At 37.3% G+C, this 72089-nt stretch overlaps 4 protein-coding genes and 1 long non-coding RNA gene across 7 annotated transcripts in view; 4 read left to right on the top strand and 1 right to left on the bottom strand.

The window, feature by feature from the left end:
* The first annotated feature begins 2944 nt into the window (after positions 1–2944).
* LOC110879048 (lipid phosphate phosphatase delta) lies at positions 2945–8529 on the top strand. Its single transcript, XM_022127456.2, has 8 exons — positions 2945–3349; positions 4884–4979; positions 5794–5868; positions 5953–6083; positions 6242–6345; positions 6449–6577; positions 7571–7686; positions 7951–8529. Exons 1-8 carry the CDS (start codon positions 3185–3187, stop codon positions 8359–8361), a joined length of 1227 nt encoding a protein of 408 aa, XP_021983148.1. The 5' UTR covers positions 2945–3184; the 3' UTR covers positions 8362–8529.
* A 1341-nt stretch (positions 8530–9870) lies between these two features.
* On the top strand, positions 9871–15477 carry LOC110879022 (DEAD-box ATP-dependent RNA helicase 37). The gene is made up of 7 exons (XM_022127434.2): positions 9871–10026; positions 10881–11742; positions 11842–11925; positions 12792–13034; positions 13120–13287; positions 14469–14582; positions 14694–15477. Exons 2-7 carry the CDS (start codon positions 11011–11013, stop codon positions 15243–15245), a joined length of 1893 nt encoding a protein of 630 aa, XP_021983126.1. The 5' UTR covers positions 9871–10026; positions 10881–11010; the 3' UTR covers positions 15246–15477.
* A 3403-nt stretch (positions 15478–18880) lies between these two features.
* LOC110879033 lies at positions 18881–23499 on the top strand. 2 transcript variants are annotated; one of them, XM_022127446.2, is made up of 3 exons: positions 18881–19169; positions 21536–22199; positions 23167–23499. In XM_022127446.2, the coding sequence occupies exons 2-3, from the start codon at positions 21614–21616 to the stop codon at positions 23361–23363; spliced, it is 783 nt and encodes a 260-aa protein (XP_021983138.1). In that variant the 5' UTR covers positions 18881–19169; positions 21536–21613; the 3' UTR covers positions 23364–23499. The 2 variants fall into 2 exon arrangements, with proteins under 2 accessions (XP_021983138.1, XP_035831022.1); XM_035975129.1 differs by lacking the exon at positions 18881–19169 and adding an exon at positions 19500–19815.
* Positions 23500–60147: 36648 nt separating this feature from the next.
* LOC110940003 lies at positions 60148–61818 on the top strand. Its single transcript, XR_002592720.1, has 2 exons — positions 60148–61487; positions 61589–61818. It is a non-coding gene; the product is annotated as an uncharacterized LOC110940003 (long non-coding RNA).
* Positions 61819–72041: 10223 nt separating this feature from the next.
* Positions 72042–72089, bottom strand: part of LOC118480327 — a 5214-nt gene continuing 5166 nt past the window's right edge. For both annotated transcript variants that reach the window (XM_035975133.1, XM_035975131.1), the window contains one exon: positions 72042–72089. This exon is cut by the window's right edge. The gene's annotated coding sequence lies outside the window, so the exon portion shown is untranslated.

Here is a 72089-nt window from a genome sequence, read left to right on the forward strand (position 1 = left end):
TGTAATGATGTTGATTAGTGGTGTAATCGATTGTCTGATGATTAAGACACATTATATGTAGAATGATTGATTGATTGTTGGATTACTGCAATGCACATGAAAGAATTAGGGTTTCCTGATCGTATGAACACCAAAAACGTAACTGTTATATTGAACATTGGTTGATATGATTGTTGTTATTCCGTAGATTATGTCAATAGATTATATCAGGGCTTTTGTGAAGTCATTAAAGTCTGAACTTTGCAAACACTTGAGGATCCGAGTTTTACCTTGTATAGATGAAGTCCGAACTTTGTGATGTACATACATATAGGTCCGAATTCTTTCTTATGAACTCATGGTCCGACTTTCTTTTAACAAAGGGGTCCGACTTTTGTTTGGTGTTGTGTGTCCGAGTTTTTAGTAGGCAAGGGAGGGGGTCCGAGTTTTGTGGGGTAGCCACCCCTTGTCCGAACTTTTAAGCAGGGAAGCTCCCCCCCCCCTTTGGTCCGAGTTTTGTAAGGGAAGTCCCTTTGGTCCGAGTTTCATGTTCCATGGTCCGACTTCGTTGATGATGCTATGTCCGAGTTTTATATTAGGGTTATCATGTCCGACTTTTATAAGGACACAAGGTTCCGAGTTTTATTACCACATGTGTGACCGAGGTTTACATGCTAGAGTGTTGTCCAAATTTTGTGGCATACATGCTTAAAGGTCCGAATATGTTAACTATGTTAAGTGTTAACCATGTTAAGTGTATCAGTTCTGCTAAAACTTGCTACCTTGTTAAGTATGTTGATCTCGTTAAACACGATGACCCTGTTAATTGTGTTACTGGATAACCTTGTTCGTATTGACCAAGAACTTTATCATATGATGCATGATTATAAGAAAGTGAAATAACTGTTATGTGTTACATGGCGATGGTTGCTTACACCCACTTCGAGACATACATATTGCATGTGAATCTACGAGCTTAACTGGTTGAGTGTTCGTGCATAAATTAGGACTTGACTGATTACTTGTGAACACATATCTAGCATACCGAGTAAACCAAGGTGAGTTCACACTCTTTACCAAGGCATGGGATTTCCGGGGATATGGAATGGGTTGAATGATGGAATTGATTTATTACTCGTACTTACACGGCTACTAGACTATCTACCATGGTCCTCGGGTTAAGCAGGACACTTACGTAAAACCTACGTAAACAGGAATATGCTACTGTCTTCCGGAGTCAGGAAGGACACTTACGTAAAACCTACGTAAACAATAACATGCTACTGTCTTCCGGAGTCAGGAAGGACACTTACGTAAAACCTACGTAAACCCCACGCGTACCACTGTCCTCGGGTAAAGAAGGATACTTACGTAAAACCTACGTAAAGCTTGTACGTACTACTGTTCTCGGTTGTGAAGAACACTTATGGTTACGAATAGTCTAGTGTATATGCAACATGGGAAGCCCCCACCAATAGAACATACTACCGGCCCAGTAGAGCCACATGTTACGAACGAACTTACTATTACGCACTTACTTTCTGTGAACTCGCTCAACTAGTTGTTGATCCTCTGTTACATGCCTTGTAGGTCGTTAGGTACTTGGAGCTTGCACAGGGAGGAGCTGGTCGTTGTGGACAAGGATCGTGATTACTTGATTTCAACATTATGACATTACATGCTTTATTTACGATTGGGCTTTTATACATTTGCTTCCGCTAAACAGTGTTATGATATTTATGTTTTGGAACACCTTTCATATGGATTGGTTTGGTTTAATTACAATTACTTTTACTATATACATTGTTCTATATGATTGGTGGCTTGATCCTGGTCAGTCACGCTCCCAAGCGGTGGTACTCCGCAGGTGGATTTTTGGGGGTGTGACAACCTCCTCCCTCACTCCTCGGCTATAAATACCAACCCTAAACCAGGTTTGAGGTATCTCTTCAGAACTCTCTCACTACTACTACTATCACACTTTGCTTCCTAAGCAAACTACTGATTCTCACGCCGGAGAGTGGTAACAAGGAGCACCCCCACCCCATCCTCCTTGTTACGAGTCACGACTTGTTTCCTTGTGCAGGAGATCAATCGGCGGACGATCCAGCCAGTGATCCTCGAGAGGAAGGGATTAACCCTTCTTGACGAGACCGATGAGATAACCCTGCCCGGTTAACCATTGTTTCATCACGAGCGAGCTCCAAGACGCGAGTTTTTTTGGACAACCCTACTTTTCATTAATGCCGATATAGATTGATGTGGGACACAAAAGCATACCCAATCAGTATTTGATACTACAAGTTTAGTTGCTTAATAGTGGGTTAGCTACCCATGACATGCCTTTATAACTTTTGTATTTGAACTTACTTTTCGTTGAACTAAAACTGTGAACTCGCAAACTTTTGTTGATACACTTTAGCATGCTTTGCAGGACGTTAGGTACGACGCACATGGGAACTTGTAGCTTTGAGAGTGTCGTGATTGTTATTAAACTATTTTTCATTATTCATGCTAAACAATTATGGATTTTTGTTTATGTCTGGATTTTTATACTTTAGCTTCCGCTGTTAAACTTAAATTTACGTTTTCAAACATTTGAAAATATTATCACTATTCATGTTGAATATGGTAGTTAGACATTTTCCAATTAATCTGAAATGGTTCAATATGATTAGTGGCTTGATTCTGATATGTTACACGCCTTGCGATAAAACCCCGCATGTGAAATTTAAGGGTGTAACAATCATCCCTTGATCAAAAATTTGATGGCTTGGATCAGTTTTCACCGATTTTACAATTAGCACGGTTTATACCGGATCTCAACTCTCCAATATAAAATCTCCACTAATTAAGGTTGGTTAACAAGTACCAGAATCCTTAATTTAATGAAACACATTTATCAACACACAAATATCCCCAATTTATTATTCAAGAATCCCTCAACTTGCAAAGCATTTGTCTCACAAATCAACCTTATTTTGCATTAAAAAAAATCACATCTTTTAGACTCTTCCTCGTTTGTCTGCCGACTGGCTTCAAATTCTTCATCCACAACAAAATCCAAACCCAAGTCATAGTCCATCACGGTCATCCCCAAGTTTTTTTCATCACCAAAATCCCAATTCAAAATCCACCATGATTCACCCTCTATGATCCTTTAATTCCCTAAAAGGAACAGAATAACAGATAACCAGAGGAGAAAATGGAGAGCATAATATCCACGTGGCAACTGTCGTTTTTGTTTGGGGTTTTCACATGGATCGTTGCTTCTTCAATGTTTAATGTCACCCACAAAGTTCGATCCTTTGTTCAACCGTGGGTCTCTCGTCGTGTGATCTCCGGTACTCCGACTATTCTCCAGATCCAGGTTGTTTTTTCAAGAATTTAATGTTTGAATGTTTGATTTTGCATAGACCCATGTGTTTTATCTTGTTTGTTTGTGATTTTTGATTGTTTTTGTGTTGAATTTTGTTTATTTTTAGATTGGGAATTCCAGCATTGTATGGATATATGATAAATTTGATTGTTATGTGTGTTGGGCTTGGTGCATAAATGTGAATAATTTTAGACATATTTATGTGATTAATCTTGTGAATTGTTTTGTATTCTGTTGTGAATTCCTCTGGCCACAATTGGGCGTAGCTTAGAAGTGGCCGGGAGGGGCGCCCGACCCCCCGAACTTTTCGCTCAGTAGTGTTATATATGTAGCTTTCATATAGAAATTTTTGGGTATATACGTTTTCGACCCCCTGGTTCTATAGAAATTTTTGGGTATATACGTTTTCGACCCCGTCGGAATTCTCAAGCTTCGCCACGACAATGGGCCTTCGGGTGGTGAGTTTCCTCTAGAATGGTGGCGGCGGGCTCGATCCCCCACGCCGTTTGCGTTTGCGGGCGTGAGTGGCCTTTTGCCATTGGGTTTATCCTGGTGATCGGGCTTTTCTTGGTCGTTCAGAAAAAAAAATTGTTGGGTGTCATTAATATATAATTAAGTTACTTGTTATTATTGGTATCATGTGGTGGCGTTGACAGCCGAAAGACACAAGGGTACATGCACTAATAGGCCTTTGTCCCGATTGTTGAGTGTTATGTGCCTTATGTCCAAGGCTTGATGCAAAATTACTATCGAGCCGGGGGGGGGGGTCTCACTGGAAGCAACCTCTCTGTTCCTACGGGGTCGAGCCGTAGAGGTAAGGTCTTGGTTTTAAAAAGCGCGCCCTAGGCGCGCCTAGGCGCAAGGCGCAGGGCCTGGGGCTTTTTTGCTTCTCGCCTTGTGTAATTACAGGAAGCGACCAAAAAGCGCATTTTTTGATGTTTTTTTGTGGGCTTTTTGGCCTGAGGCGCGTGCCTCATGTACCTTAGGCATTTTACTGCATAAAAATGTTGTACCTTGGGTTTTTTGACTTGTACATGTAATTAAAATGGTATAAAAGTCTTGCTTATAGCTATATTTTGGTTAAAGGAAGCTAAAAACCTATGTATGGGATATATAAAAAAAATTATATAAACATCTTGCGCCTCGGGTACGAAAAGCCCACCGCTTTTGCGCTTTGCGCTTCGCGCCTCAATTTTAGACCTCGTCGCTTTTGTGCGCCTCTCGCTTTTTAAAACAAAGGGTAAGGTTGTCTACATCTTACTCTCCTCAGACCCTACCTTAGCTTTGCTATTGGTGGGATTTACCGAGTATGATGATGTTGATGACTTGTTATTGGTCTTGAATGATTGGTTTGACTTATGTTTAATTCTGCATAAACCCATGTGATTTATCTTGTTTGTTTGTGATTTCTGCTGGTTTTTATGTTATTTTTAGATTGGGATTCCAACATTGTATGGATATTTATAAATTCTTGTTATTGTTGTTGAATGAACTTTGACTTAATCTTTTTCTTGAATTTTTGCAGAAATACCAGCATGGTTTTTGGGATGCTTTCTTCTCTGGGTTATCTTGTGTTGTATCTGTGCCTTTTTATACTGGTTTTCTTCCCTTGCTATTTTGGGTAAATTCACATTCTATCTATGGAAAGTAATGGTAGGGTGGGGCGGGTGGATCGGGGCGTTTGACAATTTCGTTTGTAGAAAGTGATGAATATTTCCGACCGTTTTATTTGGAAATTATTTCCATGGTACCAACACAGTCGTGAAATTCAAAAAAGAAAGATTACTATAATATGCTTATTGTAGTTCTTTTCATTACTTTTGTTCTCTCTTTGGACGGGTATCAAAGCTCATGTATTTCAAATGCTTCTTACTCGGTCTTGAAAATGCTTATATGGACCTTTAAGCTCTTTAAAGGCCACGTGCCAGCGCAAGCTGTGTTTTACCTAATCCCATTGGTTAGCAGGTATTGGTGGGGTGCCGTGAATTTTTGGTAACAGGTTCTCATGGTTACCCAAAATGAAAAGCTTAGTAAGCTTAAATATTTCGGCTTCTATAGTAAATTTTTCAAAGCTTCCAAATTCTGCGTAATATTCACATTTCAAATAAAGTTCAGATTTTTTGCTTAAATAAGGGGCTGTTTGTTTACCTCAGGCTCTTAATGATTCAGACCTCTTACTGGTTCAACACTTAATGGTTCAGACTGTTTGTTTCATGAGCAGATGTCTGATGGTTCAGACATTTGCCTCTGAATGGTTAAGACCTCTAATCTGAATTGGTCAGACATTTGCCTCTAAACGGTTAAGCATTATACATGCTCTTAATGGTTCAGACCTCTTATTGGTTCAACACTTAACCATTCAGATGTTGCCAAACAACCCCTAAGAGTCCTTTTGTTTCTAGTATCTATTAAATGGTGTTAGTTCTTTGTTGTAGAGTGGACACGGGAAATTGGCGAGGCAAATGACACTTTTGATGGCATTTTGTGATTATACCGGGAATTGTATAAAGGTATAATTCCAATTTAGCCCTTAGTTTTGTCGTATTTTGGAATTTATGTTATCGACAATCACTAAATTTGCATGTGTTGTGTAGGACGTTGTGTCCGCCCCTAGACCCAAATCACCACCCGTTAGAATATTAACCGCCACCAAAGATGAGAAAGAAAATGCATTGGAATATGGATTACCGTCTTCTCACACACTTAATACTATTTGTTTATCCGGGTACGATCACAGTTTTCAATATTTTATCGTGTGTCGTTTTGTTATTTATGTATGAAATCTTGATGATTTATGAATTCAGATATACCATATACCCATAATCTCAAGTTTTTTTTTTTTTTTTTTTTTTTTTTTTTTTTTTTTTTTTTCGGGAATTTCAGGTACCTCTTGCACTATATCTTTTCATGTCATGAAAACATTAATGCATCATATCAAGTAGCAGCATTTACATTTGCTTGCTTGTTTGTAGGCCTTATTGGCCTTGGTAAGTTAACTAAGTTTCGATCTTTTTTTTGTCTTCAAATCTTTTTTTCTCTACTTTTATCAATAATTCATCGTTAATTTTCTTTTTAATTCTTTCTTAATAGGAAGAATATATCTTGGCATGCATAGTTTGATTGACATCTTCGGTGGTCTCGTTCTTGGATTGATGATTCTTGCATTTTGGCTTCAAGTTCATGAATACGTCGACAATTTTGTAATTTTAGGAAAAAACGGTACGGTTTCTTTTAAACGAGCCGCTTATTTTGCCACCCTTACTTTCTTGTACTTGATATACTTGTTATTTCTGCTGCTGAAGGGTAATTTAAGTATTCATCTATACACACACGCTTGTATAGATAAGTTACATGTCTAGTCAAACATAGTAATTCTACTTGCTTCCTTCATCAATATACTCTTTTAATCAATGTTTTAAATACCGGTATGAACCGGCCGGTTATACCGGTTAAACTGGATATCGGACACGAGTCCGGTACGATAAAGGCCGGTAAAACCCGAATACTGTATGTCTTATGCACCGGCGGTAAATCTGGTTCAAACCATTGAACAGGTTTGCATTATCTTAAGATTTGATTTCTTAATTTTAATAAAATACGATATTAAGGTAATATTGATGTTCCATATTTCCGGTAATTAACCTAGTGCCTTCTATTCCAATATTTCATCGTTGTTGAAACTGTTACCTCGTACAATGAAATATTGTTTATAACTAATAAAAATATTCTTAAAATGCTTTATACTTTACAATAAAAATAGTTGTTTTTAGATAAACTATGAACGGTTACATAAATCCTAGTGGAGATTGGATTGTTTTTTGAGATGAATTTGTATTTTATGGAATTTATAGGGTTAACTAGTAACCCTGTTCAACCGCCCGATACTACCCGGTTCAACCAGTTGAACCATTTTAGAGCCCAACCCGGTATGACTTAAAAACCGGTTTTTAAAACATTGCTTTTAATTGGGATTTATTCTCATTTTCTCGAAATAAATGCACCGTTTGATAGATAACTCTATTAACGTTGTGGGAATTGATTATATTTTTCCAATGCCTCTCAGAATCACAAAATAAAGGAATCTTGTACGCCGAAATTAATGTTGTCAGCATGTTACAATGATGAGAGTTTCACTCAAATAGTCAAAATTAGTTCATTTTTAGCTTAACAAATTCTACAGAATGAATCATAATGCTTTAATGTTTATTGCAGTTACATCCTTTTGGATTGCACTTAGCTTCTTGTCACTCTTTGCGTACCCGACACCTCAGCATCCAACTCCAAGTTTCGAGTTTCATACGGCTTTTACTGGCGTCACATTGGGAATTGTAAGAATATACAACTCTTTTATGTATATCTGTTGCGCGAAAATGACAACCTTTTCTTTTGAGATACCCCTGAAAAACTTAAAATTTCTTTTCGCTCAGTACTGTTATATATGTAGTTTTCGTATAGAAATTTTTGGGTATATACGTTTTCGCCCCCCCCCCCCCCCCCCCCCCCCCCCCCCCCCCCCCCCCCCCCGCGCGCGGTCGAAAACGTCAAGCTTCGCCACTGTTCATGTCTCCGAATAACGATTATGCTACTTTCAGGTGACAGGTGTCCAACAAACTTACCATCAATTCCACCACGAAAACGTGCCACGTGTATTCACACACAACCTCGGACTCCCCGCCTTTGCTGGCAGAACCCTAATCGGCATCCCCACCATCCTGCTAGTCAAATTCTGCAGCAAAGCTTTAGCAAAATGGATTCTACCAATTACCGCAAGTGCGCTGGGCATCCCAGTAAGATCATCCGGCTATGTCACGGCTTTGACTGGTCCTTTGGGGGTCAAAAAGTCAAATGAAGTCAAACAGTCAGGCGGGTATCTCCAAAAGATGTTTTTCAACAGGCAGGAATCGTTCGACGTTGATACTGGCATCCGGTTGTTGCAGTATGCTGGTCTTGCTTGGTCGGTGGTTGATCTTGTTCCGTCTTTGTTTTCGCAGTTCGATTTGTGATATATGAAATATATGATCATTTGTTGAGGGTTTTGAGATATTTCTTGTGTATAAAATGTGTAATAGGACTAGTAAACTTTCTTTTGGTAGATATATTTGATCATTCTAAGTCTATATTTCATGTAGTGTAAGTGCTTGTAACAATCAAGTTTTCCAAGTTTTAGATCATCCGTACTTTGGGTCCGTTTGGTTGAGTTTGATTTACCTTTTACGTGACGAATCTAAGAGGCTGTTTGGTAACATCTGAATGGTTAAATGCTTAACCAGTAAGAGGTCTGAACCATTAAGAGTCTGTATAATGTTTAACCGTTCAGAGGTAAATGTTTGACCAATTCAGATTAGATGTCTTAACCATTCAGACTCTGTATAAATCTTAACCATTCAGAAGCAAATGTCTGAACCATTCAGACATCTACTCGTGAAACAAACAGTCTAAACCATTAAGTGCTGAACCAGTAAGAGAAAGAGATCTGAACCATTAAGAGCCTTATTAAGAGGTAAACAAACAACCCCTAAGATGATTATGTCAATTGGTTGGGTGGGTTGCATCAACTATTTTAGTTTGATTTGTACTTTTCTTTTCCTTTTCTGACTTTTCTTTGCAGTTAGCACCAGACATGTGTCAAAGAATCTGATACAACTTCTATTGAACTTTTCAAACAAAGATATTTCTATACTTTAGATATACCTAGACAAGTTAAGGTTTAGTGGAACTCGAACCTAAATTGAAGATCATTTAATAAACAAATATAAGTTCGAGTTTGATATATAGATCTAAATCGAACCTCCCTTGATAAACAAAGTTAAGTTCGAGTTTGATATATTGAGTTTAACTAGACTTGTGAGCTTAGATAAGCATCTTATTTATCCAAATATTTATAATTATAAAGCATTATGTTAAAGTAACTAAATAATGTGCGTCATGTTATCTATACAATCATAAATATAAATATGTAAAAAATAAATATATACAGTAAACAAGTAATCAATAAATAATAAATGAGTCGAGCCTATTTAAGCTCAAACATCAAAATTTACTCATGAGCTAAACTTAAGATTTAGACTTAAAACTCAAACCCGATCTCTCTTATAGGTCAGCCGAGCTCAATCTTAACTTGTTTCATCTCGTTTACGACCTTTAAATATCGCATAAGTTGTATTTTTTGTTCATTTGTTTACAAATTTAATATATAACAGATAACACATTTTTTAGCAGAAATTTTAGATCACTAGAGTATCATCATCGTGTTACCAGCAGAATCTTTCAATCATATACATCTCTACTAACATAGTATCGGTAACACCCCTCTCCATCATTATAATGGTTCAAATCCACACTGAATTGTGTTGTAGCAGAGTATATTATATTGCCAAAAAATATTATTCATAAAAATATTTGGTATAATAAAATAAAAAAAATCACTAAAAATAAATAAAAAACACGTGGAAAAACTTGAAGCAAAGAAAAAAAGTCGTAATAGTTTTGTATGTCTAAAATGCAAGCAAGCAGAAGCAAGCACACCCTTTCGGCATATCTTATTAACAAACAATACTACGCCCCCATTCTTTCTCTCTCCCCCTTTTTATTAGGGTTTCTAATTCCTCCTATATTTCTGCAGTCTCTCTTCTCTATACGCCATTTCTCCTTCTTCTTCGTCAAATCAGGTATCTTTTTTCTTCTTATTTGCATCAGATTCTCTCTATTCTGACCTAATTTTCCTGCATTTTAATCGATTCAACTCCTTCTTCATCATAAGCCTGTTTGATTCACTTTTAGATGAAATCTGTATGTTTTTCTAGTGTTTCTGATCCGAAAACCTGTTTATAGCTCGTGTAGATATGCGCACTTCATGTATAGCATCTTGTCTGATTGCGTTTACTGTTTTAGTGATTTTTCTATGCTAATATATTAGATTTGTTGGATGATTACATGATTTTGCACTAGATGCTAACTTTTAGGTGATAATTTGATAGAAGTGATGAAGCTATGTATTGTCACGCTGTTGATTTTTCGGTTTCGCTCTATTCGCATCTAAATTATTCGGCATTCTAATCGGCTGAACTCGTTCGTCATTAGAAGCTTTTTGATTTACTTTTAGATGAAATCTGCTTGTTTTTGTTAGTTTTTTAATCTGAAAACCTGCTTATAGTATACATATGCGCACTTCATGCATAAGAGATTCGATTATTTACGGTTTTAGTGATTTTTTATGCTAATAGGTTAGATGTGTTGGTGATTTCATGAATTTGCACTAGATGCTAACTTAAAATGATGTATAATTTGATGGAAGAGACGAAGCCATGCATTGTTACACTGTTGATTTTTAGGTTTTGTTCTAGTATTTACTATTTTATTAAGTTTTCTATGCTAATAGTTTGGATTTGTAGGATGTTTTCATGATTTTTGCACTAGATGTTAACATTTAAGTGATTTAATTTGATGGAAGAGATGGAGCTATGTATTCTTAGTTTGTTACACTGTTGATTTATGGTTTTTGTTTCTTGTTTGATATTCTCAGGGATTGATCTTTTGGTTAGAAGGTTGATTTATAGATCTAATTCGTGTTTCGAGCTATTTGGAGCAGTGTATTTTGGCATTTTTGAAGAATTGGACAGTGATTCGTGGTTTTGCGAGATATTATAAACATCATGAGTACTTCTTGGGCGGATGTTGTCGATAATGCACCTTCAGGACCTGATAATTACGAAAATAAGCCTTCGGGGGCGCCTGTTAAGCCCGCTTACGTACCACCGCATCTTCGTAACAAGCCAGCTGCATCTCAGCAAGCCGTTACTCCTGCTGTATCAAATGGTAGCCTACCACCTATGAATGATAGGTTAGGACACGGTGGACAGACCAGCGGTTCGCGATGGGGTGCACCTAGGTCGGATTTCGGTAGACCTGGGTACGGTACTGGCGGCGGTCGAGGCGGTGGTTGGGGAAATAGAGGCGGTAGGGACTGGGAAGCTAACCCATTTGGTAACGATGAAATAGAAGCTGTTGAGGAAACCAAGTCTGAACAAGAAAATAACGGTATCAATTTCGATGCTTACGAGGATATTCCTGTGGAAACCACCGGGGAAAACGTACCACCGCCGGTTAATACATTTGCAGAAATCGATTTAGGAGATGCTCTGAATCTGAACATTAGGAGATGCAAATATGTTAAGCCAACACCTGTTCAACGTTACACTATTCCCATTTCTTTAGCGGGCCGAGACTTGATGGCTTGTGCTCAAACGGGCTCAGGGAAAACAGCAGCATTTTGTTTTCCTATAATCAGTGGGATTATGAGACAATCTGTGCAAAAGCCACGTGGCACTAGGACCGTTTTCCCTCTTGCTCTTATTCTATCTCCTACTAGAGAGCTTTCGAGTCAGGTTTGATTTAAGATTCATGACTAACTTTGTTATGTATATTCGTATATATATTGTTGACATGTTTAATATAGAAGGCGATTGATGTTGTGTTACATGCAGATACATGTGGAAGCTCGAAAATTTGCTTATCAGACAGGTGTCAAGGTAGTGGTCGTTTACGGAGGAGCACCGATTAATCAACAGGTAAGTTATTGAAAGCTGATGTTTTATATTTATCATTTTACATGAATAATAAAATATATATTCGTGCAAGCAACCTAAAGTGGTGGATATATATTCATGTGCTCTTTTTAGGCCAGGGATAATCTGCACAAACGTATTGGCATGGGCAAGTTGCATGACACAGTTATGGGCTGCCTTTTAAGTTAACTATATATATATGCACAGACACATGCATATATATACGTGTGTGTATATACACAGGGTTAGGATCATGTGAGAATCACTAGGGTAATTGAGAACTTTGAGAACAATTATAGACCACACACTTTTCTAAGCAAAATTGCAAAAAGAATGCAAAAAAGTTTTTTTGGATATATAGTTATTATATACACATGTGTATATTGTCAAGCTTTATGTATATACATGTTTAAAATTGGAACATAAGTATTGTACATCTATATTTGATCATGTACATATATTGTTCTAAACATGTTTTTTCTAGTGTACATATGTGTAAATACGTGTTTAAAGTTGAAAAATAAGTATCGTACGTATATGCTTCATAATATACATACATGTATAGTTTAAAAACTGACAATATACACGGGTATAATTAAAAAGTGAACAATATACACATGCATGTATCCAAAATAACCCTCTTAAAACATGTGATTAGAGATTTTTTTGTTTGGCTTAGAGAAAATGTGTGCTCCAGAATGGTTCTACTTCTCACGGTTTTCAATTAGCATGTGTTTCTCTTAGGATATATATCTGTGTGTGTGTATCTTTACTGATGACTGTTTTATGTGTTTTCTTTTTTTTAAACTATGATATCATCAATAATTGATCTCTCATTGTGAAATTAATGGCATATCATGCATGTTCAGCTAAGGGAACTGGAGAGAGGAGTTGACATTCTTGTGGCAACTCCAGGAAGATTAGTTGATTTATTGGAAAGGGCAAAAGTGTCATTACAAATGATAAAATATTTAGCGCTTGATGAAGCTGATCGGATGCTCGATATGGGATTCGAACCTCAAATCCGAAAGATTGTGGAGCAAACAGATATGCCTCCTCGAGGTGAAAGACAAACGATGTTGTTTAGTGCTACATTTCCAAGAGAAATACAGGTTTTTTTACCATCAATTATTAGTTCTGTTTGTTAAATAAAAAATTTACTGGATGGTTTTCATATGACTTATGTTTGTTGTATAGCGATTGGCGTCTGATTTTCTTTCGAATTACATATTTTTAACGGTGGGACGAGTTGGCTCAAGTACCGATTTGATTGTTCAAAGGGTGGAATTTGTTCAAGAAAGTGACAAAAGAAGCCATCTTATGGATCTTCTTCATGCTCAAAGGGATATGGGATCTAATGGAAAGGTAACATGAAATAATAAAACTCTAATTATAATTATAATTATAATTATAAATATTATAAAGAGTTAAATGCCATTTTAGTCCCTGTGGTTTCGGCCATTTTGCTAGTTTAGTCCAAAGGTTTCATTTTTAACCAGTGGGTCAAAAAAGGTTTCACAGTTGCCATTTTAGTCCACTTGGTTAACTTCATCCATTTTTTCTGTTAACGAGAAGGCCAATTTGGTCATTTTTTATGTAATTCTGTTAACTAAAAGGACAATTCAGCCATATAAAATGACCGAATTGGCCTTCTCGTTAACAGAAAAATGGATGAAGTTAACCCAGTGGACTAAAATGGCAACTGTGAAACCTTTTTGGACCCACAGGTTAAAAATGAAACCTTTGGACTAAACTGGCAAAATGGACCAAACCACAGGGACTAAAATGGCATTTAACTCTATTATAAAAGAACAACTTGAGTTATTGTAGCGTCCGTCACATCGGAGCTACATTAACTTTTCATTTTGTCTTTTTTTACTTTGACCCCTCAATTTTCATTTTTTACACTTATGTCTGACTTTCTAATAACTTTATGAAATGTCATTTGCCCCCATCGAGTTTTAAGTGTTTATTTGTATTTGTATATATGTACGTGTTGGTATAAACTCAAGTTGATTTACATTTTGACGTACGTTTTGGCCGGTCAAATATAATACGTTTTCACACGTATTTTTATGTACGTTTTCAGTTCTACGTTTTGACGTAAATGCTTTTTGGAAACGAGTTGGGTCAAATATAATACGCCTTCATTAGATGGTATAAATTCGAGTTACTTTACGTTTCAACGCTGCCGCAACGCGCTGAATGTGGTACCATCCTTTAACTTAAAAAACATTACTTTCTTACGTTTCGACGTAAGTTTTTTTAGGAAATAAGTCGGGTCATAAATAAAACGTTTTCGTGCTTATTTTTATGTACGTTTTTAGTTGGTCTACGTTTTGACGTAAATTTTGTTTGAAAATGAGTCGGGTCAAATATAATACGTTTTCATTTGACAGTATAAATTCGTGATACTGTACGTTTCCACCCCGCGGCAATGCGCGGGAGAAATTTACTAGTTATATTTAGTTTGGCTCCATATAAATGCACATTAAAGACTAATGATTATATATGGTTACAACTTACCTAAGTTTAAATTTTTGTAGCAACCTCTTACATTAGTATTTGTTGAGACGAAGAAGGGAGCCGATTCACTTGAACATTGGCTTTATAGCAACGGGTTTCCGGCAACAACAATTCATGGTGACAGATCACAACCTGTAAGTCAGACTTGCTAATTATTTTTAAACATCCGGACAAAAGGTGTGCGGGTCAACCCAACCCGTTTGACGTGTACAAAAAGTCACATATTGTTTTTAAAATGTTTGCAGGAAAGAGAGCAAGCATTGAGATCATTCAAGAGCGGAAACACACCAATACTGGTTGCAACTGATGTGGCAGCACGTGGTCTAGATATCCCACATGTTTCTCACGTGGTCAACTTTGACCTTCCTAATGACATTGACGACTACGTGCACCGAATAGGACGAACGGGCCGGGCTGGGAAAACGGGCTTGGCTACAGCTTTCTTCAATGAGAATAACACGTCATTAGCAAAAGGATTAGCTGATTTAATCCAAGAAGCTAATCAAGAAGTACCCGCATGGCTTACTCGTTATGCCAGTAGACCTTCGTATGGTGGCGGTAAGAACAGGCGGTCAGGTGGGCGGTTTGGTGGCCGTGACTTTAGAAAGGAAGGCTCTTATAGTGGTGGTGGTGGCGGCTATGGTGGAGGTGGATATGGTGGTGGTGGTGGTGGCGGCTATGGCGGAGGTGGATATGGTGGTGGAGGATATGGTGGCGGCGGCTATGGTGGTGGCAGTGGTGGTGGCGGATATGGTGGCTACAGTGGTGGTGGTGGTGTACCGAGTGCTTGGGATTAGTTATTAAACTCACTCCCAAAATAAATGTACTGATGATATTTTATCAGTATATTTATCATTTTTCGCAGAGATTTAAGGATTATAATGTGTTAGACATTTGTTTTGGTAATACTTAAAATATGTGGGTCTGCCCATTTTTCTTGGAGTTAATTACATTTCTAATCTTTAAGTTTGTTATAAGTTGGAGTGGTGAAATGATAAATACAATGATTGAGAATGTTTTATTTTATTCTTTTTAAACTGTTTACTCATTTCTTCTTTGCTGGATGTTGGTATGGTTAAAATGCTGGTCCTACATATCATGCTAACTTCAAAATCTTGTGAGATGTCTCAAACATATGCATAAGAGCGTATAAAATGCAGCGTTACGTTCATCATCGACATAAATTTTCAAGTTGTGAGATTCGACGACCGTATAAAATGTAGTGTCATATTTATCATTGACATTCAATTTCACGTTGTGACATTCGACACCAATAATTATTGTGAGATCTCAAGATGCGACATTCGTAAACCACAATCATCATAAGGTCTATACTCCAAGGTTAACGAAGATATGAAATCAAACTATAAACTTTACTTACGAGATAAAGTGCACTTATATATGTTATCAAAACTATAAACTTTAGTTACGATGCTATAGGTAGCATCGTAGTACATTGTTATATGTCATAATAAGAACAAAATCTTTTTGTTGTTTAATTGTTTTTCATAATTCGCTATAGTTAAGGACTTGTGATACATGCCCGTAAAACGCATTACATACTTTGATACATAAGTTAAGACATTTTTTAAATCATGTTTACCTTTGATGTTTTCACGTGTCTCAATCTTATAGTGATATGTTTTGAACATATAATCAGTTTTCTTTTTTCTAATTTATAAATGAATATCTATCTGTTTTATTTTTAATCACTTACACTTTCTATGATAGTTTTTTTCTTTTTAAATTAATATTATTCTGTAATGTATCATGGAGTCCACTTTTTAAATGGATGTTAAAACATTATTACATTTTTAAACAAATACAAGTCTAATCTGAGGGGAATATTTAATGCTCAACCGGGTGGAAAATAATCTGATCTTCACGAAACTCTAATAATTTAACAAATCTGCAAAACTAACAATAGCATGAGACTCGTTACGAGAAGAAGAGGTGAGAGGTTATTCTCGTAACTATCATCCAGCGCCAGCGTGAGAATAAGTGTTACTCCTTAGAGAGAGAAAGTGTAAGTATGAGTGAAATCAAGGAAAACAAAATGATTTATTGATTTCACCTTGGAGAAGTGTGTATATATTGCCAGAGGTCGGAGAAGGATTGGACGAGAAGTCGTTATCATCAGGGAATATCCATTTGGTCCATAGTGTTCGCAGAGGTGGGAGTACGTCCACGAGCTCTAATTGGCTACACATCGCTTTCTAGATGTCCGTGTTGTCTCTTCTGTGCCAACCGTTACTGCAGGTTGGGAGGATATGAATCCTCATCGTGTGATTGGCCAAACACCGCTGTCCACTGTACCTCCTGTCTCCTTTGCGATAGCCGCTAGTGGAGATCACCTACACCAATCCACGAACGATGATTGGCTGCAAGTCGCTTTCAACTCATATTTTTTATCTCCTCTGTGCTGGCATGTTACCACGTGGCGGGTGGCATCCGCGAGTGGTTTATGAAAACCAGTTAATTATTTAATGTTTTGGATATCCCTTCACATTTATTCTTAACTATCTTAAAGCACAAAGTCGGTGGCTTTTACGCCACCGACACCCCCACTTTCGTACTTTGCCCCCTTTACTCTGAATTTCTACAATCGAACCCTCGCCTTTCAAACTTTGCTATCATCATCCCTCTACTTTGCTTTTCCACCACCCCTCAACTTTTACGTATTTACGCCACCAACCCTTTATTTTTTCATTTATACTACCACCCCCTCATCTTTTACACATTTTCGCCACCACCCCTCTATTTTTACACTTTGCCTTTTCCGCCACCACCCTCTCAACGCTTTTCCGCCACCACCCCTCTACTTTTATACTTTCCATTTTTACCCTACTACTTTTATTCTCCCTCAAATTTTAGACTTTGCGTTTTTATCCCTTACAATATTACATTTTAACCCCTTGATTACTACTCCTACTTAGGGATGAGCACGATACCGAAAGTACCGGTACTGAAAAATGGGAAAAGTGGATACCGGTACCGAATATACCGGTTCGGTACGGTACCGGTATTTACCGGTGTTTTACCCGTAAATACTGGTACCAAAAAAAGGGAAAGTGGGTACCAGTACCCGTACCGAATGTACCCGATACAATACGGTACTGGTTCGGTACCGATACCCGGTACCAAATGTTCATCCCTACTCATACTTTGCAAATACCAAGGCATTGTATTTTACGAAACGTCTTAGTCATTGTGTTTTACAATTTACACTGTGTTTTACTCTTTTTTTTTTGTAATTGTGTCTTATGCATTATGTTTTTCACTTTTGTTAATTGTCTTTTACACATTGCGTTTTACGAATCACGTGTTGCCTTACTACATGTTTCCACTCACCGTGTGCCGCTGCAACGCACGGCGGACAAAAATACTTGTTCATCACATAATAAAAACAATTCGAATTGATAAACACCTATATAATAATCAATTAGTAATCTTTATTTCAAGTTTTAGGAAGAGTGTGTGTCATAAGACTATATCTAATGGACCCTTGGAAACTAAGCCCTTAGAGGCCTTTGGATGCCTTTACCATTGGAGCTCATCCATCTTTAGGTGAGATGCTCTTGCATAAGGGCATGTGTTTGTCCTGGTTTATGTGATGAGGTGGACCCAAAGTAAAAAAAGAAAAGTTTTATTGAAATATTGTGTGTAATGGGTAGTTGATGAGGTGGAAATTAAAGAAGGTAAGAATATTTGTAGGGTTGGAGATGAAACATGGGTTTTTAAGGATTTGTAAGGATATTATGTGGCAGATGATGTGTCAGCTAAGGCGTCTAAGGACGCCTTTAGCATCGGAGATAGTCTAAGGTGCTGTTTGTTTGTTTCAAAAAGGTTTGCGCAGCCTCTTATGTCTACGTCTCGCAGACAATAACCCCTACAGACTGTTTATTTTCCGGAAGATGTTTCACTAAAAAAAGTCTGCCCGCTCTTCTTTTTGGGACAGACATAGGTGGTGTTTGTTTTTTTAGAAAAGTACTTCAGAACCTCTTTTCTCTTCCCCACGCAGACCACGCGCAGACATAGAGAGTTGCAGCTTGTTTGTTTTTTAGAAGGGTTTTCATTAAAAAACCACTTCCTGACCTCTTTCTCGCGCAGATGTTACCTTATGTCTTCTAGGCTCTTCTCAAAAACTTCTCCATCACAGAAAAAGAAAACCCTAATCTTCTATCGTTCCTCTCCAGCCGACCCACTCCTCTCCCACGCTCTCCACCTTCGCTGCTACATCTCCGGCGCCGCCCAGCCCTTGTGGGTGTTTGGCATTCCTTATCAAAGTGACTTATTAACTTATATAAGTCAAAAGTAAGAAGTTAGAAATTCTAACTTCTCAAGAAATGACTTCTCAAGACACAAACTCCTTCAAAATAAGCTAACCCAAACACTCAAAAAATAACTTATTAACTTTTATAAGTCAATAAGTCATAAGTTGCTCCAAAATAAGCTAACCCAAACACCCCCTTGTTCGCCGGTCACCACAGCCCTGTTCGCCGGTAAGTTCTGCTCCTCCACAAACCCTTACTCTCTCTTTAAACCACCAGTATCAACGAATCAAAAGTTCTACGCACCTGTTCCAGAGGTTCGAAGCGAATCAGAACCAGCGCTTGTGGAAGAATTAGGGCAAAATGTTGATAGCTCGTCGTGAAACTTGATGATGTACGGTTTTTGTTCTTGAATTAGGGCAAAATGTTGATGAACTCGTCTTCATTTCGGTATGTATTCAAATATAGATAGGTTTTCAGTTGATTTTGGTTGATTTGATATATTTTCGAGCTTGATTTTGATCTGGATCTGGATAGGATAGGAGAAACTTCTTTGAAATTGCAATGTAGGATCTGTATTGATTACAAGTTCAATTTAGGTTTAGGATCTGTATTGGTATATTTTTTTTTGAAAATTATCTGTATTGGTAGATGAAGACAGAGAGAGAGAGAGAGGTGTATTGTGTGTGTGTTGTGAAGTGGTTTTTGTAGAAGTAAACAAAAAACAAATCCTCTTCTCCTTGCATACTACAGACATTTGGTTCACATCTTCTCTTGCAGATGCCTGCAGATGTGGTCCGCAGACAGTCTGAACCATAGACAAACCTCTTTTTTACCTCTCTCCTCTTATCTCTAACCTCTGCTCTCAAACAAAAAACTCTAGGAGACTCCTCCCACTTCTTCACCCCAAACACCCCTCCTTCTCCTTCTGACCCTCAAAAAAAAAAAAAAAACCCTAGTTCCTCCCCTGCAGTCGCTGACCACTTCTCCTCCTTCTCCTTCTTTCTTTTTGCCGTCGCTGCTGTTACCCCCCAAAAGAAAACCGTCGCTGCTGTTGTTTTTCATCAAACCATCGCTGCCCTCTTCTCATTTCAAGGTATGTTTTTCATCAAACCATCGCTGCTGTTTAACATATCGATAGGGTTTCAACTCGAACACAAATTGAGCCTGAATTTGTCGAAATCGTGCATCTATACGTTTCAGTGAACCCTAATTTGTTGTTGATTTTGTTTTTTTTTTTTTGACCTGCTGTTTGTGCATCTATACGTTTCAGTAGAGTTGATTTTGGTTTTTTGACCTGCTGTTTGTTGATTTTGGTTTATAGACCTGTTGTTTGTGCATCTAGGTATAATGGATGATATTTTTTGGAATGTATGCATATGCATATGCATATGCATATGAATATGAAGATTAGATATAATAAGAACATCTATGTATATGTGTCCTGAGCTTGTACCTGATGCTTTTATGCTTATTATTAGTTATTAGAAACCAAAGTATTTATAACATCTACAGCATCTGCGGGTGTATCTGCGATATGTATCATGAAATGACTTAAAACTTACATGTTTAAAGACCTGTTAAAAAATAAACAGTCTTGGCAGACTGAAGAGGTTTGGTCCACCTCTTCTGCTGCAGATGTGGTCACAGACTCTAGACATTTTACCTCTGAAAAAACAAACAACACCTAAGTGTTTATATTGTAAACTTAGTGGGGTCAAAACGTAACTTATCGAATTCATTTACGCTTCCTGTATATTTGACATTCTCAAAACGGATAATATTCTCAAAGACGACGGCGCGGCGACTGCGGTGGCAAACACCTTCTCAGAGTACCGTTTTTTCTGTATCTTGCACTTCTTTATATCATTCCGAGTATTATTGTGATTGTGTTACTTTAAAGTTTGCAATTATGAATTATTAGTTATTAATATTGTTCATTAATGCGTCTGCAAGTTTCATTTTTCGATATTTGTGGAAAATATTAGTTGATGTTAAGAATTTTAAGAACATCTAGGATTGAACGAGAACACAAGTTTTCAATATTAGGGCTTTATTTGATGAAATGGACTAATTTTGTTTATCTTACTTTAAATATTATTATTAGGGCTTTATTTGATGAAATGGAGTAATTTATAGTTACTGTTATCTGGTTCCCATAGCTCATAGTTGTCAATACTCAATAGCGATTAGAGGCAAGCTACCTATATGCCACGTAGCGATAGCAACGAAATAGCACCCGCTATTTTATGTTTATCGATAAAGTAGTAGAAAATTTAAGAAATATTTTACATGTATATTTTATCAAAATACGCTATTTTTACATGTATATTTAATCTAAATACGCTTTTTTTCAGTTGTGAAACGAAAATGAAAAAAAAAAAAAAACTTAATGAGCATCGCTATTTGTATTTATTTAAAAATTTTAAAAATAATTTTTTTTCCAGAAAGGTCGCTATTTGTCGCTATAAACCTTGTAGCGCACTATAGCAAGCTTTAAATCTGCTATTCACAACTATGCCATAATTTGCTCGATGACATGGCGGAAATTGATTGGATGTTGTGAGTAATGAGTGTGTGGTGAGTGATGGGCGCCCCTACCCCCTAATGTCACGGAGCCAGGAGCCATCTATTGAGACCCTGGCGGTGCCTAGCCTGTCTGTCCCGCCACTGGTTTTGTGTGTCACAAAAGCCTCAAGTTTAGATGTTTACGTATAGGTTGAATACTTGATGGAATCTTCATAATGAGTTGCTTGAATACTTTATCATTTAAGATTAATTAACATTTGTTTTATTTTGAAAAAAAACATTTCCAGATTAGCAGCACACCTTAATACTGAAATGCCACCACCATCGTGTTGATATATGATATTTGATATCTCACGTGTTTCCTCATGAATTCGATGTTTTCATCATCTACCCTCTCGTGTCTTCCATCTCTTTACAATATTCCTAAACCCTATAAACAATTACCACATTTCTCCTTCACTAATCACCGCCTTTCTTCACTTCCAATTCAACCCACTTCCTTTTCACGTAAATCAACCGTTTGCGCCGTACCTCCAAGCGAAGGAACAGTCTCCGTCATCAACTTCGAAGATTTCGTGGAGAAAGATTGGTCATTTCTCGATGCAGATGATATCAGTACAGACGAAGCTTATAAACAAAATATTGATCGAATCATATCAGCTGGGAAAGTTGGGGACGATTCAAAGATTCTAATATCAACAGGATCGGAACAGTTTGTCGATCGAGTGGTTGATACGTGTTCGTGCAAACTGTTGCTTGTTGTTCATGATTCTTTGTTTACATTAGCCTGCATTAAAGAAAAGTATGATACGGTTAAATGCTGGCAAGGAGAGTTGATTTACGTACCCAAGAAATGGGCCCCGTTTGATGTTGTGTTTCTTTACTTTCTTCCCGCTTTGCCGTTTGAGCTCGATCAAGTCTTTGGTGCACTATCGAAGGTCTGCTCGCAAGGTACGTTTCATATTATGAACTTATGGTTTCTATTTTTTTTATAGTTTTTGCTAGAATTTTGTTATTTTCTCATAAAATGGGTTGATTCGGTAAATTTATCTCAAATGGGTCAAAATGGGGTGAGCAAACCTTGATTCTTAATCGAATTAACCGACAGTTATGCATAATGCTATTTGATTTACCGATAGGTCGGTTATGGATATGGTTAAAGGTGTCACATAACTGAACTTAACCGAACCGAAATGAATTAAGACATGCTTTTAAAATATATCTATATTTAAAACATACATGTACAAGGAATCAAACTCTATACACATAAAAAAACATACGAAAGTTTTTTATGTTATATAATTAGTTTTAAAATGTTTTAAAGTTAATTATTATATGAAATTTGACTAATTTTACGCATGTGTATGTTGATTTTTTTTCTTTTTTTATGTATAAAAACGATTGTAACTAAGACAAGAATTGTCTAATATGTTCAATTAGTTTAAATTTTAGTGCAAACTTAGATCTGTTAATTAACCGAAACCGAACCATAAACGAGTTTTATAACCGACTAACCGAACGGAAGTTTGGTTATGGTTAAGGAAATTCCGTAACCGAAGCTAGCGGTCACGGATATTGTTAGGGGTAATAACCGAACCGAACCGCCATTTGCACACCCTAGGTCAAATCGACAAGTTTAGCTTAAAAGGGTAGGGGCCAAATTGGTCGAAGAGGTTAAAGTGTGTCTATATTTAATGCATACAACCTTCTAAATCATTTAATTCAAAGATTTCGATTTTAATCGTAACAATCTTCTTTATATGGACAAAAACGGTGCTAACATGTCAGTCCTACTAAGTCTGTTCGACCCCGTACCAAAAAGAATGCCCACCTTAACCTGTTTTGACCCATTACACAACCCATTGATCTTGACCACGGGTACTTTGATCAAATTTGACTATGTTTGACTGTTGGGCAGGTGCGAGAATTGTGATAAGTCATCCAAAAGGAAGAGAAATGCTTGAGAAGCAGAAAGCAGAGTATCCGGATGTTGTAGTTTCTGGCTTGCCTGATAAACCGACATTAGAGAGTGTTGCGTCTCATAATTCGTTTACGATGGTTGACTTTGTTGACCAACCAGATTTTTACATTGCTGTATTAGAGCATACAAAGTAAGCTTTGCCATATGAGTTGAAGTTTAATATAGCCCAGGGTTTTGACTTTCTGAAGTTTGACCAAATTTTGTAGTAAGAACTAAGAAGAGATTTTTCTTCTACTTTATGGTAATTATGGTGTGGATTAATTACTTGTTTCGTTAAGTTTAATGGTTTCCAGCCAACTGAAAACTGAATAGTATGTTTAATGGTTTGGAACATTCGATGCACGGTTCGGTTCAGCAGGTTTTGACAAAATTCAACGCCGAGTCGCATACTAAACCTGTTGGGTTGGCCGGACCTGCCGATTACAATTGTATTGTTACCATAGACATGTAACTGCTGGACCTTCTTGACCCCCTCTGGTTCCGCCACTACAAATTAGGAACGGAAATTCTTGACACGACATGAACCCAACACGAAAAATTAAACAAGTTTTGGATCGGCTGACAGGACCCGACACGAATAAGTATATGGGTTGATTTAGGGTTGAAGAATTCAACCCGCCATTCCAACACGATTTATACCCCTAGTTCAAATCTAGTAGGTGACAAGTTCATATTTTCGTTTAATTAGTTTACCAACCATTATAACTAGGGGTTAACTTCATAAAATAATAACTAAGTTTCACATTTGTTTCATTTAAGTCGTTCAATCTTTTTTTTGTGTTTTTAAAATCACTCAAGTTTTATTTTGTGTTCCAATCTTATACAATTTCCAGGTTTTCAAGTTACCTTGATGATGTGTCAGGTCACACTAAAAAAAGTTCATTTAATGTGGATTAAATAACTTTTTTAATTAAATAATCATCTTCATACCATTCAAAAATAAATAAATTAACAATAATAATCATCTTCATCGTTTTTCTGGTATGCTCGTATCATCATCAATGATATTCACACATACCACTTTTTGATTCTTTTATAATGGAACATTCTCATTTATGTTTTTCATAGAACTCCTCTCATCGTCATCTTCTGATTATTGAAAATAAAATATTATTTTTAGGTTTAATAAACTTTTAAAAATCCTTTCTCAAAGCATAAAGAAGAAAATTTCTCTGTTACTTGAAACATGGGATGGTATAATCAGAACGCTATTTGCCTAGCTTCATATTAAATTGTTCATCCTCATCACTACATCAAGATCCAAATCTGGGAATACTTGATGAACAAATGGATTTGATTTGGTAAAAGATTTGATTTTCGGGTAACCAAAGATTTGTGTAATCGGCTGGTTAATCCAAAGATTTTAGGAATTTTTTTTTTTTGTTAAATAACGGTAACTTGATGACCTGGTAATTACGCAATATTGAAACATAAAATAGAACTCGAGTGACTTTAATGAAACAAAAAGAAAACTTGATTACTATTCTATGAGGTTTTCCCTGTAACTACTGGTGGCAAAGTGAGCAAGTTAGATGGGTTTGGGTAATGGGCCAAGATGGGTTTGGATTAGGATGAGTATAGGTCAGGATGGGCATTTTAAAAAAAAAAAGGTTGGATGGGTAATGGGTCAAGATGGGTTTGGGTTAGAATGGGTTTGGGTTAAGATGGGTTCTAAAAATTCAAAAAAATTCTAAAAAATCTAAAAAATTCTAAAAAAAATCAAAAAATTCTAAAAAATCAAAAGAATTATAAAAAAAAATCATCAAAGTTATAAAAAATCCAAAAAACTCTAAAAAAATAAAAAAATTCTAAAAATTCTAAAAAATTCTAAAAATTAAAAAATCAAAAAAGAGTTAATTAAGTAACATACTTAGGTACTAATAGTTTAAAATCACATTCTAGGGTATTAACTTTTCATTTTGTAATGTTTAGAGGTATTAAGGTTATTTGTAGGTTTAAAATCACATTCTATTTTTTTCTAAGTATGTTATTTTGTGCAAACCACAAGGAGTAACTATGATAATACCCTAGAAGTTAATACCTCTAAACATTACAAAATGAAAAGTTAATACCCTATACGGTGATTTTAAACTATCAGTACCTAAGTATGTTATTTTGTGTAAACCATAGGGACTAACTATGTAATTAACTCAAAAATAATAAAAAACCATAAAAAATCTAAAAAACAAAAAAGAATTCTAAAAAATCCAAAAAATTCTAAAAAATTATAAAAAATTCTAAAAAATCTAAAAATTCAAAAAATTTCTAAAAAATCGAAAAAATTATAAAAGTTTTAAAAAATCCCAAAAATTCTAAAAAATCCAAAAAAATAAAAAAATTCTAAAAAATCACAAAAATCACAAAAATTCTAAAATGTCATAAAAATTCTAAAAAATCAAAAGAAAATTCTAAGAAATCACAAAAATACTAAAAAATCATAAAAAAGTTAAAATATCAAAAAAATTCTAAAATATAAAAAAATCTAAAAAATAAAAAAAAAATAATCAAAATAAAAAAAAATCAAAAATTCTAAAAAAAACAAAAAATTCTAAAAAATAAAAATTCATAAAAATTCTAAAAAATAAAAAAAATCTAAAAAATCAAAAAAATTCTAAAAAACAAAATTCTATTTTCTGATTTTTTTAGAATTTTTTGATTTTTTATAATTTTTAAGGTTTTTTTTTTGAAATTTTTGATTTTTTATGATTTTTTTGGTTTTTAGAATTTTTTATTTTTTATAGTTTTTTTATTTTTTAGAATTGTTATTTTTTTATATTTTATTAGTTTTTTGATTTTTTAGATATTGTATGATTTTTTAGATTTTTTATTTTTTTATTTTTAGATTTTTTACTATTTTTTGAGTTTTTAGTTTTTTTTTAATTTTTTAGAATTTTTTGGGTTTTGTTGAATTTTTATGATTTTTTAGTTTTTTTTTATTATTTAGATTTTTTTATGGTTTTTAATGATTTTTTGGATTTTTTTTATCATTTTTATGTTTCTTTTTGAATTTTTTGATTTTTTTTATTTTTTTACGAATTTTTCGATTTTTAGAATTGTTTTGATTTTTTAGAATTTTTACGATTTTTTAGATTTTTTAGAAATTTGTTGATTTTTTAGAATTCTTTTGATTTTTTTTATTTTTTAGAATTTTTTGTGATTTTTTAGAATTTTTTGGAATTTTTAGAACTTTTTGGATTTTTTAGATTTTTTAGAATTTTTTTGATTTTGTAGAATTTTTTGGAATTTTTAAGTTTTTATGATTTTTTTTTATTTTTTAGAATTTTTTGATTTTCTTGTTATTTTTAAAATTTTTATTATTTTTAAACAAAGAACGACGGGAGAGTACCACGGGAGATATCTACGAGTAGTAATTAGTTTAGTGATTTTATCTTATACCCATCCTGGCCCGCTTGGGTTTTATCTCATATCTATCTTGACCTACTTTTGTTTTTTATCCAGCACTTCATAACACATCATAACCTAGTGACTAATTTTGTTTGGCCGATCTTAACGCATCTTAAAATTTAAAATACCCATATTAACACAAAATAGTATGGATGGGCTTGTTTTGCCAGGTCTAGTTTTTTAGCCACTGCTAGCGAGTTGCAATATACTTTTGGCCCTAAACCACATGAACGAAAACATAAGTATGTTTTTTAGCCATGGCTAGCGAGTTGCTATATACTATTGGGCCTAAAAGCAACGCTTTTGGTTCTTATATAAAGCCCAAAACCTTTTTTACAACGCTTTTGGTAATTGTTGTTGCTTTTCGTAGTTATGTATAATATAGTGTGTGTGTGTGTATATATATAGAGGGGGTCAGGATTTAGGGGAAATGGTGAAAAGTGTGAGAACGGTTATGGATCGTCAGATGAAAACAATCTATGGACTAGATTGGCGCGGTGGCGTTATCGTAAATAACATCAATTTTATTACTAGAACGTGTGCTTCATTAACGGTAAAAAGGGTAAACATCCTTTCATACATAAAACGCCAAGTAAATACAAAACGCCAATTTTATTACTGCGTAGTTTTTTCTGTGTTTTAGTTAAGGTCTTGGTCTACAAAAACGCCATAAAATATAAATGCAAAGCTTGAAAGATAGGACGTGTTACAGACTTAACAGATAAAACTGAGCAAAACCGGGTACTTTATGAATTGCATTTATTGTTATAATAATATCTCGCCTAAACTACGCGCCAAAATATCCTATAAAGAGCAACGTCTCACCACCTTCCATTGATGACACACAAAAAAAAAAAAAAAAACAAAACAAAACATTATGGTTCCTAAATACCACTAACTGTAAAACGCCAAAAAGTTAAAAAAATCAAGGATGACAAACATCATTTCTTGGATATTCAGTATTGGTTTGCATGAAGTTTCACTAAATGGTTTGTTAGGTAAGGGGAGTAAGATTTTGCTGCATGAGATGGACAAATTTCAAGAAAAAGAGACTGATGACACCGATATGTCATTTTGTCTTCTTTGTTCTTGAAGAAGGTTTGGATGAGGAGAAGAGACCGATCCCAGTGTAAATGCTATTTTGGACTTCATGATGATAATGAAGATGACAGGCAAATAGCATCCACCCACACGGTGTCGATCTATGTCTCCAACATCCACAAAGCCACTTCAACACACGAACAACAAAAATCCACGCCAAAACCAAAATGCCATTTATTTGTGACAGTTCTTATAGTTTCAAAAGAAGAAAGAGACTGATGACAGTGAAGATTTGGAAGATGAATTGTTTCTATCTTTTTATTTTCTTTTTCTGTTGTTTGTTATGTAATTTCAGCTAAGAACAAATACATTAATTCTCTAAAAAAAATAAAATAAAACGCCACACGGACAAATGCTTGTGAAACGCCATCATGCCATAAAACGACCAAAAACTCCCAAACTATAATAAAATTACTTTGGATAAGTATTATTAAAAACTAAAAAAAAAAGTATAAAACAATGTGTAATAGAATAGAAAAAAGTGCCATCTTTATCTAAACGCCATTAAAAATACAAAACGCCAAAATCTCAAAAAGATGGGACGTGTTACAGCCATAAACAGATGAAGCTGAATAAACAGTAGCTACAAACAGTAAACTGAAGCGACAGAAACTTGATTACTAACATTTATTATATTAAAAGTCACTCCATGGGAAATTGAATTTTTTTTATCTTTTCAAAAAGCCATAATTACCTGTCACTTTATTGGACTGCATCCTACATGGCGGGGAAAAAAAGTCATTATAAAAGCAGAAGAGGTAAACACAACTTAACACTCCATACATTATCTAAAACGCCAAACATTGTTCAAAACGCCATACAACTTAAAAAAATGGCCAAGGTTATTGCATGGAGGTTTGAGAGGTCGGAGAGACGTTTCATTCTAAAGTTCCCTGATAGGAGAAGGGTGAAGGTCAAAACAATCAAGGCCATACTTAGTATGGATGAAGGGGTTCAGAGGGATATTCCGTCCCTTGGGGTTCCAATGGCCAACGATTGTGAAAGAACTCGAAAGGTAATAAGAATATTAGTGAGAAAATTTCCAGCAGAAGATGATGACGATGATGATGATGATATTGACGATACTCCTCTACCAACAGTTAGCAGTAGGGTGGTGCATGAAGAAGCAGGAACGGTTAAAGTGACTTATCGACCCGGGGTGGAATATTCATTGCCGATGGAGAAAATGTTGAAGACAGAGAGGTTACATCTTCTTGAACAACTCTGTGATTTAGCACATTCGAACGATGCAAGATCCAGGGTTGTAATGATATTTAAGTATAGGCTGCAACAAAAAAGAAACGAGATGATGACGTTATACGCCAATGCAAAATATGATGATGAATCTGAAGAAAGTGATGAACAAAACGATGGGTACATCTCTGATGTAATCCCATACACAGAAGACTATTAGTTTGTTTTGATTTCGTCTATTGTGATATTACGAAATATTAATGAATGGTAATGAATTATTAACAACACTACGAATGCCAAAAAAATTACCTTTATAACAAATATGGGATTAATTCTCCTGGGAAATGCCATAACGCCAAAAAAAAATTATCTATGTGACACAAAAAACAATTAACTCAACAAGACAGATAAAAAAACAGTAAAACGCCAGGTAGTTATTGAATCTAATTAACGCCAAAATAATCTTAGACGCCAAAAATGAAGCAGCATTGTGACAAATGAAATTGGAAAAAAAAAGATTAAAATGACAAAAAAGCCCCTCCCACCCTAATTATATCTCGCACCACCTGTTCCATCAGGATGCGTTCTTACCGTTCTCATACTTTAGGGCGTTTTCTCCTGATCCCGTTTATATATATATATATATATATACATACATATATATATAGAGGGGTTAACATACAAAACGCCTTATCGTACTTCACGTACGCGACAGTCGCAACCATCAGATCATGGCAATAATCACGCATAGATCAGTTAATCACGCATGGGAGCAGTTAATCACGCATGGGATCAGTTTTTTGAAGATAATCACGCATGGATCATAATTACGCACGTTCAGTTGATCAAAAAATGGAGATAATCACGCATGGGATCATAATTACGCACGTTCTATTTGGTCGGGTACGTTAATGTACGTTAAGGCGTTTTGTACATTATACTTTATATATATATATATATATATATATATATATATATATATATATATATTCTATAATACCGTGGGAAATTTTTAAAACCCAGTAAGTAAAATGAAAATAAAAAATGAAGTTGATTATTAATTTTTTTATATTAATTATAACCCAATGGTATTGTATATTTGTATGCTATATAATCAGGGTCTTCTCAAATTTTGTGGTCCCGAAGCGTATAATAAAATTAAGGCTCTAATTGTTAAGGAACATTACTTTAAACCCTATGATTTTTACATAATCTATGTTTATATGCATAATTATAGACAACAAACCTAATCGCCAACAGTCATATGCCTAAATTTACCTAGATATAGAAGCGTATAATAAAATTAAGGCTCTAATTGTTAAGGAACATTACTTTAAACCCTATGATTTTTACATAATCTATGTTTATATGCATAATTATAGACAACAAACCTAATCGCCAACAGTCATATGCCTAAATTTACCTAGATATAGTTTATTTATTTAGAACTTAGGGGCCCTATGGAAAGAGGCTCAAAGCCCTTTCTTTATTTTAGTCCCCTTTAAGCTACCCTTTGCAACATGCATCTGGTTATAGGGATGAGCTCGGTACCTAACAGTATCGAAAGTATTGGTCTCGAAAATAGTCAAAAATGGATATGGTAACAGTACGACACGGTAACAATATAGTATCTAAAGGTAAAAATCGGAAAAATATCGGTACGATACCGAATCGGTAACGAACTGAAAGTACCGATCCTGAAACCTCTAAAAAGTGGGTACTGAAAGTGGTACTAAAAATGATTCGGTATAGTAAATTTGATACCAATTCAATTTCGATATTTGGTATGATTTGCTCATCTTAAGTAAGTATGTAACGCAGGGAAAATCATAATACAAGCATAGTGCTTAAACAGAATACAACTTTTATGTAAAAATATCAACTATAAAAACCATTATAAACTATAAACAAATTAATTGATAAATATTGCTTCAGAAAAACTAAAGATTATTCGGTATCAAAATATCAATCAAATCTCATATTTTGTATAATTGGAGAAGGGGTGGTTATATGTGTAGACAACAAATTTTTTCTTTGAGTTATGACTAGGGATGTTCAAAAATATCCGTATTCGAAATCCGATCCGAAATATCCGATATCCGAATCCGAAATATCCGAAAAATCGGATATCCGAATTTTTCGGATTCGGATAGTGATTTTCAAAATTTTCGGATATTTCGGATATCCGAAATATCCGAAAATTTAATTTTCATTTTTTCGGATATCCGAATATCCGAAAATATCCGAAGTATCCGAAAATATCCGAAAATTTATATTCGGATATCCGAACCTATCCAAAATATCCGTTTCCGAATATGAAAAAATTATAAAAAATGAAAATTAAATAAAACGTTGGATTTTTAGATTTCTGATTCACTATCCGAATCCGTATTCAAAATTTCGGATATCCGAAATTCGGATACCCGAAATTTCGGATACGGATTCGGATACTGAAATCAGGTATCTGAAAATTTCGGATATCCGAATTTTTAGATATCCGAATTTTCGGATATCCGGTTTTGAACACCCCTACTTATCACAGTATAATTGGAAAAGGGGCGGTTATACGTGACAGTTAATTCCCTTTTATGCTTGTGAAGTTGGACCACGTTTTCATGATTCTTAACTTGACACGTATCTTTCCCATTCATTTTCTAAATTTTTCTATATTTATTTCTCAAATCATAAAAAACAAAAGAAATGATAAAAAAATAAATATCTCAAATAAAATTATTAATTAGAAGAAATTAGTCAAAATATATATTATAATTCATCATTTCATCTCATCAGTGACGACGGAACTAAAACTTTTTCCTATGGGATCACACCTTTTCTCGATGGTCGAACCTGACACTAATTTTTTTAGGTCGAGTCAGACTAGGGCACATAATCAAATACGTTATATATATATATATATATATATATATATATATATATATATATATATATATATATATATAATAAGTACATGATGATTAAAAAACACACAACAAAGTTATGATGCCATTAAATTAAAAAAGGCATTACAATTTTTTTAAAGTTGTTCCCTACGAGTGTTTGTCTTTTGACCACAATCCATTACATCTTTAATTGAAACACTTGCAGGAAGGCTTATACCGATATAACAAATGCTAAAAATCGTTCATATAATCATCAACCATCCGATTAAGCAAATCAATCTTCACATGCATCATTAATATAATGGTGATCGATGATGTTAGGCTTTTTTTTCTTTTATATTGGGTCAACTTTTTCGTCGTCTATGCCAACACTTTCAATATCATTTATTTTTTCGCAAAAAGATGTCGCAGGTGAATCAAACATAAAGATTTTTTTTAATTGTTTTCCAACTTTTTGTATACAAATAACCATAATCTAAACCCTAAAAAATAGGTTATCAATCTGTTATATTCGAATCATCAGTTTCTCAATTGGTTAGGTCTCATTAGGTTCTTTCGATCATGGTTTGATTATTTGAGGCGCCATGCTCTTTACTAGTCCAAAATTGTAACATCGTGTACCTTATTATCTTAAGAAATAGTTGTACGTATCATCTAACTTTAAAGACTTGTGAGGCGAATAAAAAGATAGAACGGTTTTCATGACTTCAAACCAATTTGATGAGTTTAGTTTCGCTGATCATCTTTATTTTGCTTTTATAAAAGAAATTATACTCAATAAAAATCATGCAGCATCAGCTAGCTAGCGATAATTAAATTAAAAAATTAACTCAATAACAAGCTTGCAAGAATTGAACCACTAAACCAATATTGATTATGTTTACATGAACCCAATGGATTCTGTGTAACTATTACTTAGTAGTATATATGGTGTTATAATACACTTCTCACACTTTAGGCCCTTTTTACACTATCCTTACCCTATGTATGTATTAAACTTAATAATTAGTATTAGATTATCATTGTAATATTTTTACTTTGATAAAATGTAATATGAAACCCTTGTATCTTAACCATTATATGGATCGTTACATGATTTATATATATAAAAAATCACAGTTAAGTAAGTAAATCTCACATCTTTACGGTGTTCAAAACTATCCGTATCCGAAAATCCGATCCGAAATATCCAATATCCGAATCCGAAATATCCAAAAAATCGGATATCCGAATTTTTCGGATTCGGATAGTGATTTTCAAAATTTTCGGATATCCGAAATATCCGAAAATTTAATTTTCATCTTTTTTCGGATATCCGAATATCCGAAAATATCCGAAGTATCCGAAAAAATATCTGAAAATATCCGAAAACTTATATTCGGATATCTGAAACTATCCAAAATATCCGTTCCGAATATGAAAAAAATAATAAATAAATAAAAATTAAATAAAAAGTTGGATTTTCGGATATCCGAATTCCGGGTATCCGAAATTTCGGATATCCAAATTCCGGATCGGATACGGATTCGGATAGTGAAATCTGGTATCCGAAAATTTCGGATATCTGAAATTCGGATATCCGGTTTTGAACACCCTTACTTTACATTTACACGCAACATCAAAAAGTAGTTGTTAATTATATCAAAAAGCAGCAACCAAATTACAATTTTTTATTTATAACAATTGATAAAACTTAAAAAAAATTCGTTAATCTATCAGAAAACGAAAAAGAATTAAAAAACTACCACAATTATTGAAGAACTATCTCATACGTACATCAAACCATAGGGCTCATAATCGATGTGATGAACGCAGTAAAAAATATTGGGATTATTGTTTAAGAAATCAAGTAAAGATTGTTAATATTCTTTCAGATGTGTTTTCAAGGTCAAGAGTGCTAGGCCAATTTCTTACACGGAACATATCGTCTTAATTGATCATGAATGTAAAGAAAGATCAGGGTTTTGTTTTTTTGTTTGTTTGATCGTTCATCAGTCAACAGCCGGTAAATATATAAGAAAGAATGTTTAAACGAGTGAGCTTGAGCAAAATAAATAAGGAAAAACAGAAATAAATAAGAACACAGGTACGTATATATCATAATAACGATTTAAACTTCATTTCACTTCTAAATTTCAAACACATAATAACTATTTAAACTTCATTTCATTGTTATATTTCAAACGTACTACTACTACTACCGGTGGATCAGAATACTAAATTATTTATATACCATTCTTCCCATGCATACTTCCTTCTACTACTTCTGTGGTGATGGCGAGCTCGAGTTCTGGTCGGCGACAGGATCCGAACAGTAAGGCTGATGGGATGCTATGTAAGGCCCAGAAATTGTATAGTTTTACGCTTATCTTTATTGTACACGGTTATGTTTATTGGGCTTAGAATAGGACTTGGGTTTGGGCTAGGCCATGTGGGCCGATTGGTTAGAGGTTCCTATATATTGTCATTCTAGTTTATTGTTAGGGAGCTCTCTCATATTTTTGTAATCATGTAATCCCCATGGAGAACCTTGTACCAGACAATCCTAGAGATTGTGTGCAAGGTTCTTAGAGATTGTACCAGACGTTCCTAGAGAGCGTGTGCAATCTTCTTAGAGATCGTACCAGACGGTTCGTTGAAACCGTGTGCGATCAAAGCAGCGGCACAAAGTTTGGTAATAATATTTTTTCTTTTTGTTCTTGTGGTTTGATTTTATATTCCGCGTTCGATTAAACCTTTGAGTGATATCTTGGGATGTTTTGGGACTTACAAGTGGTATCAGAGCCATTGAAGCCATTCAAGGGCTCGGTTTTGATATCACTCGAAGAACAAGAAGAAGGATTTGCACAGTGACGGGGGATGTATGTTCGTCAAAAGGGAGATCTCCGGTTCACAAGGTAATAATTTATCTTATTGTTGAGAATCATGATTTGAACTATAGATGTGTATGATTTGAAAGATCGAAGAACGAGAGTGAAGAAAGAGATTTGAAGAACTCCAAGAAATTTTTGAAGACATTTAGAAATTTTCGTATTTGATCTCCTTTGGAAAGGTGAAAGTTGTGTTTGCATGTTTTTAGGAAGTTATTGGTGGAAACAATAAATTGAAGATTGAATTTCGAATTCGTCCTTGATTTTCGGGATTAATTTGGTGGTTTGTTTCCAAAGTCAACAAGTGTACGAGATTTGCTGAATCAATTAAGTGTACGTTTCATAAAGGATTTAAAAACAAAGGAGGTGTGCGACAGGTGGCATCATCTTTTGAAATTTCACTTTCAGTGTTCGACTACATTCCTGTCAAATTCAACAAGTGAGCTGGATTGAATTAAATTGAAGTGTGCGATTGCTCATTAATTGTGCGACCAGAATCACGTTCATATTGTGCGACTAAATTACAAGTGTCCGATCAACTTAAAGAGAAAGCGTGTGCGACAATATAACCATTTGATCGGAGTGTCCCGCTCCGGTCAAAGATAATATTTATAAGCCCAAATTACCTTTAACAATGTGTTAGTGGTAGTAAGGGGTCGATCCACGAAGAGTATGTGGTTTGTGTATGGATTCGAATGAATTATAAACGATTGTCACAATTTATGAAGCTTGCTAAAGTATTTTTGGGTTTTCGTTTAATTGAGAGAAATGATTTTTAACTAAATGGATTTATGAGAATGATTGAAAAATACTACTTAATGATTGCAATAAAAACGGTTGTAGAACGATAATAATAAAAAAGGAATCACACCCGGTTTCGGTAATATTTAACCTAAGATTTCTACAAGTTCTAGTTTCAACTCAAATGCATTTGATTAACGGATTTAGTGTACCGTGACTTAGGTACTACTAACTATCAACGCCCCGAAGAACGGACAAAAAGACACTTTGTAATCAACACAAGTAAATCCTAACAATGACAATGTACAATTACATATCACCGTTTCGCGAAGTCATAACTTTTAACATCGCTCGACAATTCACGAATTCGTAACAAATGTAATACTATTGTCAAGAGTTTCAAAAACCAAATACAAATTGTCACTAAGTTAAAACAAGAACAATTCAAAACCCTAGAATTAACAACTACCTACACCGGGGTGAAACCGAGATGATTAGCCGCTCATGGTTGAAGAAGCTTGATCACCGGATGTTTGGAACGCGGAAGGATTCATCTTGAAGCTTGATTGGATGGAGAATTGATGGATGTTAGTTATGGATGGTGATGGTGGAAAATGGTGAGTGATTCGATGAACTAGGGTTTGAGGAAGGAATTAGGGATTTGATGATGATTCGGTTGTTGAGATGATGATAGTTGAATGATTGGTGAATGATAGTGTAAAAGATGGTGTGTGAGGCTCCAAAAACAAGATTCAAACTCCTCCAAAAGTGTAACTCCCGAAATCAATGAGTCCCCACCAATAAAAATCGAACTTGACCCTTAATTCCTCAAATTTTCGCGTTGCTGGTTTTGACAAGCCGTCGCCGACGGCCCTCAACCCGTCGGCGACGGGCCCTGGTTTTGTCTCCTGCTCCGACGCGTTAATTGACTGGTTACGGGAAAAAGAGAGCCGACGGGTTTATCTGGGGGGCGTCGCCGACGGTCCGGACCCCGTCGGCGACGGGCTCTCCTTTGTGAATCCTCCATTTTTCGCTCCCGACTCTCCCGGTTGATCCATGACGCATTCTGGTGCTTCGGTTTTCGACCTGGTGATCCGTAAAGCTCCCGAAAAGCTCCTTAAACTTCATTAAACCTGCAAAACACAAATCTAATTAAAAGTGACCGGGAAACTGGATGTCTTTTTGCCCTATCGGGAAGTGACCGGGAAACTGGATGTCTTTTTGCTCTATCGGCCGATTCTTTTTCTTTGGATCGTTTGCTCATCCTTTCCAAGAATTCCCAATCATCATCCTCATGATTGCTCAAGAGGGTGCCATTGCTTGTCGTCTCAAGCCGATTCCAAGTTGCATCATCCAAACCCCGTACAAAGCATTTCACCAACTCCCATTTTTCTATTTGGTGATGTGGGCATCTCCTCATTAGCTCTTTGAATCGGGTAAATGCTTCATGTAACGGTTCACTCGAAAGTTGACGAAACGACCGAATTTCATCTCTAGCATCGTCGGTCTTGGCCATGGAATAGTATTCATCCAGAAATGCTTGTTGCATTTGTTCCCAAGTTCGAATACTATTGGCCGGAAGTGTAAGGAACCACTGTTTTGCCTTGTCTTTCAACGAAAATTGAAATAACCGAAGCTTCACTTCCTCTAGTGCGAAATTATGCCCTCCAATAGTATCACAAATGGAAGAGAACTCCGTTAAATGTGTGTACGGCTCATCATTGGACCTCCCATTGAAGTGAGGAAGTATGTTGATGTAATGCGGTTTACAATCAAACATCCTCCTTTCGCATACTATCGGAGAATTATTCTCGGTCACTATCGGGCGGAAACGGTCATTTACTCCCCGTAGAGGTTGTTGACGACGTTGTGGACCATTAACCTCTTGATCGACCGGTCTTCGATTATCCCTTCTCTCACCTCTTTGATCCCCCCTTCGATTATCCCTTGGGTTACCACCTCCCACGAAACGAGGAATCCGGTTAGGGTTTACATTGTTGTTGTTGTTATTGTTGTTGTAAAACCCATCATTCCGGTTCCGTTGGTTATTGTTTTGTGGTTGACGGTTGTTCCCATATCCATCGTTTCGTCCACCTCCATAACCGTATTCATCTTCCCCAACATAATTGGCGTTTTGGTAACCAAATTCCTCATCGTCATACCTTCTAGCATTGTAGACGTTTCCCCTATTCACGTAAACCCACTCTTCATCATCATTAGCCCGATCATCGTAATACCCCCCATCGTCCGAATTTTCCGTATGAATGCTTACGTGTTCCGGCGATTGATAACCGGGAACACTGTACGGTTCATCATCGGGGATTGCATTCCTTAAATCGTCGATGTTGAAAAACGGGTCTTCATTTGCGGGATTGCCGCGATCACGGTTACCTCTTCGATCGGAATTGACATTCCGGTCATCAAGGTTGATAGGTAACGATGCTTGTCGGTGAAGGGGTTGTTGTTGAGGTGTTCGTTGGGTGTTGTTGGTATTTTGGTTTCGGAAAGGTGGAGTAGGTGGTCTTGCATTGGTGTTACCACCCGGTTGTTCTTGAGCGGGATAAAAGGTTCCTCGGGATTGGAATTGATTTGGGTTGAGGTTTTGGTTGGGGTTAAAGTCTTGGTTGGAGTTGTGGTTTGCCATTGAATCGGTTTCAATGGTCGGTGTGAGTGGTGGTGTTTGGTTGGTTTGATTAGAAGCAAGAGTTGCTTCTAACCGGCTTGCTAGGTTTCTTCTTGCGAGTCTTTCAATTTCCGGTTCGTAGACTAGAGGTGAACTCCTCCCGGAATTGCGTGTACGCATGCACTACCTGTAACCTGCACAAGTAACACACCCCGCGTAACAAGGAAAAAGACAATACATAAAGAAAGCAAAACAAATTAAACAGTTAATCACAATAATTCAAACAATATCCAAACACAAAGCACACGCACTCCCCGGCAACGGCGCCAAAATTTGATCGGAGTGTCGCGCTCCGGTCAAAGATAATATTTATAAGCCCAAATTACCTTTAACAATGTGTTAGTGGTAGTAAGGGGTCGATCCACGAAGAGTATGTGGTTTGTGTATGGATTCGAATGAATTATAAACGATTGTCACAATTTATGAAGCTTGCTAAAGTATTTTTGGGTTTTCGTTTAATTGAGAGAAATGATTTTTAACTAAATGGATTTATGAGAATGATTGACAAATACTACTTAATGATTGCAATAAAAACGGTTGTAGAACGATAATAATAAAAAAGGAATCACACCCGGTTTCGGTAATATTTAACCTAAGATTTCTACAAGTTCTAGTTTCAACTCAAATGCATTTGATTAACGGATTTAGTGTACTGTGACTTAGGTGCTACTAACTATCAACGCCCCGAAGAACGGACAAAAAGACACTTTGTAATCAACACAAGTAAATCCTAACAATGACAATGTACAATTACATATCACCGTTTCGCGAAGTCATAACTTTTAACATCGCTCGATAATTCACGAATTCGTAACAAATGTAATACTATTGTCAAGAGTTTCAAAAACCAAATACAAATTGTCACTAAGTTAAAACAAGAACAATTCAAAACCCTAGAATTAACAACTACCTACACCGGGGTGAAACCGAGATGATTAGCCGCTCATGGTTGAAGAAGCTTGATCACCGGATGTTTGGAACGCGGAAGGATTCATCTTGAAGCTTGATTGGATGGAGAATTGATGGATGTTAGTTATGGATGGTGATGGTGGAAAATGGTGAGTGATTCGATGAACTAGGGTTTGAGGAAGGAATTGGGGATTTGATGATGATTCGGTTGTTGAGATGATGATAGTTGAATGATTGGTGAATGATAGTGTAAAAGATGGTGTGTGAGGCTCCAAAAACAAGATTCAAACTCCTCCAAAAGTGTAACTCCCGAAATCAATGAGTCCCCACCAATAAAAATCGAACTTGACCCTTAATTCCTCAAATTTTCGCGTTGCTGGTTTTGACAAGCCGTCGCCGACGGCCCTCAACCCGTCGGCGACGGGCCCTGGTTTTGTCTCCTGCTCCGACGCGTTAATTGACTGGTTACGGGAAAAAGAGAGCCGACGGGTTTATCTGGGGGGCGTCGCCGACGGTCTGGACCCCGTCGGCGACGGGCTCTCCTTTGTGAATCCTCCATTTTTCGCTCCCGACTCTCCCGGTTGATCCATGACACATTCTGGTGCTTCGGTTTTCGACCTGGTGATCCGTAAAGCTCCCGAAAAGCTCCCGAAAAGCTCCTTAAACTTCATTAAACCTGCAAAACACAAATCTAATTAAAAGTAGGCTATTCCCGATTAAAAGTCAAGTAAAAACATCAACTTAAGCATTAACGAACACCGGTTTTCAACCACGCATCACATCCCCACACTTGTCTTTTGCTTGCCCTCAAGCAAATCCGCTTTTCACTTTCATGTGAGTCAAACAACGAATACAAATCCCATTCCCGAGACAAAGGTTAAGGTCTGTTGTCATGCAAAAGTTCAAACTCTTTACCATCTCCACATATTTACCGGTAAAGTGAATAATCACTTATAATGATGGTTATCCAAGATTAACCCGCCCGTAAAACTAATAAATCATGCATATCCCTCACAATGTGCTCTCCACTCGGCTTAAAATTTGCTAATATGTATAATGTATTAGCATTTCAACAATTAATCGCTCAAAACCGATTAGAACACGTACCCGCATAGGCTTGCAACTCAATCATTCTCCACTATCGAACACAAATACTAAGCACAAGTCAAAAGGTCTTTGAAGGGTTGTAACGGGGCTAGGCTAAGGGTAGGGAATGGGACATTTTAAAGTGGTTATGGTGATGAAAAATTCGATTTTTATTACAAAAGACTATCCTAAACAAAAGTAAACTATAAACATCACTACAAGGCAACAACTTAAGCCTTTTATTCAATAACTACTAACACTTCTTTTTGTGTTTTTCTCAAAGCTTTTTCAATCTTCTTCTTCTTCTTCTTCTTTTTTTTTTCACGAATCATAACAACTATACAAACTTAAGCTCCTATAATGGAATTTTCATCACACGAGTTTAAAACGAAAAGGTTTAAGGTTTATGGGCTATAGGGTGGTCAAACGAAAGGTTTAGGCTCAAAATGGGCAACTAAGGAGTTTGTTCGGGTAAGGATATAAAATGGTTTAAAGAGAAAAAGGTTTACCTAATGCCTTAATCATTCTCGTGCTTGTATTTGGTCTATAGTCTCAAACGTATCAAAAGTTGCAAGTTCTACAATACGCGACTAACGGTCCACTCAACAAAGAAACATGTAAATGTGAATCTATGATATATAAGTGGCTCAAACCTCACGTATAAGGGTATGATATGTGATATGCATACATTACTAGCTCCTTAGGCGAATTATTCCCAAATAACCACCCGCTAAATACCCGTTATGCTTATTAATTTGAACTTGACCATGACAAAAGACCAAATGGGTTGTGACATCCCTCGTTGACTTGGTTACTTGTGCTCTTAAGATTGCTTTGAAAACAAGACATTTTTGAAAAATTTTTGAAATTTTCCCCCATCCCCACACTTGAGGTAAACATTGTCCTCAATGTGTAGTGTTTAAATGAACGGGTCAAAATCGAAAATTTTTACTACTCCCCCATCCCCACACTTGAGGTACATATTGTCCTCAATGTGTAGGAACTAGAGTTTTAAAAATGCACAAGGGATGTGACACGACTACCTTCCCAACTTTTCACCCCGGAAATTAAAATACACATTACAATCCACTTATTCTAAACTAACAATCAAAGCAAAAAGAAACACATGCACCTGATTTTTATCGCTTGATGCTCATATCCTTCGTCTCTTCATAAAAATGGTTGTCTCGCGAACCCATCGTACCTACAAATTCTAATCCTTGTGTAGAAGCATGCTTCTCACAATCATCAAAATTTGTTAGTCACTTAGTTCTACCCTTTTTATGAACATTTTACCAAGTCATGCATTATTTTACTTTGATTTTATGTGGAAAATATTTTACAACAACAACAAACCTAACTCACTTTCGTAGGAATCACGACGGCATTTAGCATATGCATGCAAGCCCTTTAAACCTCCCGATAGCTCGGGAGGACGAGTAGGTCTCGTGAGGGTTATATAGGGAACACACCCACAAAGTTCATTTAACTAGGCGATAATTTAAATAATCAAAATGAAAAGAACGAAAATAAACTAAAAATATACAACAACAACAACAACAAAAAACATACCTCGCCTCTACCGCTGATATCGCTCGTTCGGATCCATTGGCGGGTTGGGTTGGTATGGATAACCAGTGAGGGCCTCGAACATCTCCCTATAGTTATCTAAGGGACTTTGCTCCCCTTGAGGCGGTGGTTGGTACGGGATCGGGATGAAGCTAGACCCTACCGCTTCGGGCCAATGTGGAGTCGGGTCGGATGTGCCTTGTGGATGGGGAAGATCGAAGTAATTTGTCCACCCCGAGTGCTCGGCGTAGGGGAGGCCGGCTTGGTAGTCTCTATGGTGCCGCTCCTGATCATGCAGCACTTTAGCGTTATTCATCGTCATTTGTTGAGAGACGTACAGGGCACTCCACCGGCGTCGGTTCAATTGTTCTTCTTCCTGTCGACGCGCTGCCTCTGCTTCTTCCCATGCCCGTCTTCGGGCTGCCTCATCCTCCTGCATCTTTGCCAACTGTTCCATGTGTGATCTTTGCATGGCTTGGAACAGTTCTTGTTCTTCTATAAACTTGTTCATTCTTTCACGTTGGGCTTCTTGAGCCGCCCAATATTCTTGCATTGCGGATCCATGCGACCCTTCCCAAGCTTCTCTTCTTTGACTGTATTCCCGTCCTTCACCGATACACGCGGAGACATTGTCATATATCTCCTGTTGCCCCCGATCAAAATTATTATAGGAGGGCACCCGCCTCCTGGTCACAAAACCTGCCACCTCTGCGTTAATTTCCCTATGTGGCCGCATATATCGTTGCCTCGGCCTTTGTGCACCGGAGGGTTCAGCTTCCTCCTCTTCTTCACCCATTTCCACGTCTTCTTCCACGATGGGTGGTGCTCCAGCAGTACGGACTCATACTTGTTCCCCAAATCATCGGTCACAACGTACTTGTTTCTCGAGAACTTGACTTCTATCTTCCAATTCTTCCGCATGTAAGCCAAGTTAAATTCCTCCACCGGCTTAGAAACCCATAGTGATTCCGGGGGTAAACAATTTTGTTGCACAATCATGGCGCTAATGAGTCGTGCATACGGAATAAACCGCCTCTGGGACGACTCCCTGGTAGCCCATGTGTTCATCATCACTATGTGTCTCCACGATAGTGTTGGGGTCCCATACAGTAAGGCATGCACCACCCTACAATCACTTACTCTCACTCCCCCACGATCACCAAACCTTGCCAAGATGTTCTCAATCGAGATCCCTTGAAGAATCTTTCCTTCGAGCGACATTTGCTTTCGTTTCATTTCTCCTCCTTGGTGGGTCGGTAAGATAACATCTAACAGTTGCTCGAAATCGTTGTTGTTCAAATGATTATCCAAAAACTGCTCGATGGATGGATAATCATAAGCTTGTACTCCCAAAGAGTCGAAACGAGCAATACGATTCATGGTCTCGAAAGACATCGTCATGTTCCCTCGAGTAGTCTTCCCCACCAACTTCCACTGTGAAGGAGATTCATTCTTGTTCAAAAGCTTCAAGGTAGACAACCATTCACATACTTCCGACAAGTAAATCCTGGAAGTATTATCTTCGCACCAATCAAGAACGCTTTCCCATCCTAAACGCTCAAACATTTGCACAATACCGATATTACGAAATTCTTCCACGTTCACCACCCTTTCACATATTACCCTTGTTGGCACTAAGGTATTCACACCGTTCACCATCTTCCACTTCCACAACTTAGCCTCTAACTTCCTGTCTTGATAATGGGACAACGGTTTGTTCTTCTCGTCATCCCAAATTTTAGCACTTTGGCTATCCCTGAACTTCGCCCACTCCCAATCCTGCCTGTACAACCTCGGATCATTCTCCTCCACGGAGCTTAGTTGCTCCCACTTCTTCGGTATTAAACCGGAAGAAGAACCAACCCCGGATGATGAAGCTTGGCCTGTAGTCTTTTGTCTCTTGCTTCCCGCCATGACTACAATCACAAACAAGCAACATCAATATAAATTCAACCTTCATTAACTCCCAAACTTTGAACATGAGGTATGATGTTGACATTTAAATTAACAAGTGAATGTAAAATCGCCTCTTTAAACTTCCAAAGTCGCTCACTTTATCATAAACTTATTAATTTTCTTGTTAATCTTACAATCTCTTATAATTTCAACAAAAGTCAACATCACCTTCATGTTCAATCATGTTCATAACAGTGTAATCACTTCACTATGGTTATGACATACTCAATTTCCATTCGAAACAACTAATCTTCCTCAAAATCATGCTAGCACAACATACATTGTCTAAACAACCTGCTCTTAAACCAAAAAGTTTAAAATTGCGGAAGAAAAACACTAACATATGATAATCAAGCATAAATTTAAGAAGAATCCATACCTTTGTTGTTGTTAAACAAGAAGAACTAAGAAAAGATGACGAATAAGCAACTTGATGAACACCCTTTCAAAAACCCTAGATAACACGCCCAGAAATCTCGCACAATAGCAAGAATTGATGAAAACCGTGTTGGGGGTTTTGTTCCTCTTGAAAAATTACCCAAGATGGACCCGAAAATCAACGGATTTGGTGGAGAATTGAGGAAGTTATGGTAGCTTGAAGGTTTAGGGTTCTTGAGGTGAAGATGGAGAAGATGAAGAAGATGTATAGGGAGAATGAGTTAGGTGAGAGAGAGAGCAGGGATTTTGTGGTTGCAATTGAAGTGTAAGGAGTATGGGTCAAGTATGTGGTTAAATTTGAAGTTGGAAGATGTTTAATTGAGGTTGGTAGGGTTTTAATTCGTTTTTGTACGTGTTGGAACGAAACAGCACCGGAAGCAAAACGGTAACCCGTCGCCGACGGGTCCCACCCCGTCGCCGACGGGCAAGGGAAACTGGTTGTGTGGCCGACGGGTTATGTGTCTGGTTACGGGGTTTTTTTACCCGACGGGACTTTAGAAAGCCCGTCGCCGACGGTCATCACCCCGTCGCCGACGGGTAGGCTGTTTTTTTTTTTTTTTTTGAAAACTAGGAGGAAAATTATGATTGTTTAATAAAAGGACTATGTACATTAAAAATTCCTAAAAATTATTAAAAATGTTTTTGTGAATTTTTATAAGTTAAAATTTTTCAAAACGGAAATCGTTAATGTCCCTACCACCCCCCAAAAATTCGTGTATTGTCCTCAATACACATAAACAAGTCTAAAAACATACCTTGTATCTTCATGACCCGTTCGTAATGTTTGGACTTCACACAATCAAGAAGGATTAGTAGGAATTGAAAACGATAATCCTCGAAACACCCAAACAATTAAACAAATATACATGACTTTACACAAAGTGTTACCGGTCCTTTTCATTCGACCTCGTAAATCGGGAAACTTACCACGAAGCTTACCGATTCCTTGTTTGCATCCACTTTCTCGTTACCCTCGAGAAACGGTTTTAGCCGATGACCATTTACCGTTTGCCGCACCCCATCCTTCGGGTCCTCGATAGTAACATCACCCAATTGTCCGACCCGGGTGACAACATAGGGTCCCATCCATTTGCTTCGGAGCTTTCCGGGAAAGAATTTGAGCTTTGAATTGTAGAGCCACACCTTTTGACCCACTTCAAATTCTTTCTTCCTCAACTTGGCATCATGCGCTCTCTTCATTCCGTCCTTGTATTGAGATGCGTATTCGTATGCCGTCTCCCTTAGCTCCTCCAATTCACACAACTTGAGCTTCCGTTCCTTACGTGCATCATCATATTGCACATTAACCTCTTTAATAGCCCATAACGATTTGTGCACAAGTTCAACCGGTAAATGGCAATTTTTACCGTAGACCAACCGGTAAGGTGTAGTGCCTATGGGTGTCTTATGTGCCATTCGGTAGGCCCATAAAGCATCGTTCAATTTAATTGACCAATCCTTATGGTCCGCCCGCACGGTCTTTTGCAAAATCTGTTTGATTTGCCTATTTGACACCTCAACTTGCCCGCTTGTTTGCGGGTGATAGGGGGTAGCAATCCTATGATCAACACCAAACCGTTTTAAGAGTTTGCCAAACCGAAAATTTTTAAAATGAGATCCTCCATCACTTATGATGACACGAGGAATCCCAAACCTTGAGAAAATATTGGTTTGGACAAAGTTACATACTACGGAATGATCGTTTGTCTTGGTGGCTATTGCTTCAACCCATTTTGACACATAGTCAACGGCCACCAAGATATACAAATTGCCATAGGAATTGGGGAATGGGCCTGATGTGTGTAAAATGCAACATATAAAACACATCAATTAAGGCATAAAACTAACCCTTTTTAAGTACTAATGTTGGAAAAAGAGTGTTTTGTCTTCCTTTTGTATTTTCAGGATAAAATGAGCTCAAAATCACAAAAGAAGCAAAAAGACCACTAATTCTACCATAAATACAAGAAAAGGAACAAAAGTGGACTGCCCGGACCCTCAACGGCACCTCCCAAGACAAAGAGAAGAAAACAGAGTCTGAACACGCCCCGTGTCCAGCGAACACGGGGGCGTGCCCAGGAAGCAGCAGATAAGACAAACCAGTAGAAGCTTCTATTGCTGGGCACGGGGCCGTGTCCAGCGAGCACGGGGGCGTGTTGAAAGTACAGCAGGCGCATTAATTGTAATTCGCAATTACAATTAATGAAGAGAGAGAGTGTCAGACGGACACGGGGCCGTGTCCAGCGGACACGGGGCCGTGTCCAGCGTTCTGTCCAGCCTATAAATAGAGGAGCTTGGTTTCATTCTCTCCCATCCCTTGGCACACCACCTCTCTCACACCTCATCCACCACCCACCACCACCATAACACCATCATCCACCACCATCATCCATTGTCCATCGTAGAGTGTGTGAGTCGTCTCGGGATCCAAGATTGATCGTAAGAGTTCTTGACAATCAAGGCCATGTTTGCCTAAGTCTCTTACATCACTTGGTGAAGACAAGTGTTTAGTATAATAATTTTTATTTTTAATCTTTTGCACTTTTTAATTGGTTTTGTATTAATGACTTTAATAACTAGTTACTTATGTTGAAGGTGATCTTTCCTTATCGTTTGTCCGTGGTGTCTTGGCATTATTTTACTGTCTATATAAAATAAAAGATTTTCACCATTCATATCTCCACGGTCTATATGGAGGTATGTTGGCTACCTGGTCGGGGGTTAAGGGAACGGTTTGGTAAAGGTCTTGCCCTTGTTCAGCGTTTAGAGGTCCTGCTTGGGACCTGGGTCAAATTTAGTAGGATCTCCTTCAATGCCCATAGGTATTGGATGGCGGGGATCCAAACTCTTTGACCCCCTCATAAGCTAACTACTATTAATACTATAACCCGGCTATTTAGGACTGTATCCCTGCTGACTCAGACTACTTAGCCGAGGGTAACGTCACCGCCAAAAGCGGGGCCTACCATAATTTGCATTAATAACTTAATTCATTATCTTTCAATAATCCGACCCTTTAGGATTGTATCCTTGCTGACCCAAACTACTGGGTTGAGGGTAACGTCGCCTTCAAAAGAGGGGCCTACTACAATAACTAAGATAATCTCTTAAACAAGTGCAAAAGTGCGAAAATAATCAAAGGTTATACTAATACACGTGTCGGATCCAAGTGATTCATCTTGTCTATCTGTTTTTATTTTATTTTATTTTTCAGCATTTAGTTAGTTTTTATTTTTCTTAGTTTAAAACATTTTTCTAACTTTTTGATTTGGTTAGACGTTGAGGATAAACCGGTATTAAAAGCTCTTGTGTCCTTGGACGACCTCGGTATCTTACCAACACTATACTACGTCCACGATGGGTGCACTTGCCCATATGTGTGTTTAGTGTTAGTGAATATCGTGTTTTATAAATTTAAAACTTGGTTAAAAGTGTAAAAAGGGCTTAATTATATATTAAAAACATATACACACTGACACGCATCAAGTTTTTGGCGCCGTTGCCGGGGACACAAGGATTTTAAGAAAGTTAGGAATCAACGGCCTAATCATCTTTTTTATTTTTCTTTAATTTTTAGGATTTTTTTTTTAGATTTTTTAGCTTCTGCAGAGCTCGACACGGGGCCGTGCCCGCTGAACACGCCCCGTGCCCAATCATTGGAACTGGCAATCCTGTTTTATATCAGACAGTAGGCTGAACACGGGGCCGTGTCCACTCAACACGCCCCCGTGCCCAAGATTCAGTTGCTGAAAACAGAACCGTTTGATCCCGGCGGTTGGTAATTTCTGATACAAACATGAGTGATAATGATTCTTTTTACTTTCGGCACTCTTATGGTTCGTGGTGTCGAATATGTGGAGGCGAACATGAGGAATTAAAATGTTTCTTCCTCACTTATAGGCCACACTATATAGACCCACCAATTCCTTGTAACCTTAAGAGGGGCGAAAGTAAAAATAAACATTATTTCTCCCTCGAATGCGCCCAGCCAGATATTCTAGGAGAAATGCTCCTTGACGAGCTATTTCAACTAGAAGAACTACTTCTAAATTGGTCAAAAGAACTTAGGAAGGATTTCTTAGATCCATCCCAAGATGATGACCATGAGGAAATGTTGGAACCGCATTCCGACAACCCCGTTGCTCCCGAAAATACCTTTCCTCCTAAACAAGACACGGACGATAGTCGTCCCTGTGCCGATTGTGCCGTGAAGGACTCCCCATCGACCTCGTTCGGTGCATACATAGACCTGAGCGATTCGGCATACACCTTCTTTAACGAGAGCCCGGGAAAGGGTTGGACTTGTCCACCTAGAATAAAAATAGGAATTACCCTCACCGACAACCTCTTGCGTTCTCGCCTTAGTATAGGACAATTAAGGTATCTTAGGCACTTTGGGGTTGTTCCAACAAGTCAGGAGCCACCCGATAAAAATTAGCTCCTTAGAAAAGACAAAACTCCATAAAACAGCCCTCCGACACGGGGCCGTGTCCGGCCACCACGCCCCCATGTTCGCTCAGAAGATTTTCTGCTGATTCTGTCAGAATACGGACAAAATGTGTCAGGATTTTCTCTGCACACGGGGCCGTGTCCAGCGGACACGGGGTCGTGTTCAGTGTGCTGTCGTTTTCTTTAAATGCAGCCTGAATCCTGCTCATTTTTGACCACTCCACCAAGCAGAGATCCCTGGAATCTTCACATATACTATCCTAGGTAAGTACCAAAAGAAGGTTCCTAAGGACCATCTTGACTTTTCCACTTTTGTTCATTTCCTCTTCTTCCAAAAATTTTTCAAACCCTACCTCCATGGAAGCTTGGAAACCCATGATTCCAACCTTCTATGCAAGGTTTGTAGGAATTTTCACTATGGATTCTTGTCTAAAGTTAGTTCTATAACTTTGTTTTTAAATTATCTGAGCTCATAACGCAACGTAAGTATATGGAAATAATTTAAAAACCTAGAACCATTAGACAAAAATTCTTGCAGACAGTTGAACACGGGGCCGTTCTCACTGAGCACGGGGCCGTGTTCGAGGTACTGTTTTGCAAAAATTTAGTTGTCCTCGGCTTATTTCGCAGAAAATGGCCAGCCGAAACAGCGGAGCATCCTCAAGGAACAACCGAAATGGAAGGAGATCGTCCGCCGCGGAAGATTCCCTAGTAAACTACGTTTACGCTTTAAGGGAAGCCGTGGACGAAATGACAAGTGTAGAAGAAGCTTTAGTGGACCGCGTTAATCATCTGACGATAAGTTTGGAGGGCTGCTTGCAAGAAGTGAACCTTCTGCACCAAAGGTTAAACCTTCTTGCTTCCCCGCCTTTGGTTCCGGTGATAACACACAGGGCGTGGAATGTAGTACCCGAGGTTATCATCCCAGCAGAATGGCACGCCTTGCACCAAGTGCCTCAACCAAGGGTAGTGCAAGGAGTCCCGGTAAGCGCTCCTCCTCAAGATACCGACGAAAATGAGGCTACCTTCTACCTCCCAAGGGAGATAGAAGAATGGCTTTGAGTGAAAACCGAGGAGCCATGGGCTGAAGAATGTTTCTACATCGGGAAGCTATTCCCGAAATTTTCCTAAATAAGTAGAACCTTTATGATAACCTTATGTACCCCTTAGTTAATTAACTATCTTTATGTAATTCCTCTATGGTTAGCAATGTTATGATGGTTTTTATGATTCATGGTGGTAATGGATGAAAAAGGGAACGAGAAAAAATGGAACCATGCAGAAGAACAGAACAAACCGACAAAAATCTCCATAACAGAAGGCTCCACACGGGCCGTGCCCAACCAACACGGCCCCGTGCTGAGCCCCCTGCAGGAAATCACCCAGTTCAGGTAACTGGACACGGGCCGTGTTCAGCGGACACGCCCCCGTGTCCAGGCTTCTGTTTCAATTCTATAATTTTTGTTACTGGCACTTGACCACGGGGCCGTGCCCGGTCAACACGGGGCCGTGTCCAGAGCGCCAGTAACACAAAACTTTGTTTTTAAACACACTTTTACATATTCTAATCAACCAAAAACTTTATTTTTGGACACATTGAGGAAAATGTGTAATTTAAGTGTGGGGGGGAATGCTAAAACCTTGAAATTTTGCAAAATCCTAAAACAAGCCTTACACAAAACTCTATTGGAACCGCTAAACAACCCAAATTTTTTCAAAAACTTTTTCATTTTTTTTTTATTTACTTGTCTTAGTTTAAGTTGGGAGTAACAAGTTATAAAAGGGTTATATTTTTTTTTTTAATTTTACAACTGATAGCGTCGTGATAAAAAGAACTAACATAAGAAAATTATGAAACGGTATAACAAGTCTAGTTAAAAATTCGATTATATATGCTTGGTCACATTAAAAACCCATTCCCACAAAAGTGAGTTTTGAGCCTTTATTGAGCATAAAAATATACATATTTAGATTAAATGCTCATTTTTCGTTTCTTGTGTGAATAGCCGCTCGGTCTTTACAAATCTAGAACTTGCCACGACGATACATTCCCGGTCCTTACCAACTTAAACCCAAGTAAGTAAAAGATGGAGGCATTAGGACTAACTATTTTTCTTTCAAAACCATTATTTTTCATTTTTTTTACCTACCCAAAATCCCCCTAGAAAAACCCCTTTGAGCCTAAACCTTTCATTTCATTACCCCCAAAACAATTTTTTTTACCCACCAAAAACCTTTTTCATTTTTTCCCTTATTTTAGTAACAAGCTCGGTTTTTCATAAACATACCCTTTACGTGACGAAAAAAAAAATGAATAATGAAGTCAAAAACAAACAAAAGCTACAAAAGCTTGTTTGGAGAAATACTTCAAAAATAAATGTCACTAAAAATAAGGTATTTTATGAAAACCGACACTTGTTACGATTTTCGCCCTTTTTACTAACCACTAACCAACTACCCACCTTTAAACCCAAGCCTTCACCCCAAAAGTCCTCTTGATATTTACAAAGGTAAAAAGTTAAAAAGGAGGAGGATTGATCGCTTGGCAAGCCTATGGAAAACGTAAGTCCGTGCCGCTCTCGAGCGATTCACTTAAATATACACCTTCGGCCGAGTGATTGAGTGATCTCCCGTGAGGTATGTGAACTTGTATATAAATGGAATTTTGATAAGGCATGTTATGCCCAAATAAGTAGTTTATCTTATGAAAAGTTCAAAATAAATCATGACGAATAGGATTGTAAATAAAATAAAAATAAAACCTATACAAACCTTGGATTCCCGACACTCTAGGACAAGCTAAAACTTCTCTTCTACCTATTCCATTTGGGAGTGTAAGCCACATTAAAAGAGTTTTGCTTGAGGACAAGCAAAAGTTCAAGTGTGGGGGTATTTGATGTGTGTAAAATGCAACATATAAAACACATCAATTAAGGCATAAAACTAACCCTTTTTAAGTACTAATGTTGGAAAAAGAGTGTTTTTGTCTTCCTTTTGTATTTTCAGGACGAAATGAGCTCAAAATCACAAAAGAAGCAAAAAGACCACTAATTCTACCATAAATACAAGAAAAGGAACAAAAGTGGACTGCCCGGACCCTCAACGGCACCTCCCAAGACAAAGAGAAGAAAACAGAGTCTGAACACGCCCCGTGTCCAGCGAACACGGGGGCGTGCCCAGGAAGCAGCAGATAAGACAAACCAGTAGAAGCTTCTATTGCTGGGCACGGGGCCGTGTCCAGCGAGCACGGGGGCGTGTTGAAAGTACAGCAGGCGCATTAATTGTAATTCGCAATTACAATTAATGAAGAGAGAGAGTGTCAGACGGACACGGGGCCGTGTCCAGCGTTCTGTCCAGCCTATAAATAGAGGAGCTTGGTTTCATTCTCTCCCATCCCTTGGCACACCACCTCTCTCACACCTCATCCACCACCCACCACCACCATAACACCATCATCCACCACCATCATCCATTGTCCATCGTAGAGTGTGTGAGTCGTCTCGGGATCCAAGATTGATCGTAAGAGTTCTTGACAATCAAGGCCATGTTTGCCTAAGTCTCTTACATCACTTGGTGAAGACAAGTGTTTAGTATAATACTTTTTATTTTTAATCTTTTGCACTTTTTAATTGGTTTTGTATTAATGACTTTAATAACTAGTTACTTATGTTGAAGGTGATCTTTCCTTATCGTTTGTCCGTGGTGTCTTGGCATTATTTTACTGTCTATATAAAATAAAAGATTTTCACCATTCATATCTCCACGGTCTATATGGAGGTATGTTGGCTACCTGGTCGGGGGTTAAGGGAACGGTTTGGTAAAGGTCTTGCCCTTGTTCAGCGTTTAGAGGTCCTGCTTGGGACCTGGGTCAAATTTAGTAGGATCTCCTTCAATGCCCATAGGTATTGGATGGCGGGGATCCAAACTCTTTGACCCCCTCATAAGCTAACTACTATTAATACTATAACCCGGCTATTTAGGACTGTATCCCTGCTGACTCAGACTACTTAGCCGAGGGTAACGTCACCGCCAAAAGCGGGGCCTACCATAATTTGCATTAATAACTTAATTCATTATCTTTCAATAATCCGACCCTTTAGGATTGTATCCTTGCTGACTCAAACTACTGGGTTGAGGGTAACGTCGCCTTCAAAAGAGGGGCCTACTACAATAACTAAGATAATCTCTTAAACAAGTGCAAAAGTGCGAAAATAATCAAAGGTTATACTAATACACGTGTCGGATCCAAGTGATTCATCTTGTCTATCTGTTTTTATTTTATTTTATTTTTCAGCATTTAGTTAGTTTTTATTTTTCTTAGTTTAAAACATTTTTCTAACTTTTTGATTTGGTTAGACGTTGAGGATAAACCGGTATTAAAAGCTCTTGTGTCCTTGGACGACCTCGGTATCTTACCAACACTATACTACGTCCACGATGGGTGCACTTGCCCATATGTGTGTTTAGTGTTAGTGAATATCGTGTTTTATAAATTTAAAACTTGGTTAAAAGTGTAAAAAGGGCTTAATTATATATTAAAAACATATACACACTGACACGCATCAGGCCCATGAAATCAATACCCCATACATCGAAAACATCGACTACAAGGATTGGTTGCATGGGCATCTCATCCCTTTTTGAGATACCCCCTAACTTTTGACACTCAATGCAATTTTTAGCAAACTCGTTTGCATCCTTGAAGATAGTAGGCCAATAAAGGCCACTATTCAACACTTTATGACCCGTTTTGTGACCACTAAAGTGACCACCACATGCAAACGAGTGTAGATGTTGCAACACGCTCGGAATCTCTTCGTCATCAATGCATCTCCTTATAACTTGATCCGCACACTCCTTCCACAAATGCGGTTCTTCCAACCGATAGTACTTGATTTGGGACATGAAGTGTTGCCTTTTCCGTCTATCCCAATGTGCCGGCATGTCACCTGTAACAAGATAATTGACAATGTTAGCATACCATGGCAATTTATCTAATTTCATTATATGCTCATCCGGGAAAGACTCATTGATCTCAAAGGCTCTCGGATCATCTTCTACCATCAACCGGGACAAGTGGTCCGCTACCACATTCTCAATACCCTTCTTGTCCCGTATCTCCAAATCAAACTCTTGGAGTAACAACACCCATCGGATTAACCTCGGCTTTGCATCTTTCTTCTCCATGAGGTACCTAACTGCAGTGTGATCCGAGTAAATAATCACTTTACTACCCCATATGTAAGACCGAAATTTATCCAATGCATATACCACCGCAAGTAGCTCTTTTTCGGTGGTTGTGTAGTTCAATTGTGCATCCGAAAGAGTCTTACTTGCGTAGTATATGGCAACGGGTTTCTTGTCAACCCGTTGTCCCAACACGGCCCCCACCGCATAATCACTTGCATCGCACATAATCTCAAAAGGTAAAGACCAATTTGGCGATTGCAAGATTGGGGCCTCCACTAACTTCTCTTTTAAATTGTTAAAAGCATTTTGGCAATTTTCATTAAAATCAAACGGTTGGTCTTTTAGCAACAAATTACATAAAGGCTTCGTTATATCACTAAAACCCTTAATAAACCGCCGATAAAACCCCGCATGACCTAAAAACGACCTAACACCCTTAACAGTCGTGGGATAAGGTAAAGTAGATATGACTTGTACCTTAGCACGATCAACCTCTATCCCACGACTTGACACCACGTGCCCCAACACAATTCCCTCTTGAACCATAAAATGGCTCTTTTCCCAACTTAGGACCAAACTAGTTTCAACACATCTTTTTAATACTTTATCTAGTTGGTCCAAACAAGTCTCAAACGATGATCCAAAAATTGAGAAATCATCCATGAAGATTTCCAAAGACTTTCCCACCATATCGGAGAAGATACTCATCATGCACCTTTGGAAGGTGGCGGGAGCATTACATAATCCAAACGGCATCCACCTAAATGCGAAGGTACCGTAAGGACATGTAAATGTAGTCTTTGCTTGATCTTCCGGATGGATGGCAATTTGGTTATAACCGGAATAACCATCTAGGAAGCAATAAAATTTTTGCCCCGATAACTTCTCAACTATTTGATCAATAAAAGGTAAAGGAAAATGATCTTTGGAAGTTGCGGTATTCAACTTCCTATAATCAATACAAATTCGCCACCCAGTTACCGGCCGAGTAGCTACCTCTTCACCTGCGTCATTTTTGACGACTTGTATACCGGCTTTCTTGGGAACCGTCTGTGTTGGGCTCACCCACTGGCTATCCGAGATCGGGTAAATGATACCCGCATCAATCCACTTCAACACTTCTTTCTTCACGACCTCCCGCATGTTCGGATTTAACCGCCTTTGTGCATCTCGAACGGGAGTCACATTCTCTTCCGTGATGATTTTGTGCATCACTACCGAGGGACTAATACCCTTCAAATCTGCAATAGTCCATCCAATCGCCGCCCGATTGGTGACCAACACTTCCATCAACTTTTTCTCTTGCTCTCCGGTTAAATTTGATGCAATGATAACCGGGAGAGTATTGCCTTCTCCAACATAAGCATACTTGAGATGCTTTGGCAATGCTTTCAACTCCACTTCCGGAGGCTCCACTAAAGACGGCTTCAATTTAGTATCAATGCTCTCCGGTAAGCTCTCGACTTGGTGCGTCCATGTCGGTTTTCCTTCTCTAACCGCAAGCACCTCCAAACTCCTCACTTCCTCGTCTATGCTTTGCTCCAACTCCACCTGTGACTTGTCAAACATATAACAATCCTCCATTGTGTTTTCCCCATAAACGACTGTGTCGCAGAGAGGTATACACGTGTCAACAATGTCTACCATAAAGCATTCATCATCAACTGGAGGGCTCATAAGTCCGGAAAAAACATGCAACCTCAACCTCCGGTTTCCAAATGTCATGTCAACCGTTCCCGTTCTGCAATCAATTTGAGCATTTGCAGTTGCTAAGAACGGTCGACCCAAAATCACCGTAGGTTGTTTGGTTCGGTCCTTGGCCACATAATCAAGTACAAGAAAGTCCACCGGATAGTAAAAATCCTCGATTTTCACTATCACATCTGAAACAATTCCACGGGGTAGTTTAGGTGTCAAATCGGCTAACACCACGGTGGTGTTTGACGATTGAAGTGGACCAAACTCGTACTGGTCATACAAACTACCCGGTAGAATGCTTACACTAGCACCAAGATCTAGAAGTGCCCGGTTGATTTTAAAATCGCCCACTTGAATTGAAATGATAGGCGCACCCGGATCTTGGAGCTTAGGTGGAAGTGCACCCGAAAGAATCGAACTCACGTTTTCGGTTAAATCTAACTTTTTTGGAAATTTGTGAGTGCGTTTTTGGGTACACAAATCTTTCAAGTACTTAGCATACGACGGTACTTGTTTAATTGCATCCAAAAGAGGTAAATTGATTTTTACTTGTTTGAAAATTTCCAACAACTCTTCTTGTTGTGGACCTCTTTTGTTTCCAACTTTTTTCGTCGGTCCCTTCAATGCTTCAGGATAAGGGGCGGTATTAGCCTCCACACCCTTTTCCTTAGCCTTGGGGACGGGGATGGTCGCAACGGGTGGGTTATTTTTCTTTTTCAAGTCATTTTTATTTTGACCCGTTTGACCATCCTCACGCTCATCTTCACTCGCATCTTCCACCACCCCTTCAACAAATTGGGGTGGTGGTGTTTCGACACCACTATCAACAATACGACCACTACGTAAAGTAATTTTATTAATTGGTACCTCACGTGTGTTCCTCGAGCTTGACCCTTGATGCTTAGGGTTCATGGTGGTGTCAATTGGAAGCTTCCCCATGCCTCCCTTTATTTGGGCCACTTCTTCCGCTAGTTGACCCACTTGTTTCGCCAATGCTTCGTGTGCTTTGTCTCGGATCTCATTTGCCTTCTTTATTTCTTTAACATCACTGTGAGTTTCCTTTTGCATGTTGAGCAAAGCATCCATCTTGGCACTCAAGTCATCACCACCGGTTTGGTTGTTTGACCCACTTCCGTTACCGCCTTGGTTGTTGTAATTCTTTTGGTACCCACCTTGGTACCCTTGGTTGTAATTCCGTTGGTAGCCGCCTTGGTTACCACCTTGGCGGTTTTGGTATGATGACCCGTTTCCTCCTTGATTACCCGATTGGAAATTTTCCAATCGGGTTCATTTGATTTGAAGCATTGCCATACCGAAAGTTGGGGTGATTTCTCAAACCCGGATGGTAAGTGTTGGAGTTCACGTCATATTGTTTTCTATCTCCATACACTTGGTTGACTTCTTCGGTGTAACCACTCGAACCCATTGAACATTGCTCGGTTGCATGCCCAATATCCCCACATTCTTCACAAACCGCAAACTGAACCGCGTTCACCTCTTTCTTCTTTTTCAGTTGCGCTATTTCCCGTTCTAAGGTGGAAATCCGGTCTTTGGAATCGAGATCGGGAAGTGACCGGGAAACTGGATGTCTTTTTGCTCTATCGGCCGATTCTTTTTCTTTGGATCGTTTGCTCATCCTTTCCAAGAATTCCCAATCATCATCCTCATGATTGCTCAAGAGGGTGCCATTGCTTGTCGTCTCAAGCCGATTCCAAGTTGCATCATCCAAACCCCGTACAAAGCATTTCACCAACTCCCATTTTTCTATTTGGTGATGTGGGCATCTCCTCATTAGCTCTTTGAATCGGGTAAATGCTTCATGTAACGGTTCACTCGAAAGTTGACGAAACGACCGAATTTCATCTCTAGCATCGTCGGTCTTGGCCATGGAATAGTATTCATCCAGAAATGCTTGTTGCATTTGTTCCCAAGTTCGAATACTATTGGCCGGAAGTGTAAGGAACCACTGTTTTGCCTTGTCTTTCAACGAAAATTGAAATAACCGAAGCTTCACTTCCTCTAGTGCGAAATTATGCCCTCCAATAGTATCACAAATGGAAGAGAACTCCGTTAAATGTGTGTACGGCTCATCATTGGACCTCCCATTGAAGTGAGGAAGTATGTTGATGTAATGCGGTTTACAATCAAACATCCTCCTTTCGCATACTATCGGAGAATTATTCTCGGTCACTATCGGGCGGAAACGGTCATTTACTCCCCGTAGAGGTTGTTGACGACGTTGTGGACCATTAACCTCTTGATCGACCGGTCTTCGATTATCCCTTCTCTCACCTCTTTGATCCCCCCTTCGATTATCCCTTGGGTTACCACCTCCCACGAAACGAGGAATCCGGTTAGGGTTTACATTGTTGTTGTTGTTATTGTTGTTGTAAAACCCATCATTCCGGTTCCGTTGGTTATTGTTTTGTGGTTGACGGTTGTTCCCATATCCATCGTTTCGTCCACCTCCATAACCGTATTCATCTTCCCCAACATAATTGGCGTTTTGGTAACCAAATTCCTCATCGTCATACCTTCTAGCATTGTAGATGTTTCCCCTATTCACGTAAACCCACTCTTCATCATCATTAGCCCGATCATCGTAATACCCCCCATCGTCCGAATTTTCCGTATGAATGCTTACGTGTTCCGGCGATTGATAACCGGGAACACTGTACGGTTCATCATCGGGGATTGCATTCCTTAAATCGTCGATGTTGAAAAACGGGTCTTCATTTGCGGGATTGCCGCGATCACGGTTACCTCTTCGATCGGAATTGACATTCCGGTCATCAAGGTTGATAGGTAACGATGCTTGTCGGTGAAGGGGTTGTTGTTGAGGTGTTCGTTGGGTGTTGTTGGTATTTTGGTTTCGGAAAGGTGGAGTAGGTGGTCTTGCATTGGTGTTACCACCCGGTTGTTCTTGAGCGGGATAAAAGGTTCCTCGGGATTGGAATTGATTTGGGTTGAGGTTTTGGTTGGGGTTAAAGTCTTGGTTGGAGTTGTGGTTTGCCATTGAATCGGTTTCAATGGTCGGTGTGAGTGGTGGTGTTTGGTTGGTTTGATTAGAAGCAAGAGTTGCTTCTAACCGGCTTGCTAGGTTTCTTCTTGCGAGTCTTTCAATTTCCGGTTCGTAGACTAGAGGTGAACTCCTCCCGGAATTGCGTGTACGCATGCACTACCTGTAACCTGCACAAGTAACACACCCCGCGTAACAAGGAAAAAGACAATACATAAAGAAAGCAAAACAAATTAAACAGTTAATCACAATAATTCAAACAATATCCAAACACAAAGCGCACGCACTCCCCGGCAACGGCGCCAAAATTTGATCGGAGTGTCGCGCTCCGGTCAAAGATAATATTTATAAGCCCAAATTACCTTTAACAATGTGTTAGTGGTAGTAAGGGGTCGATCCACGAAGAGTATGTGGTTTGTGTATGGATTCGAATGAATTATAAACGATTGTCACAATTTATGAAGCTTGCTAAAGTATTTTTGGGTTTTCGTTTAATTGAGAGAAATGATTTTTAACTAAATGGATTTATGAGAATGATTGACAAATACTACTTAATGATTGCAATAAAAACGGTTGTAGAACGATAATAATAAAAAAGGAATCACACCCGGTTTCGGTAATATGTAACCTAAGATTTCTACAAGTTCTAGTTTCAACTCAAATGCATTTGATTAACGGATTTAGTGTACTGTGACTTAGGTGCTACTAACTATCAACGCCCCGAAGAACGGAAAAAAAGACACTTTGTAATCAACACAAGTAAATCCTAACAATGACAATGTACAATTACATATCACCGTTTCGCGAAGTCATAACTTTTAACATCGCTCGACAATTCACGAATTCGTAACAAATGTAATACTATTGTCAAGAGTTTCAAAAACCAAATACAAATTGTCACTAAGTTAAAACAAGAACAATTCAAAACCCTAGAATTAACAACTACCTACACCGGGGTGAAACCGAGATGATTAGCCGCTCATGGTTGAAGAAGCTTGATCACCGGATGTTTGGAACGCGGAAGGATTCATCTTGAAGCTTGATTGGATGGAGAATTGATGGATGTTAGTTATGGATGGTGATGGTGGAAAATGGTGAGTGATTCGATGAACTAGGGTTTGAGGAAGGAATTGGGGATTTGATGATGATTCGGTTGTTGAGATGATGATAGTTGAATGATTGGTGAATGATAGTGTAAAAGATGGTGTGTGAGGCTCCAAAAACAAGATTCAAACTCCTCCAAAAGTGTAACTCCCGAAATCAATGAGTCCCCACCAATAAAAATCGAACTTGACCCTTAATTCCTCAAATTTTCGCGTTGCTGGTTTTGATAAGCCGTCGCCGACGGCCCTCAACCCGTCGACGACGGGCCCTGGTTTTGTCTCCTGCTCCGACGCGTTAATTGACTGGTTACGGGAAAAAGAGAGCCGACGGGTTTATCTGGGGGGCGTCGCCGACGGTCTGGACCCCGTCGGCGACGGGCTCTCCTTTGTGAATCCTCCATTTTTCGCTCCCGACTCTCCCGGTTGATCCATGACGCATTCTGGTGCTTCGGTTTTCGACCTGGTGATCCGTAAAGCTCCCGAAAAGCTCCTTAAACTTCATTAAACCTGCAAAACACAAATCTAATTAAAAGTAGGCTATTCCCGATTAAAAGTCAAGTAAAAACATCAACTTAAGCATTAACGAACACCGGTTTTCAACCACGCATCACCATTCATATTCATCATCATCATATTAGACATCATCATCATCAAACGTCTCCGATCAAACTCCATTTGAACCGTTCATCTCTTCTCCGGTAACTATTCGACCATCTTCTCCGGTCATCACAACCTTCGTTCATCGTCTTTCTCGCCACTGCCATCAACACACCCTCGGTCACCTGTTACATCTTTATCTCTGTTCTCATCGTAGATACGGTTCACGTTTATTATCGTACATCATCTAAAACAGATTCGAAACACTACACGGTTCACGTGTATTGTCGTTCACCTCCGGCCAGCGACTGTCATCTACCATCATCATCCGATCGACATCGCAAGTATTCGTGTTCTTGTTTTTGTCTCTCGAATTCAGTATTGTGTTCTAGAGCTCAAGTCTTTCAGCATCTGCTTGTATGAGTTTGTGACGGAAATGGGAAGGAAACCGGAAGAAAACAAAATTGTTTTGGTTTTTTTTTGTGACAGCTCTTGTCATCGGGAAAAGAAGGATACTTATGACATATTTCTGTTGTCGGGGCTTATGAGAATTTGCGTGGGAAGCTTTGTCCAATAACCAGAAGTTTTGGTTGTGTATTTCATAATGATTCGATGTTGTTATTCAGATTTCGGTGACTAGCAAAATATCTTGGTGGCTGATGTCCTTTGTTTGCGGCTAGGGTTTGGAGTTTTGCATGTGCTGGATCATATGATGGGCCAATCATTAGCCAATATTGTAAATTCTAGATTGGGCATTCCCATGGGCCCACTTAATTGTTACGTGACGTTATTTCAACATCATCAAGTGGTTTTTAAGTGAAGTGGGCCGATTAAAGTGGTGCAAAATTTTGGAGCATATTTGAATCAGTTCTTTGTTGGACCGGATAGAGAATGGGCTTGTTTACTATTGTACCATTAAAAGAAAAGATCCAAAATTGAAGATCATCACAGTTGAAGAAGACATTATTTTTCTAATCCGTAATAAAGATAGCATAAAACTAGGGGGATATTGTAAGGCCCAGAAATTGTATAGTTTTACGCTTATCTTTATTGTACACAGTTATGTTTATTGGGCTTAGAATAGGACTTGGGTTTGGGCTAGGCCATGTGGGCCGATTGGTTAGAGGCTCCTATATATTGTCATTCTAGTTTATTGTTAGGGAGCTCTCTCATATTTTTGTAATCATGTAATCCCCATGGAGAACCTTGTACCAGACAATCCTAGAGATTGTGTGCAAGGTTCTTAGAGATTGTACCAGACGTTCCTAGAGAGCGTGTGCAATCTTCTTAGAGATCGTACCAGACGGTTCGTTGAAACCGTGTGCGATCAAAGCAGCGGCACAAAGTTTGGTAATAATATTTTTTCTTTTTGTTCTTGTGGTTTGATCTTATATTCCGCGTTCGATTAAACCTTTGAGTGATATCGTTGAAACCGTGTGCGATCAAAGCAGCGGCACAAAGCAGCGGCACAAGGTGTGGTTTGATCAAGCTCGGACTTTTTTGCCATCCCTAACCGATACCGACCGTCGGATTCTTATTACCCTTAGAGAGTTTTTCCCCGGTGGAACCCATATTGAGATGTGAAGATGTTATGGTAAGATGTGTGAGGACGATGTTGGTATTTATAGAGCTTGTATAATTTAGGTTTTTCTTTTATGCAAAAATAAATACTTCACTCTTTTCTTTCTTTCTTTCTTTTCTTTTCTTTTTTTATGCAAAAGACCTAGTTAAGCTCTTTCTTAAGAACGAATGAGAGTTTAATACTAAAAGTGCGTGTGTGTGTCGATAAGTGTATTAAATATATAGTTTTAATTAGTTAAATTTGGTTTATAAACTATAGACTCCCATCGAAAGCTAACCTATTTTATTAATGTTTTAAGTATACAATGAGTGGTCACATCAGTTATTCTTCATGCTGGACAGTTATTCTTCACAGGGGCGGACTTAGTATAGTCGTAGGCGTAGCCCGGGCTACGGCTCAACTTTTAAACGGTAGTGTAAAAAAAAATTTTTCCCGATTTTTATACTAAGGATACCCCTCAACCGCTACTAGGACACCCCTCAAATTTTTTTTTAGAAACTGATATTAAGCCCAAATTAATTGCCAATATTAATTCATAAAGCCTAGCACAAATGTGATATGCTCAATATTGATTCGTTAATCTAAATACTAATAACTTAAAGAGTAAAATGCACGGCGTGGTTTTGCAAAATAACATCTATAGTCCCCAACTTTTGGAAATTACACCGGTGCTCCCTGTGGTTTGACAGTTTGTTACTCGGATAGTCCCTGGAGTGGATGATGGTTAGTTTTCTCCGTTAAGTGGATGTGAAATGCCAAATTTACCCTTCATCTTCTCGACTCTATAAAACAAAACAACCCCACCCACCCCCGCCTTTCTCTCCGTCTCCCCCCACCATTAATCACGTTCTTCCTTATGTTAACAAGCTTCGTGATTATCAAAACAGAGGTCAAAACACTGTTTTCTTTGATGGGCAGGTGAAATTCTTGGATTATTCATTCATTATTATCGTTTTTTCGCAAACAAGCGATTACATAAATGTTGCAGGACCGGCTAGCTAAGGTGGTCTCTTTTGTATCATCATTGCTGGATGACATAAGCCTATTCTAATAATAGCTTCTTCCAGTGCTCTTTCCTTGTGGGAAACCGAGTTTTCAATGTGGTCAAAGACCTCTTTCCTTGTGGGAAACCGAGTTTTCAATGTGGTCAAAGACGATCACTGTTGTAACATACAAAGGGACCAAAGATATTGCCATTAAAGATTTAGAGTGTCAAGTCCTTTCATCTTCTCCGGATGCCATCTTTGAGGTACATAATGGATAGTATATAACAAAACTAACATGAATTCATGTTTGGATTTTGTTAATCTTTCTGTTTCCACCACCATTAAAGGTGGGGGTGGGTGGGGTTAGGGTGGAGTTGTTTTGTTTTTATAGAGTGAAGAAGATGAATGGTAAATTTGTCATTTCACACCCACTTAACAGGGAAAATTAACCGTCATCCATTCTAGGGGCTATCCGAGTAACAAACTATCAAACCACAGGGAGCACCGGTGTAATTTCCAAAAGTTGGGGACTATATGTGTTATTTTGCAAAACCACAGGGACTATCCGTGCATTTTACTCTAACTTAAAAAAAAACTAGTTTATAAAATTTAATTCGGTAAGACCTAAAGGCCTTTTTTTGGCTCGCTCAGGGAACTTGAATTTTCAGGATCGGCCCTGCCCCGTAATGTAGCTAAAAAAATTTCTGTTCTATAAATGTATCGTAAAAAAATTGGGATACCCCTGAATATTTCTTCTAGTTCCGCCACTGATTCTTCATGCAATCTCACAAGTACAATCATATATTCTTCATGCATGATATTTGACCAAGACAGTTACCAATATATATTAGTTTCTTAGAGCATTCATATTTAATTGTTTTTGTTTATATCTATATAATTACAATATTTTATTTATAGCATATGACAAGTCCATCAAAATCATCCAAGATTTCGGCCTAAACTGACTTGCTTACTACTTCCATTTTAACAAAACATAAACTCTTGTAACATCCAACAAGTTGTAAGTTCATTATCAAATAAACATAAACATACAAGTACTTACAATACACAATCAAGCAACAACTTATCTACTTCCAATAATTCCGTTTTTTTCCATGAGTTTACTTATTAAATCAAACCACTTGTAGGTTCATGACCCTTAATTACCACAAGAAAACCCCCTTAATATAGATGGATGAAGGCTAGTGTGATGAGATATAGCTTCAAGTTATGCTCCAATACTTCTAATATCTCATCACAAGGTCAATCCTAAGTGAAATTTAGTGTGTTTGATTATGAAGATGGGTGTTGGTGTTCTTGGATGCTAGCCGATTTTAGAGAGATGGAGACAATGGGATGTTCTTTCAAGTTTGAATGTTCAAAATGAGATGATAAGATGCTCTAGTCTTGGATCTTCCAAAATATCTAAAAGGCCTCGTGATTAATTAACTTATTTTAATCAAGATACCATGCTTCTTCATCTAGTCAAACAAGTCAAAGGCATGGGGATACGATCGAGAATTAAGGGCATGGGGGTGGGTTGGGATTTGGATTTGGATTATATACAGTATTATTTGTTAATTGCATGTTTGTCTACCAAATTACCTACACATGTTTACTAGTATTTTGTTGATATTTTAGGTTAATTATGAACATTCCATGCAAGTAACTAATACACAATGTTACTTATCATGCAAAAATGCTAGTCTATGTGGGTCTTGTAGAAAAATGCATGCATAAGTGTTAGTTTAAACACCTACGCGATGATAATAACGATAGCTGCGATACTTTTATATCATTAGTATGCTTTTATTAATTTTTCATTCACAACACATAATTATGGCATTAAATTAATGTTCCAGGCATACTGTCGCAATTTCAGCATTTTACAATATGCACTGGATAGTCACCAACGCTCGTTTTGACACTTTTACCATTACGCAATAAAATTATATCTAACAGTGAATAAATACAATTCGATGTATTTACCCGGACATTGCTAGACTTTATGGACTCAATTAATGCAAAATTTAGTCTAATTGCACATAGATAATTAATAAACAGTTATTAGGATGTACGGATTAGCTTAGAATTTTGATGGTTGTCATAGCTTAACCCGGAGCGAACTTTCCCAATGAGGTAAAATGGAAAAATTTCTAGTTTGATTACATTTTCTGTGACATCAGAGATCCTAAGTGCAACACATAACTCCAAGAAGATGTTGATATGTTCATTTGGATCTTCGTCTACTAGTCCATTGAACTGACATGACCTTGGATCATTGAGATGCATAGACTCGCAACAACCCTTGGCGCACCGTTGGAGAGAGAAGTTTTCATGGTATCCACCCTATCTATACCACCTACCCCTATCAGTGGGGTCATCCAAAGAACCAATTAACCTAGGTATCTAAGGTAAGTCAAGTATTGTATCCACGAGAAGCATGTGGTCAGTATTACACTTTTCATTCGTTTATTTAATTGATAATTTAATTATACTTCAAGTATAATTGGGCCAATATACAAAGGTAGCATACAAAAAAGAGTTAAAAAGTGGAGGCCCTACCTAAGGTACTAAGCCCATAGGGCCGGCCAACCGACATGAGTAGGGGTCTATAAATAGTCACACACTCACACCCTTATACTCACACACAGAAACCACACCACTTCGGTGCAAGTCGAAGAAGATGGATCTGGTGTTTTTGAAAACTTGGATTCCTTTTTAACACATTCAGTCCCTATGGTTTATAGTTATTTACAAAACTTATTTAAATCTTATTCCTTTTAATTTCAACTTTTAAAACTGGCAGGTTTGGTCCTTGTCATAAAAAAAATTGTTTCCTTTATAAACTTGTAAGATTTTTTTTATAAACTTTATAAAAACAAAAAATGGTGGTGAGTGATGGAATTCCATCACTAGTGATGATCACCGCCACTAAAAAAGGCTTTTGAGTGATAGAATAGTGGTTGATGACATGGCGGAACTTGATTGGATGCTTGTGAGTGATGAAATTCTATCACTAGTGACCACCCCCACTCCCCTAATGGGCGAAAACGAGAAGGCTAAGGGCAAAAAGAAGGAAGCTTCGAAAAACGATGACAAGAATGCTTCTTCCAGCAAGAGCAACACGGAGAAAAAAAAATCCACCAAATTCGAGTTTTCACCACCCTCTTACACTTGTACCGAGTGTAGTTTTACGACAGACACCGGAATTAAGCTAACCGATTACCATATTTGTGATTGTCCGGTCCTCGCTCGCAAGTGATCGGTGATGCATGGTAGATCTGACTACGTTTCTGCCTTTCACCGGCCGTAGTCAGATATTATGTGGTGAAGTATGTTTTTTTTTAACTTTTCTTTGTTATCGATCGTATGAATGTGTAAATATCTATATTTTTGAAGTTATCAACTGTTTTAATATCATCTGGCTTTGTGACGGTGAATATTATAAAGCTTTTCTTCATTATTAGATATTAAAACTTATCTTTGTTATTAGATATTAAGTTTCTGTTGTGATGAATTGGTTGATAGTGTCATGATTCATCCTTAATGGCGGAACCACTTGACCCTCCGGCCGATCGAGTTTTCCATCAACAGATCTGTAGTGTAGTCGGTTATTTGAGTTTGACCTTCAACATATCATCGTTAAAGCACTTGGATGGAAAAAGAAAAAGAACTAAGAAAATAAGACATATCATGATATATAACTAGTAACTAGTATTAAGCAACTCCGCGTTGCGGTGGGGGCGAACACCAATGCCACACTACTACCAGCGACCACTAACACCAAAGTTGCAGCGTGTTATTACGAAGAAATTAAACCAAAACATAAAACATATAAAAAAATAACTAAAGGGCTGTTTGGTAGCCTCTGAATGGTCATTAAGAGGCTACCTCTTAATGGAACCATTAAGAATTTTACCAATGAGAAGGTAGAAGAATATGATATGTGATGATTTACCATTCAGAGGTTACCTCTTAACCATTCAGACTTGAGGTTACCTCTTATTCATTCAGAGGTTTTAAACCATTAAGAGGTAGAATCTTTATGGTCATTAAGAGGCTACCAAACAGCCCCTAAGTCGATATAGGACCCGAGCGTGTCAAACGGGAAAAAATAGACGACGTAAAAACGTTTAACCACACACGCATGTTGCGCCGTGTTTAAGCAACATGTACAACTTATAAATGCACACACTTGGCAACATGTACAACTTATAAATGCACACACTTTTTGCTAAATAATAGTATGTAAATAAATAAATTAGCATATAAAACCACCAAAGCAACATGTACAACATATAAATACACACATGTGTTACAAAATAATAGTATATAAATATAGAGCATAATAATTTGTGTTTTCTTTTATAGTAGTTTATTTGAGTATTCAGATTTATAAAACTATTGTTTTATTTTATTTGTGATTTTCTGTTTTATTTAAATTTCAAATTTATTAAAACATGTAAAGAAGCTATAGTGATAGTTTTCTTTTCCAAATTATTAGTATCGATTTATACAACAAGACGAGTCATGTTTGTCGTTGTGTTATAGAGGCATAATAATTTGAAACCGTAAAAGTGCGACAACCGGTCGGTTCAGTCATCCGTCATCCCAACCAACCTGGTCGAACTAGATCGTAAATTTCTTCCTATCATTGCAATGATGATCATACACTCTTAATATTGTTGTATAAGTGATTGGCAGTTTCTTTCGCTTGTGTTTGGAAAGTGATATGGAGTCGGAGATCTAATTTGATGGTTCGGTCTCTTGGCAACATTCAACACCTTTTTTAAATCAATGTATTATGATACCGCTTGTACTAATTATGACCTTGTGTAGTGCAATAACTAAAAGGTTGCCAAGTGACTACGGCGTCACTAACACCTAAGTTGTGCCCAATATCTAAATCACACAATAACTAGTTGTAGTGGATAATTAACCAAACATTAAGTTAAAGAAGCAAAAAAAAAAAAAAACTCACAATAAAATGTATATAATGCATACAACAGAAAGTAACATAAGTAACATGAACACACCATTCTCTTTAGTGTAACAACCCATCTCACATGTATTTCTTATTGGCTCTGGCATGGAGCCCACAAGTACCCCACACTTATGTATGTGACTCCTCTCAATCTCAGTCTCTCTCATGGTGCGCCGTTTCTTGTCCCATTTGGGCGCTGTATTACGTCCGGCTCATGTGAGATTTTTTTATAAACTTTATAAAAACAAAAAAATGGTTGAGTGATGGAATTCCATCACTAGTGATGACCACCGCCACTAAAAAGGCTTGTGAGTGATAGAATAGTGGTTCATGACATGGCGGAACTTGATTGGATGCTTGTGAGTGATGGAATTCTATCACTAGTGACCACCACACTCCCCTAATGGGCAAAAACAAGAAGGCTAAGGGCAAAAAGAAAGAAGCTTTGAAAAACGATGACAAGAATGCTTCTTCCAGCAAGAGCAACACGGAGAAAAAAAATCCACCAAAGTCGAGTTTTCACCACCCTCTTACACTTGTATCGAGTGTAGTTTTACGACGGACACCGGAATTAAGCTAACCGATCACCATATTTATGATTGTCCGGTCCTCGCTCGCAAGTGATCGGTGATGCATGGTAGATCTGACTACGTTTCTGCCTTTCACCGGCCGTAGTCAGATATTATGTGGTGAAGTACGTTTTTTTTTTTAACTTTTCTTTGTTATCGATAGTATGAATGTGTAAATATCTATATTTTTGAAGTTATCAACTGTTATAATATCATCTGGCTTTGTGACGGTGAATATTATAAAGCTTTTCTTCATTATTAGATATTAAAACTTGTCTTTGTTATTAGATATTAAGTTTCTGTTGTGATAAATTGGTTGATAGTGTCATGATTCATCCTTAATGGCGGAACCACTTGATCCTCCGGTCGATCGAGTTTTCCATCAACATATCTGTAGTGTAGTCGGTTATTTGAGTTTGACCTTCAACATATCATCGTTAAAGCACTTGGATGGAAAAAGAAAAAAAAAACTAACAAAATAAGATATATCATGATATATAACTAGTAACTAGTATTAAGCAACACCGCGTTGCGGCGGGAGCGAACACCAATGCCACACTACTACCAGCGACCACTAACACTAAAGTTGCAGTGTGTTAATACGAAGAAATTAAACCAAAACTTAAAACATATAAAAAAATAAAAAGTCGATATAGGACCCAAGCGTGTCAAACGGGAAAAAATAGACGACGTAAAAACGTTTAACCACACACGCATATTGCGCCGTGTTTAAGCAACATGTACAACTTATAAATGCACACACTTGGTTGTTGGAAGGAATCTTCCCCAAAAGGAAGCAATCCAAATTTATACATGAGTCTTATGCTTTTAGTTTATACAAATGTAGTAGTGACAAACAATTTGAGTATATAAAACAAACGTTGGTTATTTCCTTGTTGCAAGCAATGTTTAAAAACCGGTTCAAACTGGACGGTTGTACCTGTTGAACTGGTTAAACCGTCTGATGCACCCGGTTAAACCATGTCTGAGTCAGATCCAGTACGATATAAAAACCGGATTTTAAATCATTGGTTTGCAAGGAATGATAACTTACATATTTTGCAAGTGCTACTATTCACTGGTCTTGGTCCAGTGACATTTTTTCATTTACATGTTATATCTGATCAAAACTCTTTTAAATAAATTTTTGAAATATCAGAACAAATAAAAATATTTGAGTGAGTAGTGTTACAGACCAATCAAGGTCGATGCACACGGTCTGGCCGTGAGATTAACAAACCTGATATAAAATTTAAAATTTGACTTGACCTTTGAAAATATAAAATTTTAAAGAGTAAATTGTCATTTTAGTCCTCAAGGTTTGGTCCAAATTGTCATTTTAGTTCAAATAGTTTTTTTTCTTCTCTGGGTCCCTGATTTTTCCATTTTCTTGTCATTTTGATCACATTGCCTAACTCAGTCTAAAAATCTGGTTATAACTAGGGGTATTTTTGGCATACTGTTGTGTAGTGATAGCCAGGGGTAGTTAACAACATAATTTATAAACCTCATAATAATTTAATGTCAAAAATAACCCTGCTTATAACCTGGTTTTTAGACTAAATTAGGCAATGTGATCAAAATGGCAACAAAAAGGAAAAGTCAGGGACCCAGAGGAAAAAAAAACTATTTGGACTAAAATGGCAATTTGAACAAAAACTCAGGGACTAAAATGGCAATTTACTCATTTTAAATAATATTCTCTCAAAGTGTTTTTCAACATATACATAACATCTGATATTAAGATCCAAAGGTTCAAGAAAGATATATAGAATGTTGGTTCTACAATTGTATTATTCTGCCATGCTTCACACATTGTCTCAATTTCCAGCTATGGAGGTATTACAAAAGAGAGCTATGGACGATCACATAGAAGAGGTATATATATGTGTGTATATTCAATTTATTTATTTCCTTTATTAATAATAATAATAAAGGTACTTTGGCCAAATAATAGAAAAACTTAACAAAAAAGTTTTGATGATATAAGTCTCATTAAGTGAAATAATGAAAACCATAGAGATTGAAACCGTAATAAAACCTAGATTTTCGTTGAAATCACATGGACAAAAACATAAATAATTCTATAGGTTTTTTAGCCACTGCTAGCGACTTGCAATATACTTTTGGCACTAAACCACATGAATGAAAACATAAATATGTTTTTTTTAGCCACGGCTAGCGAGTTGTTATATACTATTGGGCCTAAAAGCAACACTTTTTGTTCTTATATAAAGCCCAAAACCTTTTTTTACAAGGGTCCTTTAATCAAAAGTTCTGTGAGTGGAAACCAAACCAATAATTTACGTCCTAGCTTATTGCATTATAGCCTAGTGGCGTCTTAGGTTGAGATAAGGCGCAAAGACTATTAGGTCCTGGGTTCATAATAAAAAAGTACGTTGGCCAAATAATAAAAAACGTTAACAAAAAAGTTTTGATGATATAAGTCTAAGTGAAATGGCATAAATGAAAACCATAGAGATTGAAACCGTAATAAAACCTAGATTTTCGTTGAAATCACATGGAAAAAAACATAAATAACTCTATAGGTTTTTATAGTGGTGGCAAAGTGGGCAAATTAGATGGGTTTGGGTAATGGGTTAACATGGGTTTGGGTTAGGATGGGTATAAGTCAGGATGAGTATTTAAAAAAAAAAGGTTGGATGGGTAATAGTCAAGATGGGTTTGGGTTAGGATGGGTTCTAAAAAATCAAAAAAATTCTAAAAATTCTAAAAAAATAAAAAAATTCTAAAAAAATAAAAAAATTCTAAAAAATAAAAAATTCTAAAAAATCAAAAGAATTATAAAAAATCATAAAAGTTATAAAAAATCCAAAAAACTCAAAAAAAATAAAAAAAATCTAAAAAATCAAAAAAAAATTCAAAAAATCAAAAAATTCTAAAAAGTCATAAAAATTCTAAAATTCCAAAAAATTCTAAAGAATCAAAAAAATTATAAAAAAATCTAAAAAATCAAAAAAAATTCTAAAAAATCCAAACAATTCTAAAAAATCAAAAAAATTCTAAAAAATAAAAAAATCAAAAAATTTCTAAAAATTAAAAAAATTATAAAAAATCATAAAAATTATAAAAAAATACCAAATATTCTAAAAATCCAAAAAAATAAAAAAAATCGAAAAAGATCACAAAAGTTCTAAAAAACCATAAAAATTCTAAAAAATCGAAAAAAAATCTAAGAAATCACAAAAACTCTAAAAAACCATAAAAAATCATAAAAAATCTAAAATATCAAAAAAGATCTAAAAAATCAAAAAAATTCTAAAAAAGCAAAAAAAAAATCATCAAAATAAAAAAATCAAAAAAATCAAAAAATTCTAAAAAAAATCAAAAAAATTCTAAAAAATCATAAAAATTCTTATGAAGAAAGAAGAACGACGGGAGAGTACCACGGGAAATATCTACGAGTAGTAATCAGTTTAGTGATTTTATCTTATACTCATCCTGACCCGCTTGGGTTTTATCTCATACTTATCCTAACCTACTCTTTTTTTTTTTATCCAACACTTCATAACCCATCCTAACCTAGTGACTAATTTTGTTTGACTCATCTTAACCCATCTTAAAATTTAAAATACCCATATTAACACAAAATAGAATGGATGGGCTTGTTTGCCAGGTCTAATTATAACTGAAACGAAACCGATACGTTATGAAAATCTAAAAACCAAAACATGGAATATAAACAATCTCCAATCTCCAAATTAAGAACCCAAGAAATGTTAAAATTTAAACAAACAATTAATTAATTAATGGAGTGGATTTGTAGTAAAACTGGATGATATTGATTTCCCTATCAAACGCCTCATA

This window comes from Helianthus annuus, chromosome 1 (genome assembly GCF_002127325.2).
Source record: "Helianthus annuus cultivar XRQ/B chromosome 1, HanXRQr2.0-SUNRISE, whole genome shotgun sequence".
Classification (NCBI taxonomy): domain Eukaryota; kingdom Viridiplantae; phylum Streptophyta; class Magnoliopsida; order Asterales; family Asteraceae; genus Helianthus; species Helianthus annuus.

What these genes read in the sequence shown, in the direction of transcription:
- LOC110879048 (XM_022127456.2), top strand. Translation starts at nt 3,185, where the DNA reads ATGGAGAGCATAATATCCACGTGGCAACTGTCGTTTTTGTTTGGGGTT. An exon ending in AATACTATTTGTTTATCCGG is followed by an intron (nt 6,084 to 6,241) that starts GTACGATCACAG and finishes CGGGAATTTCAG; the next exon opens with GTACCTCTTGCACTATATCT. An exon ending in CTGGCGTCACATTGGGAATT is followed by an intron (nt 7,687 to 7,950) that starts GTAAGAATATAC and finishes TGCTACTTTCAG; the next exon opens with GTGACAGGTGTCCAACAAAC.
- LOC110879022 (XM_022127434.2), top strand. Translation starts at nt 11,011, where the DNA reads ATGAGTACTTCTTGGGCGGATGTTGTCGATAATGCACCTTCAGGACCT. An exon ending in CTAGAGAGCTTTCGAGTCAG is followed by an intron (nt 11,743 to 11,841) that starts GTTTGATTTAAG and finishes TGTTACATGCAG; the next exon opens with ATACATGTGGAAGCTCGAAA. An exon ending in CATTTCCAAGAGAAATACAG is followed by an intron (nt 13,035 to 13,119) that starts GTTTTTTTACCA and finishes TTTGTTGTATAG; the next exon opens with CGATTGGCGTCTGATTTTCT.
- LOC110879033 (XM_022127446.2), top strand. Translation starts at nt 21,614, where the DNA reads ATGAATTCGATGTTTTCATCATCTACCCTCTCGTGTCTTCCATCTCTT. An exon ending in ATCGAAGGTCTGCTCGCAAG is followed by an intron (nt 22,200 to 23,166) that starts GTACGTTTCATA and finishes ACTGTTGGGCAG; the next exon opens with GTGCGAGAATTGTGATAAGT.